Below are 71,317 nucleotides of genomic sequence, written 5' to 3' on the forward strand. Positions count from 1 at the left end.
GTGGCTCATACGCTAGTCTATGACGATGGGGCGGACTTGGCGCAGCAAACGCAATACTTCACCATCGCGCCGGGCGAAAGCAAGAGTGCGGTGACCTTACTCTTTGACGAACATGCCGAAGACGCTCAATATAGTCAATAATGACAATATATAAATTCACTATAGCAATGTTCACTAAAGCAGATCCACCGTAGTCACAGCTTCGCTGGTTTCCTTATTCACAGTAGTGGAATGGCTCTGAATTTTATAGATACATTCGCGTGGAGACCAACGAGACCGCCGACGAGACCGCCGCGGCAAGGAGCCGGAGGAAACTCGGCACGCGTGGCGTTTAGACGACACCATACCCCCAACCCCATACCCGCAACCCGAGAGGACTGGAAGGCAGCCCTGCTTGGTTGCTCAGACCTCCAGGCTCAAAGGCCTTGGTCCAGAGAGCCAGGCTGGCGGCTTCGACTAATGGGGTCCCGGACTAAGGATCCCACCCAGTATGCAGGGCCCCACAGGGGGGCCCACACCTCTCTTTACACTCAATAAATGCTTTTTACCACCACCACCACCGCGGAAGGAAAGAAAACTAGATACGCAAGCGCTTGGAACGCCGACAAAGAGAGGGCGGTGAGAACGTAGACATAGCCGACGCGGGTCGCACGGCAGCAAATCTTCGAGAAACATTATCTACCTGGGTGTCTACTGATATTGAAAATGGTGCGTATTCATAACTAATCTACTCAAAATGCATATCCGAGGGACGCCGATGAGCGAGCTGTGGAAGACGACGAACGCGTGAGCAGTGGCACGATCGAGCGCGTTCATGCCGACAAGCCAGCTGTCGGACTCGCGCGAGCAGTGGCACGAGCACGTTCGCGCGAGTCCGGCGTTCTTGCTTACGCACATGAAAAATCCACGGAATCCTAGCCATAAACAGCTTCGCTGTAAAACAATGCCTTTTTGTTTTTTGTTTTTTTTCATCCAGAAGTGCAACCTGAATTTGTAAGGCAAGTTTCAGTAGTCTCGTGGGGAAGTACACACAGCAGTTTTCAGAAGGCAGACGCATTAGCAATCGAAATGAGATTAATTATTTGCCAGGTAAGAAAACGAGCATGATGCACACAGAACTTCTCTGTGCCGTCAAAACAGACAATAAGTTAGAACATCAGGAAGCTTGCGCTTTTCTTTGAGCTGAATGCAAATGAACATTGAAAAGAATATTTATAGCTGATAGGAACACAAGAAGCGACTATTTGATGTCGCGAACACAACACGATGCCCAGTCATGTCGTACGTGATAAGCTTCTGGTGGCTTCATTCCGGCATTTGCTTGGTTTGAGATCGACGGAGCATTTTAAAACTACCAGGACTTTTGTTGCCACCACTCTTTGCACTCTTCCTACTGGATGACTTGGAGCTCTCAAGGCTTGCGCCCTTGGACTTCTTGCGTACTATCCGCTGTACGAGCGTTCGCTTCATGTGGTCCATAGACAGCCTGGTGGAGTCGGAAGCTCGCCTGGCCACGATTCGTGCTTCCTCCACCACCGTAGTGCGTGGCAAGGCCCGGATGACGATCAGGGAGGCGAAGATGAAAAGTCCCGTAACAGCGAACACCACGTCTTCGTGTCCGGCTGGCTTGAGGACGAGGGCCATTGTCGCGAACATGGCCGCGACACGTCCAAAGGCGAACGCCCAGCAGGCGACACCGGCTCGCACTGCCGATGGAAAAAGTTCAAGGACGTACGTGAAACAGTGTACAAGCATTACGTTAGAGACACCCTTGGACAGTACGAGTAAGGTCTTGGTGACCATGTCAAATCCAGCTCCAACAGCGATACTCAGCGCGCATTGTATGCAGCCCGTCAACAGGAAGCACGCGCTAAGTACTCTGACGAGGGCGACGCCGGTCATCAGGAAGTGCATCCCCGCGTACGTCACCAGGGTGACGACAACCGTGAGGCACGGGATCCAAAATTCGTTATACTGCGCCGTCGAGAAAGCATCGACATAAAAAACGAAAGATATGGAGAAGCAAACAGCAAACATGGCCAACGCTCGAGGGCGGAGGGAGCGATAGTCGACCAAGTCTTCCATGTCGGCACCCTTGCGATCCGCGTGGTTCGTGACCTGTTCTCTCAGCTTCTCCATAAGACAGGCCGTGACAGGAAGCGGGGTATTGTTGATTTTGGCTGCCTGCATCATGACCGCTTCGGCTGCGTCCAGCCTTCCTTTAGCGACGAGCCAACGGGGCGACTCTTGTGCGGTAGACAAAGCCGGGATCAGGAGACCCGTCGGGGCTAGGAAGATGACTTGCTTCAGACGCCAGTCGACGGCCATGGGTTTGACGATGACAATCCAAACCTCACAAAACGCCAGGCCCAGAACCGCCAGGAGTAGGACTTGGTGCGGTCTGTGGGCGTGCGTCATCACCTCGAACGGTATCAGGTTGGTAAAAATCGTGTACATGGCGACACTGCCCCCGGTAAGGAAGCGCACGACAGCGTAACGCACGTAATTCGTCGCCGCGAAGGTGCACACCGTGCAGGTGACTACCGCTGCTGCGGAGCCAAGCAGCAAGGCTCTCCTGCCGACGCAGTCTACGAAAGCTCCAGCCAGGATAAGGAAAACAACAGCACCGGTGTTCTGCAGGGCGACAAGGGCGGCCGGCAGCAAACGTTGGTGGCACACCATGTTCCAAGAGCTCACCGCACTGGTCTCGGCCGTCCTAGCGTCGTAGTCCCACTCTTCACAGGGCACGTCGCGTGTGTCATTGGTGTCCTGGAAGCATCGGTTGTACCACCCGCCAGTCCCGGTAGCAGCGCCGCTCTTTTGATGCTCAGCGGAATTGCCATGTTCCGCGGGTGGCTTGCAGCGCTCGTAAATGAGGCAGCGGCTGAAGCGTCCATCGGCCTCGATCGGTATGGCAATATTCTTCCAATCGGCCACAGAGATGTTGAAACCGGTGAGCGGCTTGCACCAATGGTCAACATCACCGGTGACGAGGGGAATCACGACGGTTTGGCAATTAGCCGAGAAGATTCCCAGAAGAATGAGAACGAGCATCCTTTTCTGGAAGGGGCCGTGGCCAAAGGCTTCCTCACAGTCAAAAGACTCACTCGTTCGGAGATCGACGCCGGCCAGTCGGTGAGGGAGGATGACGTCCATCGCCTGCTTCTTGGGTGTTGCTCTTCGGGTTTAGTAGTCCTGGACAGTATCAGAAAAGATGATTCCGGACAATAGCTAGCTGTGCGGAGCGGCCGAAAGGAAAACTTCTTCGTCAGCCCACGCGCTACATGTCGCGCGCCCTTTTACGGCGTTGGCATTTCTGCTTACTACTTCGTTTGGCTTTAACCTATAATAATGCGATTATCACGCTTATCCTACTAACCTTGCCTGATAGTCTGGTGAGCTGCTGTCTAAATGCTGTCGCATGACTTTGTTAAAAAAAAAAAAACTATCGACGGAACTTTTATCGTAATTGATGTCGACGTTAATGCGAATAGCACTGAAGCAATGTAGAGACACACGTATTGTCAAATACTTCCCTTCTGTAAGCCGATTTGCTCAATTTTCTGTTATATACCGACATCTTCACGTTTCTCTAGCTACACGCTCGTTGCTCAATCCACGCTCTTCTCCCATTTTGTTCATTCCACTTCTTTCTCCACACTCGGCTGTTCTTGATGCTTCGTGCACTTCTGTGTAGCTGACTTCCAAAATTATATGTCACCGATGTCACTTATTGCCTCTTTTGCTTGTCCATCCGGCCATCTACTCAGCGGCACATACCCATTCTTGGGGATTAATAAAGGATGTTCACATACTTAGTTTCACATGTGCAGTTGCACATACCCAATGGCCACAGTGGTATACATAACCGGTGGCCCTTGTCTAGTTGCACATATCCAGTAGCCCAAGGTGTTTATTCTTGCACATATCGAAAGGCCCATATCCATTTTGAGGATTAGGATCAATGATGTTCACATACTTAGTTCCACATGTGCAGTTGCACACACCCAATGGCCAAAGTGGTATATTCGGGCTATTAACCAGTGGCCCATGTCTAGTTGCACATATCCAGTAGCCCAAGGTGTTTATTCTTGCACATATCGAAAGGCACATATCCATTCTTGAGGATTAGGATCAATGATGTTCACATACTTAGTTCCACATGTGCAGTTGCACACACCCAATGGCAAAGTGGTATATTCGGGCTAATAACCAGTGGCCCATGTCTAGTTGCACATATCCAGTAGCCCAGGTGTTTATTCTTGCACATATCGAAAGGCCCATATCCTATTTTTGAGGATTAGGATCAATGATGTTCACATACTTAGTTCCACATGTGCAGTTGCACACACCCAATGGCCAAAGTGGTATATTCGGGCTATTAAGCCAGTGGCCCATGTCTAGTTGCACATATCCAGTAGCCCAAGGTGTTTATTCTTGCACATATCGAAAGGCACATATCCATTCTTGAGGATTAGGATCAATGATGTTCACATACTTAGTTCCACATGTGCAGTTGCACACACCCAATGGCCAAAGTGGTATATTCGGGCTAATAACCAGTGGCCCATGTCTAGTTGCACATATCCAGTAGCCCAATGTGTTTATTCTTGCACATATCGAAAGGCACATATCCATTCTTGAGGATTAGGATCAATGATGTTCACATACTTAGTTCCACATGTGCAGTTGCACACACCCAATGGCCAAAGTGGTATATTCGGGCTAATAACCAGTGGCCCATGTCTAGTTGCACATATCCAGTAGCCCAAGGTGTTTATTCTTGCACATATCGAAAGGCACATATCCATTCTTGAGGATTAGGATCAATGATGTTCACATACTTAGTTCCACATGTGCAGTTGCACACACCCAATGGCCAAAGTGGTATATTCGGGCTAATAACCAGTGGCCCATGTCTAGTTGCACATATCCAGTAGCCCAAGGTGTTTATTCTTGCACATATCGAAAGGCACATATCCATTCTTGAGGATTAGGATCAATGATGTTCACATACTTAGTTCCACATGTGCAGTTGCACACACCCAATGGCCAAAGTGGTATATTCGGGCTATTAACCAGTGGCCCATGTCTAGTTGCACATATCCAGTAGCCCAAGGTGTTTATTCTTGCACATATCGAAAGGCACATATCCATTCTTGAGGATTAGGATCAATGATGTTCACATACTTAGTTCCACATGTGCAGTTGCACACACCCAATGGCCAAAGTGGTATATTCGGGCTAATAATCCAGTGGCCCATGTCTAGTTGCACATATCCAGTAGCCCAAGGTGTTTATTCTTGCACATATCGAAAGGCACATATCCATTCTTGAGGATTAGGATCAATGATGTTCACATACTTAGTTCCACATGTGCAGTTGCACACACCCAATGGCCAAAGTGGTATATTCGGGCTAATAACCAGTGGCCCATGTCTAGTTGCACATATCCAGTAGCCCAAGGTGTTTATTCTTGCACATATCGAAAGGCACATATCCATTCTTGAGGATTAGGATCAATGATGTTCACATACTTAGTTCCACATGTGCAGTTGCACACACCCAATGGCCAAAGTGGTATATTCGGGCTATTAACCAGTGGCCCATGTCTAGTTGCACATATCCAGTAGCCCAAGGTGTTTATTCTTGTACATATCGACAGGCACATATCTATTCTTGAGGATTAGGATCAATGATGTTCACATACTTAGTTCCACATGTGCAGTTGCACACACCCAATGGCCAAAGTGGTATATTCGGGCTAATAATCAGTGGCCCATGTCTAGTTGCACATATCCAGTAGCCCAAGGTGTTATTCTTGCACATATCGAAAGGCACATATCCATTCTTGAGGATTAGGATCAATGATGTTCACATACTTAGTTCCACATGTGCAGTTGCACACACCCAATGGCCAAAGTGGTATATTCGGGCTATTAACCAGTGGCCCATGTCTAGTTGCACATATCCAGTAGCCCAAGGTGTTTATTCTTGCACATATCGAAAGGCACATATCCATTCTTGAGGATTAGGATCAATGATGTTCACATACTTAGTTCCACATGTGCAGTTGCACACACCCAATGGCCAAAGTGGTATATTCGGGCTAATAATCAGTGGCCCATGTCTAGTTGCACATATCCAGTAGCCCAAGGTGTTTATTCTTGCACATATCGACAGGCACATATCCATTCTTGAGGATTAGGATCAATGATGTTCACATACTTAGTTCCACATGTGCAGTTGCCACACCCAATGGCCAAAGTGGTATATTCGGGCTAATTAACCAGTGGCCCATGTCTAGTTGCACATATCCAGTATCCCAAGGTGTTTATTCTTGCACATATCGACAGGCACATATCTATTCTTGAGGATTAGGATCAATGATGTTCACATACTTAGTTCCACATGTGCAGTTGCACACACCCAATGGCCAAAGTGGTATATTCGGGCTATTAACCAGTGGCCCATGTCTAGTTGCACATATCCAGTAGCCCAAGGTGTTTATTCTTGCACATACCTAATGGCACATACATATTCTTGAGGAATAATCAAGGATCTTCACATATTTAGTTTCACATGTGCAGTTGCACATACCCAATGGCCAAAGTGGAATATTCAGGCAGATAACCAATGGCCCATGTCTAGATGCACATATCCAGTAGCCCAAGTTGTTTATTCTTGCAATACCCAGTGGTCCATGCCCAATGGCCCAAGTGGTCTATTCCCAAATTGCCTATTCGGACACACACAATGGCCCTCTTACCAGGTGGCCAATAGAGATGAGGGGACATTCTTAATGTGAGAATTCAGAGAAGCCGGCCGGGAAAGCTTTGTCTCTGGCCTGCTACTGTGCTTAAGGAAAAGTGAGAAGAGGAAAGAGCACGTTGACGTAAAAGATGCTGGATGCAGACCGACATACTGAAAAGTGAGTGGAGTTTTCAATAAATGATAATTGCATTGAAAATACACTTCAGAGTGACCCAAGGCGTCTATTCTTGCACATAGCCAGTGGTACATTCCCCATTCCACATACCCAATGTGAGGTTGTAGTGACGACGAAGAACCACTGTGGAACAACGAAAGTAAGGGAACTGTGTTTTGGGAGAATCTTCGCTCAGCTAAACTAGTAACCATGAGCACTATAATGGCGGCGAGCAGACTCGTCGATTTTCGAAATATGATCTACGGTTTAGACGCATCGGCTATTTATTAATGGCTCGTCGAAGGTTTCAGCGTAATCGCTGGTTCCTCGCGTACCTTCCAGAATGTGCAAACCAATCGCGTTGCGCATACAATCTGAATACGCAAGGTTAGGCGACAAGATAGGCAACAGATAGAATGAACGATAACATTCGAGAAGGTTGCTGTGCATGCACGCGCATCTTGCGCTGAGCGGTAACTTGAAATCTCTAGCGGGTTTCGAACGTGAGCCACGTCTCATGACAACAGTTTACCATTCAAAGTGGGAAAGCCCGCTCTTCAAGCTGACAATAAAATTGAAGTTTTATTGCGATTAGTATTCTTAACCTACTCCTCCATACTTTGGTTTGCTGCTGCTGTCTGATATCTAGCATCTGTAGCGCCGCTCTCACTCGCGAAACAAAAAAAAAAGTAAATTACATTGCCAAGCATACATAATGCAAAAGACAAGAACGACAGGCCGCTTCGAGTGAAACTTTGTCCTCTTGCGATGCACACGCTGAGGCTCCTCTCATCGGGAAAGCATGTCCTCCTAGAGGTGGGTCGATTTGGACTGAGCCGGATCTTTTGAGCCGCTCTTTCTAAAGAACGGGTGAACCACGGTTCAGTAAAAGTGGGCGGCGGTTATTTTAGAAAGGAAGCCGTGCCGAGCCGTTCTGCCTGAGCTGGCTCTTCTGGGTGCGACTTCGGCAGTTGTCGGTCTTTCTCCGCGTGTCAACCGTTCGACCACTTTCGTTCGAGTTCGCACGGACTCGGCTGCCATTCTACTTCTGTCCTCTGCCGCTTGTTGCGCACGTGATTTGAGTTTGAAATAATTCCGACGCGTCAATTGCGTGACCATCGAGAATGCTAGAACACGTACTCGAACACAAATGATGGCTGTGCAGTACACAACGCTGCACAGAGGAAGGCAGGACACGTCTTTCGTTACCCAGCTTTCAGGGCGCGAGCATGAAAACTGCACTTGACGAAGCTGCACGCACAGGCTCGCGAGCATAGTCAATATCCCGAGAAGTATCTGCTCGCCAATCGCTTTCTCGGTATGACTGCAGATATTATAAGCCGCGATGGCGCGAGAATAGCAAAGGTAAGTTGTCTTCAGGAGCGATATTCTCGAGCGATCATTTCTGGTGGTGCATCGATCATCTTCGAGACATTTCGCGCGTCTCTATATTGGTCACGTCGAAGTGGACGAACGAAAGCCCTTCTGACACGTACGGCGTCAGAAACTCCGTCAGCAGGAACCGCATGCTGCATTTGTCCCTACTGAGAACGCGACGCGGCGTATGTGCTGTAGATGCAACTGCAAACTATGGCGGAATGCGATGCCGCAAGAGCGAAACGGGCGAAACTTTGCCACGGCTCCGGCCGTGACTTTACGCGCACTTAGCACCGAGCCTCAGCTAGTTCTCGTCCTTTACTACAGATGGTAGTAGTTGCCTGTTCGGTCTAATGTAGCTCGGTCGACTCGGTCTAAGGTAGCTAAGGTTAAAGGCGCAGATATAGCCTGGCTTTTTCCAACGTGCCAGGCAGCGTCCGGCGAAGTGAGATACGCCATGCTGGCGGAGCTAAGATCGCCAAAATTTTGCCCTCGGTGTAGTTCAGCCCGCAGCAGCGTGGCGATCCGTTGCCGCAGCGGAAGCGCCGCATAAGTGCGCGGCGAGTGAGCACGTTGTTGGTTGTCGAAGGCAAATACTCAGCACGCTCACTTCAGTGAACCCCTAGAGCTTCATACAGAGAGTTCTAACAGGGTCCTTCTAAACAAGGCGCCAACACGAACGACCTGCACGGTGTCAGCTACCGGGTGGTGCAGAGCCCAATCAGACAAGCACAGAGCTAATATTGCAGTAACCAAGTGTATTACTGCGATAGCAGTTATGTGGACACTCCAGGCGTATTTCCGCCGTCGGCGTCGCCGTGATGTTCCGTATAAAGTCCAAGTGTGATAACATCGTCGTAGCGCGCCGTGCGCTGTATCGGTGAGTGAAAGCGGGCGAGGGGAGCCGACGATGATGGCTCAATCTCGGCGCGCAAGGGAGGACAGCGCGGAGGCAGCGCGCCGTCTTCCATCGTGCGCACGGTACCGGAGGAGAGAGAGAAGGGGGGGGGGGGCGTTCTACTCCAGGCGGCGCGCGGCTGCATACGGCGCGGCCGCGCGGGCCCTATCTGGAGAGCGATCTACGATCTGCAGAGTGCGCCGACTGTTGACAGCTTCGTGTGCGATTTGTTCTCGCCGCTTAGTTAGCGTTGAAGCGAGACGCAGCACGAAGGTCAATTCGCTCGCTGCTGCTGCTGCCACGCTTATTCACTCCAAAGTTTTGACAGAAAGTGTTCGCGGTCATCGAGGGATATGTGACACCACGCTTGTTAATTTAGTTGACCCGCCGTGGTGGACAGTGGCTTTGGTGGTGCGCTAGCTGCTAACTCCGTGGGCGCGGGGTCGAATCCCGGCTGGGGCGGCCGCATTACGATGGGGGCGAAACGCAATAACACCAGTGTACCGTGTATTAGGGGCACATTAAAGAACCCCCAGGTGATAAAAAAAAATGTGGTTGATCCCTCTTATATAGGAATCGGTATAGAACACGAAAGTGAAACGTGTCTTCACAGAAGTAGTGTAATGTTTATTGCACATTGATATATAATGTCTATTGGTGTTTTGTGGCTAAAGCGCCCTTAGGCGTTGATGCACCCACGCTGACGCCTGGTGGCACGTCTCCTCCATCACGACTACCAACGTCGATGACCATGAGCAACCGTCGTGCATATGGAAGCTGCACTACGCTGCACACGCTAGCACAACGCGAAAGACGAAGCACGTAACTGACACACTAATACAACGCGCAAGACAAAGCACGTAACTGAATCGTCACCGAGTCAAATCAGCGCGTACAGCGCGTCGTAATTGCAGCCTCCGCGATCAACTTCAGAAACATTTTCAGAGCTAATTGCGGAGGCCACGCTCCGCTGTGCTGAGTACGGTGAACGCCACCTAGGTGGCGTTGGTAGTGCTTCTTGATGCCAGCGTCCCTTCGAATGCTGGCATCGAGGCGTCGTACTGCTGAGACCACCGAAGCGTTCACTGTCGGTGCGCGTTAGTGTCATAATGCAGTACTTCTCTTTTCTGCTCGTAGGCGGCGGCACCGCCCCGAGCAAGAGCGCGGGTACACGGAGGAGTGTTAGATATATAAGGCGCGTCTGTGTAGCTCTCTGCAAATGCGTTTGTGGCGCAATGGGTTAAACGCTCGGCGATCTATCGTCGCGGACCTAGAGGTCGTGGGTTCGATTTCAAATTTTGCATGTTTGTGGAACTTTTTCTTCTGGTTTCTTTCTTTGTATTATGTTCTATGACGTATTTCCGTGACGGAAATACGTCAGTGAAGTCTTGGTGGACCCCGGCATAAAACACTTTCGTGTTAAAAAATCCGGAGTCCCCCACTACGGCGTTCCTCATAATCATATTGTGACTTTGGCACATAAAACCCAAGAATATAATCTAACCCTTGTAATTTAGTTAGTAAGCGAATGTTGATAAGTTTATAGGCCGATAAAAGTTCTATCCTTACTTCTTACAGCTGTCTACTATACTGCTCTCGCAATCAATTCTTCGCCTTTCGGGCGAAACGGCGACTTTTTTCTACTTCGCTGCTGGTGTAAATTTTCGACAGCGGCGTAATCGTGCAGCTGCCGAAAATATACGCCAACAGGAAAATAAAATACACTTAGTTACTGCAATACTAGCTATTAATCTGGGTGCGCTTTGCGCCACCAGGTGGCTGCACCGTGCAGGCCGTTCACGTTTGCGTCTCCGCCCATCCCGTAAAACGCCCAGTCCGCTTGCGCTTACCTGAATACCGGACACGCTAAAACTCTAACACAAAGTGAACCCGAACTGTAGGCCAGCATGCTTCTGGTCAGCCAAGCTAGCGTGCGATGCACTTTGCTCCAGCGGCGCCGGCGGGCAATAGGACATGTTCTATTCCCGCGCCAGCCACGCTAGACCTTATAGAGCATTCAATTTTTTGCGACGTGAATCGCGTCCGCGTTAAGCTAGTTTCACATGATGCGATTTACATCGCACCGGAAGTGCGATTTCGGTCGCATGCGATGGAAACCGCAGTCGCAGGTGCCGACCCCCCTCTAATAAAAAAATAAGTTTAATAAGAATGAACGCAATGCGGTATCTTGTGCAACTACAGTGAGTATTTGAGTCATTTAATTTCCTGGACCTCGCTATTGCGGAGCGACTTAGAGTTGCTTGGATTTTTTAAGTGGACCTGTGCTCGTATTTCACGGCAAACTCGTGGTAAAAGGACGATTCAGGGAGAGCCGACGTGGGTCAGTGTCAGTGAAATTTAACACTGAGCCGTCTCCTGCTCACCCAGAGATTAGATGGCCACATGGGTCTAAGGTATCGCCCTCGACGAGAAGGACGCTTTGAGGAGTCCACTTGCACGGACTTGCAGAAACACGCACTTGCAATGCGCACGCAGCAAATGACACGTTTTGCATGATAAGCCGTTGCGAAGTGACACTCGGTGACCGACTCGGCGGCTTGGTCGTAATATGGTCGGCACTCTGCTGTTGAGAATAAGGTATTGCGTTCGATTCAGGACAGGGGCGGCACCGCTTTGCGATGGGAGCGGCTGAATGCGAAAACGCATGTGTACTAAAATTTAAGTGCACGAATACCCAGCAAATCAATATTATATACGAGTCCACCGTGCAATACGCGTACCTCCTAGCCCGTTTGCTATTTTTTGGCCGTAAACAGAATCAATCAATCAATCAATCAATCAATCAATAATTAAACAATCAATCGAACCAGTATTCATTGGGGAAAGTACAAATAGGAACAAGACTTGGACCGCGCCTTTAAAAGACCACACGAGGGACAAGCCTTCTGTTGGCTGCATGGTCTTACGCGCAAGTGTAATTGGAAACTTCTCCATGCACGAGTAAGCTTTATCCGGCCACCATCTCTCACTAACGAGAGGTCAAGAATACGAAAGCTCACTGCGATTGGTCATGAAAGTGATTCGAATGCAGCACGTTGTTCCAGTGGAAGCCGATAGCCTCCGGGAATCTCCGCTCTCTCGGTTCGACATAGCGCGGAAGGTGTTACGGAATGAAGGCAGTTACGTTATACTGCGATTCCTTATAGGGGGTGTAGCTCAAATGCGAGAGGTACTGGGATCGATACCCAGCACCTCCACGGGATTTTTTTTCTGTTTCCAACTCCGACAAAAGTTACGTATTTCAGTTAAATGTAGAACACTTAAATAAGTATTGTCACAATATTATTCTTTCTTTTTATAACTTCAATGAAAAGCTGTCGAGCCTGTAATTACGCTTTCGAGCTTCAAGTCCTTTAGAGTACAACGAATAACTAATCATTTTTCCTCATTACTGCGACACGCTCAAAGTGCGTCGTCAATGCAGTGAGGAATAATATGACGAAATGTTCGTGTATTACGTGCCAAAGCACGATTTGATTGCGAAGCACGGCTTAAAGTAATTGACTCCAGAATAATTTTAACCCACTAAGGTTTATTAACGTGCACTTAACGTGCTTTTTTTCTCATCACCCCTATTCAAATGCTGTCGCCTCGACCGGGATAAAACCAGCGACACAGAGCTCACCAGCGCAACGGCAGAGCCCGTGAGCTGCACCGTTGAGGGAAGGGCCAGTTTGTGAGCGTGGGATATGCATAGCCTCCACAGTAGGAAAATATCTTCTAGTGCATAAGTGTACAATAGGAAGGACCAATGTGGCAGTCTTCAGTACTAACAGCACAGCACTTTCACACGTTTCTGACTGGTCGCATAAAAGAGGATGTAATTAATTTCATAAGTAGTCGTCGCAGTTTGTCCGCGTGAAGCGGGCTTTAGTGATTTCATGTAATTTCATTCCAGCGCTATATCCCACGTGGAAACTCAGGCGAATAAAAAAATTTATTTGTGGTGCTCAAGTAATTTAGGCTCGATACCGTAACTATAAAGTCGGCAACTACCCAAAAGAGAAAAAAAAAGCGTGATACGTAATTTTCCTGCCGGCAATCTGCCAAGAGAAGCCCTACTCGATATAGACTATTAGCGTATGATTCAAAAATCACTTGCATCTGTATGGCTTAATAAGGTTCATTAGGTGAGAAAACGAATAAATAGTCATTTTTAAAATTCCGCACTGCTAACGACATCGTACGTCATGATGTCAGGAATTTCAGTTCAGTTCCACGTGCTTGAGTAATATTTATGAAGGAAGAGTTGCCAAATCACCACCAGGTTCATATCTCTGTCTCATTGAAAAGACAGTGCAGTCATTCTTTATCGCCGCGCAGACAGTGCAGTCATTCTAGCCGGGCATGCGCCGAAGCAGTAGCGATGACGTCACCTTGCGTTGCCTAGCAACCGCCGGCGCAGGTGCGCGCTCGCTTCGCCCGACACAGACACGGCTCTGCCGAGCACCAGCCGGCTGCGCGCTACTGCGCATGAGCCGTGACATCATCCCGGCGTGTAGTGTGCTGCGCGCCGCCCGTACACTGTGCATAGCTTTCGCCCAGTGTGCATGCGCTTGGCCTTGAAGCTTGCCATAAAAGGGGCTGCGCCTAGTCGTCTCAACTTTCGCTAGATATCGAGCGGCTAGCCACCAACGCATTCGGCGTCGGTAAGCAACAGCGTTCTTGGCACTGTGCCAATCTTGGTTAGCCTGCCTGCGTTTGTGGCATGCCAGGAACGCTGTTAGGGAGCGCACATGCAAAACAACGTTGCATGTAGGCTCCCTAAACGCTGTCACTCGTAGGCGCCGACGCGTCCAGCGCTAGTCGCGCGAAATGTCGCGAAAGGGAAGGTACCTCCGAAAATGATCGCTCGAGAATACCTTCCCTACATGCATAGTTAAGTTAAACCAAGTGAAGACCTAGCAGCAACCAAGTTCATACCTAGCAGTAGCAGCCAGTAAGACTTGAGGATCGACAGTTTCGCTGTGCCTAAGCTTTGCACGACGGAGTGCAAACTTGCCCTTTTTTTACCTGGACACTTAAATTGTGGGGTGTTACTTGCCAAAGTGACAATATGGGTCAATCTGAGTCCCTTCATAGTGGGGGGGCACGGGATTAATTTTGACCACCTGGGGCACCCAATGCACAGTACACGGGCGTTTTCGCATTTCGCCCCCATGGAAAGGCGGCCGCCGTGGCCGGGATTCGATCCTCTGGACACTTGCATTCATGCTAAATGTATTGACGCTATATGACGTCACAGTAACGTGTATACCACGTTACGTTATGGAGATGCGGCGTTTCTTGTTCTTAAGGCGAAAGCCTTAGATGCATGACTCATGGGTCGAAAAATCCGACGACCGTCCGGCGTTATGGCATCAAAATCCAAGTAACCACTGAACATCCTCAAAACATTTCGGCGCCGCCGTTAGACTGCACTGGTAGTGCCGAATGCCACGGTCCCGTGTTTACGCTCAAGGCCAAGATAATACCAGCTAAGAAGCCGTTAAAAAAACGAGCAAGTTTGCACTTCGTCGTGCAAAGCTTAGACACAGCGAAACTGTCGATCCTCAAGTCTTACTGGCTGCTTCTGCTAGGTATTAACTTGGTTGCTGCTAGGTCTTAACTTGGTTTAACTTAACTACACATGTAGGGAAAGTATTCTAGAGCGATCATTTTCGGAGAAACCTTCCGTTTCGCGACATTTCGCGTGACTAGCGCTGGACGCGTCAGCGCCTACGAGCGACAGCGTTCCTGGCATGCCACAAACGCAGGTAGGCTAACCAAGGTTGGCATAGTACCAAGAACGCTGTTGCTTGCCGACGCCGAACACGTTGGCGACATTTCGCGTGACTAGCGCTGGACGCGTCGGCGCCTACGAGCGACAGCGTTCCTGGCGTGCCACAAACGCAAGCAGGCTAACCAAGGTTGGTACAGTGCCAAGAACGCTGTTGCTTGCCGACGCCGAACGCGTTGGAGGCTAGCCGCTCGATATCAATCGGCCAGCTTCGCTGTGTCTTGAGCTTTGCGCAGCCTAGTGCAAGATTTCGCCTTTTTTTTTTTTCTCCTGGTTTAACGCGCCGCGGAGAAAAGAGAGGCGGGGGTTGGGAAGCGGGGAGCTGGCGAGGAGGATGACCGCGTGCGCCGTGCTGCTGTCCTCCACCCTCCTGGTTGCCATGGCTACGGCGCGGCAGTTTTTTGATGCGAACCACAAATTACGGCTGGCTTAAACAGCTTCGGTGTAAAAAAAAAAAAAAAAAAAAAAAAAAAAAAAAAAAAAAAAAAAAAAAAAAAAAAAAAAACTTAGGCAACTTCTTTTTAGACACATTAAATGCCATCATAACTGATTAGAGGTGGTTCGTTCAAATGTGAATTAAGTGCTTTAAGTGTAAAAAGTGAATCTAAGGTAAATTACGTGAGAGAGAAGGCCATTTATTAGATAAAAATATTCGTGACTCAAAAGGTGATTCAAGTGAAGTAATGTAGCTAATGGAATGATAAGTGATTAGAGGTGGCACATGTAAAGGAGAATTAAGTGTTTTAAGCGTTAAATGTGAATCTAAGGTAAACGGCGTGAATCATAAGGTGAATTAAGTGAGAAAAAGTAAATTAAGGGGAATTAAATGTGAATTAACGCGAATCTAAAGTGAGAAAAGTGAGTCAAATGTTCAATGTGTCCACCATGCCTGCCGCGACCAAACATACGGTGTCTACGCCTACATCCGGGTAGGTGCGTCATGGAAAAAAACTCGAAAAAAAAAAAGCTCCTCGTTGCTATAGGCTTATAACGTCAGATCTGTTCAACTCAGCTCTTCGTAATACCCTCCCTCTCCTCCACTATGTCAACTCTACGCGAACACCAAAGCCAAACTCGGAGAAAGAGGCGATGAAGGTAGGTTAGCATGCTTCACCTGAACAATTGTAATGCAATAGCATTATGTCTATCGACCCGCCCAAGCCTTTGAATGTACTTCCTGTAGTATTTTCTCGCGCTGCAGATTACATTAGAAATGCTTACGCTATGTCCACCGAAAGACAAAGGCCTCTCCCAGCGATATCCAGTTACAATTCGACTGCATTCCACGTCCTTGCTATTTCGTGAACTTCATCGCAAAGCCATCCTCTGCCGTCCACGGTTGCGTTTTCTTTTCTTGGCACCAATTCCGTTGCACATATAAAACAGATCCCCCAAGTGCATTTCTGCTCAAAGCGCCGGTGATGACATAAATAGATTTTGGGTATTGATTGTTACACAACGTAAACAAAAGCATGCCAAGTTATTAAGAGAGAAGAAAAAGCAAAAAAAAAAAAAATAGTCCGTCGAGCCGGATTCGAACCAGCGACCTATGGATGTCCGCTTTGGTTGGAACTTCTACAGTCCACCGCTCTACCAACTGAGCTATCGACGGAACGACAGGGGTTGCCTCTGCCGGCTTGTCTGGACTGCATACTTGCACGCAACGTGGCCTCTTAGCGGGATAATGGAGGCGTACGGGGAACGCAGCTCGAAGGTGTTGCTTGAGTCACAGCGTTGTCCTTGCGTAGAAAAGAGCGATTGGGCGCTTTCTGTGCGTCTTTGTTCCTTTGTAATCGAGGCTGTTGTCGCGAACTACGAAGTCCGCACGATTAATGGTGATGATGATGCCGAAGATAATGTACCTCTGTAATGGCTCGTACCGTCATAATAGAAGAAGAAGAAGAAGAAGAAGAAGAAGAAGAAGAAGAAGAAGAAGAAGAAGAAGAAGAAGAAGAAGAAGAAGAAGAAGAAGAAGAAGAAGAAGATGTCCTCAGCACATGGCTCGTACCCACTTCGGGGGATTGGCCAAGAATTGAGCACCTGAACTTCTAGATATGGATTCTGAAACTACAGTTAATGTGCAATTTAGTAATCAGAACAGACATATTATTTTCCTGAACTGCATAATTTATAATAATAATGCCATGAATTAAAGCTGAAATATCTCTGAGAGAATTGTAAAAGCAGGGATTTAAAATTTTATTCGTTTTGTTGATTGAATGAAACCACAAACGGCATCAAATACGTCCCTGTGGCTAAAGCCAAATACCGAGGCACCGAAAGTGGGTACTGTTTCTGATGTTAAATTTACCCCTAATTTAGCAAGCGGTATTTCAAGAAGCCTTTTTCTTTGTAATTTATACCGACGACATATTAAGAAATAGTGTTCTACGGTTTCTATTCCTAGGCAGAATTGACACAGTGGCGATATCGCCAGACCAGCCCTGTGTATATATAGGTTTAATGATAGAAACGCGAGAGTTGGTCGGTTTTCTTCAACGAGTGGTTCATGCCCACTATGGGGTATTGGCCAAGAATAGGATAACCTATGCAAATAATTAGTCAATTCTAAAAAGAAACACTAATGTTTCCCATCATTAATTAAGTACGTCACTCTTTGCGTTGGCCATGCCACAGATCACTCATTTATATTGCCCCGATCGGAGATAGCTAGGCGCGCAGTTAATCCATGCAACAGACGCATACGTGCGGATTTTTTTGGGCGGCGGATACTAGTTCTTGCCGTCTGGCGTTACTTAATGTCAGGGTTCCAAGCTAGGCGTGCCATGAGCTGGACGTACCAGGCGACCAAGCAGAGATGATGACGTTGCGTTATAAAAGCTTGAACGATTTATTTAGGATGCATGGTGATATTCTTGAGATGAGAGGAGAGGTTAAGATGCATGGCGGGGTTGCTTAAATAACCCCGATGGGCAATTAAAAGCAGTCATCGGACGTCGGGCGGGTGAGGGCATTTAGGAAACGAAGCGCCGTCTTGGTTCTGACAGGTCTCCGAGGCGACACGTGACAAGAAAACTTCTTGTTCCTGAGAGAAGGTCCTTCCCTTTCTCCAGGTGAGCACGGCGTTATTCAGAGTAGCACTTCCGTTCGCCGCACAAAGAGAAATTGACGTCTGCAGCGTCTGCAGAGCTTCACGTGACCGCTCCATCTCAATGTGTTTGAAGGAGGAGCGCCTTGTTCCGTCTTGCACAGAGCTCAAACTTCTTGCGCATTCTTTGTGGCCTGAAAGGGGCTGTATACTCTATTTCCATCTATATCGGGTACAACTTTAGAAGGCCGCGGTATTTTCCCCCTCAAAGGCGGATGCACACGAGCCTCCACCAACGGGCGCGCACTCGAGACTGACGTCATGAGCCGGACGGCCCGTGACGCCGCCGACGAACAAGGCCGCGCGTGCTTTGAACTGGGTCGAGTCGCGTCAGCTGTGTGCGTCTGCGCCTCGTCAAACTGAATTCCCAAACTATTTGGGGTGGTATATCATGCCGGAACTATTATTGCGAGCTTACTATGGACCATTCGGGCCACGTGCGTTTTTTTAGAGCCCTGATCCGGCAAAGAAAGATTGCAGCGAGCATCGATGATGCTGCCGTCCGCTTCGTCTGAAAAGAGGATTCTGCGGCGACTCACCGCTGCAAACAAACGTCTAGCGTGTTTTTTCCATGGTGGCCGTCACTTCACGCTGAAGGATTACGCAACAAGAGCCCATGCGTCTTAAAGGGCAACGGATGGGTGCGTTTCTCTGCACACTTCCCTAATTTCTTCAACACAGCCGGCGGGAGAGTGTCAGTGTTTTCTTTTTTTTTCACAAATGAGAATTTCATTAATTTCCTTGGACCACCTGTCTTGCCTCCTCCTCAGTCACTGGCCACATTCTGTTATGACCTCAATGGTGGCATACGCAGATGGGAATAAATGGCAGACGACAGCGTGGAGGTGTTGACGATCCTGAGTGTTTGGCGCAGAAATTGCGGCGAAACAGTGCACTGTATAAATCGACATAGAAATGCGGAAAGAAGCGTTCCAAGACGTATTTTAGTCAGTACTGTAAAACGTTTCCCTGAGAAGGGGTAAAACACCTAAAGTAGCGAGCAGCGCGTATCAAATCAGTGGTTAGGGCTTACCCTTGGTCTTTGTGTTGCAGTGCGATGCGATGCTCTTGGCGATGGCTCTCTGGCGGCATGTCGAAGGCGAACGACGATTCGTGGCTATTGAATTCACCGGAATCGGAGCTGCCACTGTTTGGCAGCTGCGAATAGCTGGTGCAGCTGACATTGTCACCCGAAGACTTTGTGCCAACGTTCCGGCACGGTCACCAATCAGCTGAGCGTCTGCTCTTCGCCGCTTTCGTACCCCGCGCTGGCGATGACCGGCATGCCTCGCACGGCAGCCGCGCCACAATTGACGTCACACGAAGGGGTTCGCTCGACTCCTCAGCCAGGTGTTGCTTTCGTAAACATAACGTTGCCGTTACCCTGATGTAGTAAAAAGAAATCACCGGAGTTGCCATTAAAGGTGCGTTTGATGTCGAACGTGCAATGCAACTCGGTGGAGAGCATGTGCCTACCTCGAAAACGGGTTAGAAAGCCAAAGAAAACGCACCGCGCTTCGATCGATCAATCAATCAATCAATCAATCAATCAATCAACGAATCAGTCGATCGCAGGAAAATTTTATAAAATGTCTCGTGCAATCGCTGTATTCAAAGTGTTGGCGATAGTAATCAGCGTTACAGGTTACAAAGGCAAATTGCACAACAAGACGTGCATTTTCTATGTTACGTGATGCAACACTTCGCACAGGTAGGAACAATGCGACGAGTTTGCTTATCATTGTTTCATGGTTGTTGAAAGCGACCAGGGGCCAAAACGGTTAATACGCTTACGCTTCTTACACAACAGGTGAGTGTTAGTGGGCCTTGCGCAGAACTCAAGTGCAATTATTTTTGAAAGCACCTAGGGACATTCTGAAAAACCCAGGCAATAAATTACGTTCCTCCAATTACACTGTCTTTATTTCTAAATTGCCGTTGCTGTGTACAGGCAGAGCCCGGTTGACCTCTGTCCAGCTTAATCGCGGTTCCAATTTGTACATTTGTCGCTGTACGTTTTTGGTCTTATAAAGTTAGGAAAAAAAATAAACCGTTACCACGAAATAAACACTTGATTTAGAAATGATCTTGGCTCATTACTTGAGCAAACGAATAACCGGAGATGCCTGCCTTAGACGGGCGTTTACCACAATCATTTGCGGTAGATGACATTCTCTTTCTTCAGCACTCCGCGCACACCCGGGAACGAGAAATCACAAAATCGTTTCCTCTCACTCTGCACTAAGTCACGTGACCTCACGCGCATGCGCACCATTAGGGAATATTCAAAATGTCCAGCGCCATCTATCGACTTGCAGCAAAGCGTCATTCACCACTTTGGCGACTGCACGGCAAAACAAAACTGCCCGCTCGACATCATGACTACACGTATAACTGCTGTTTTTATCCTTGTTTTGTGGTGTACTCCTGGTGCTGTTCGCAGCTATCGGTGAACGAAGGAATCTGTGGCAACGATAGGAACAACTTTGATATGTTTCTTACCACGCTTTGCATTATTTTGGAACGTTGCCCCGTTCGCGGTATTTTTTCTGTCTGTTTGTTTGTCCGTACCTAACTTCTGTCGTGCTAACTTGGGTCTCTGGTCCGTGGTCTATTATAGGTAGAGTGTCGGGCTGCTTGTACGAAGAAATCCGGGTTCTGAATAAAGCGTCGAAACAACTTGGGTCACTGGGTATTGGGTCACAATGTGCCGCGATTCAAGAACCTCCTTGACGATGACTTGGGTAACTGTGTATGCGACACTCTTCAATAAGCCTCTTGACCCACCGTGGTTGCTTAGTGGCTATGGTGTTGTGCTGCTAAGCACGAGGTCGCGGGATCCAATTCCGGCCACCGCGGCCGCATTTCGATGGGGGGCGAAATGCAGAAAACACCAGTGTACTTAGATTTAGATACTTGTTAAAGAACCGCCGGTGGTCCAAACGTTTCCGGAGTTCCCCAGTACCGCGTGCCTCAAAATCAGGTCTTGGTTCTGGCACGTAAAACCTCCTAATTTAATTAATTTTACAGCGAAGCTGTCTATGATTAGGGTTCTAAGCATTTTTCGTGTCCGTCAACCAATCTGGGCGTGTAAAAACTCAGCTCCCGAATTGGATGGAAAATCGCTTTATTCTGTGCAAAGCTTATACGGCTCATCACTAGGATATGCATTTTCAGGAGATTAGTTATCAATAGGCACCATTTTCAAATTCAGTAGATTCTCATGTAGACAATAAGGGCTTCTCAAAGATATGCCGCCATGCGACCCGCGTCGGCCACCCTCTCTTTGTCGTCGTTCCAGGCGCTTGCGTGCCTAGTTTCCTTCCGTTCTCCCGGCGTGGCGGTCGCCTCGCGCGCGTCTACTTTCCCCCGGTGTGGCGGTCCCGCCGTGCGTGTCTAGTTTCCTCCGGCTCCCCGAGGTGGCGGTAGTCTTCCACGCAAATGTGTGCCGTCGATCAAAACCACCGAAAATAAAAGTACGTGTGCGTGTGTCTTTCTTCGGGATGACCGCCGTCGCCGCTCAAGAGAAATAAAATTTGCTCACACCTTCGATCTAAATTCCGGGTCACCTCTACGAGTATGTCGTGTGCTAAACTGCTTCGCTGGTAATCCACCTTCACAGAAGTGGAATGGCGCGCGTTTTTTTTTTGTTAAATAAGCATCTTCGGGAACGTGCCACTGGTCACGTGCCGCTCTTCACTGAACCGCTTTGAGGTAAAATTGGGACAAGCGCGGACTTGTCCATTGGTAAACTGGGACAAACTGGTCCACTGGTAAACTGTCCGGTGGTAAACTTGGGGACGAGCGCGGCTTCGTCTAGTGCAGCTAGACGAAACACCATGTTCCGAGGGAAGCGCGAGAGAGGAACCCGAGTGCAGCACACGTGGCCTCCTACATGACGCGTTGCGGCAGTGGCAGTAAGGCGTGTCGCTATATACATTGCTTCAAATGCCAATCGCAGTACCGACGACAGTCATCCTGAGATGGTTTCTGCCGGAATTGTTTTCAGCAATAGGCGCAGCAAAAATGAGGGAACGCTATCAAAGATTCGCGGCAAGCAAGAAATTAAATTACGGGGTTTTACGCGTGCCAAAACCACGATCTGATTATGAGGCACGCCGTATAGAGAGATAAGAAGTGGCCGACATCTACCACGTTGCGGACCGCGGCTGCTGAGGTTAGCACGTGACAGTATAGCATAGAACTTACACCTCGTTCCTTCGTCTCTTTACTGAGACTAGTGTAGTAGAACCCTGCCGCCCACCCCAGCATGAATAAAAAAATTCTGCGATATCTTTCTCTGCGCCCGCTTCGTTTAATTTTCCGCTGAAGGGAACGCTTGCTTCCTCCTGAAAAGTTGTTTTATATATGTCCGTTTAGCCTATGACCATGATTATTCGTTTCTTTTCTGTGAAGGTGCATCCTCTTTCATAAAAACGTACTTTGAAAATTTTAAACGCTATTTATTAAAAATTGAGTATAGAAACACTTGCCGGGCTGCTGCGGCATATTTGACTCTAATTTCTTTCTGGACCGAGTAAAAATGAAAGATACTTCTGAGAAGACAGCGCTATCTTCACGAAAATTGTATTTGTATTCGTAGATAGAGAAAAAAAGAAACACGGTTTGTTCAAGCAGCTCTGTTTAACCGGGAGAATGGAGCATTTACTATTGCTATGCACTGAACAGTTATGGCAAATTCGCAAAGTTACTTGAAGGGGGTTTTGGCAAACATGGAAGAAAAATTAGAAGAGCGGTTGTAACGTCGGTGCAGACAGCTACTGCACATCTTAATTCGTAGCAGCGTACCAACTGTCGAAACTGCGAAGGCCCGGGCGCAAGCTCTATCTACAAGATATCGCTGCTTCACCGTGAAGTGCGCTGCGTTCGTTTTCCGTACTTTCCTTTGGCATTCATTCGCCTTCTATAGTTGTTCGTTCCCAGCTCTCGTAACGCCGCGCTATTGCGCCTACACTGTAAAGTAATTTACGCCATTAAAAGTGAACACCTAGACCACTTGGAGCACCAGAATTCGACTAGATATACCAGCCCGATCCGACAGTGCCCACATGCATCTCTGGTTGGGCGAGTCAGTCGACCTCTTGGAAGCGGGTTGACCGAGTTCGCCTCGACGCTCGCTCGTCTCAACCTTCTAGTGCTTACTCGAACCCTACGACCGGTTTTCAGCCCCACAAACAGATTCGACCCACCTTTGTCGGGTTCGTGCGTACGCAGGTCCCTTGGGTCAGCAGCGCGATAACATTGACCGGCTTGGTACATACGTTTGCAAAGGAGCAGAGTTCAAGAACGGGGTAAAGGACGCGAGATACACGATTGCTGTTTTAGGAGGGATGTTGATAAGCAACTGATCTATCGACGAGGCGTCGACGTCGTCACTGTCGGCTTGTCTGTGCAGTACATCCACGCAATGTGTGATCCACTTGCGAGGATCGAATCATGTTATTTCAACAGCCGTGGTGGCGTAGTGGCTTTGACGTTGCGCTGCTAAGCCCAAGGGCGCGAGATTCAAATCCCGGCCGCGGCGGCCGAATTTCATCGGGGCCACAATGCAAAAAAAAGCAAAAAAAAATTAAAAATAAATAAAGCCCGTGTATCGCGCATTAAGAGCACGACTAAGAGCCCCCAGGTGGTTAAAATTAATCCTAAGTCCACCACTACGGCGTGCCCCATAATCATATCGCGGTTCTTGCGCGTAATACCCTAGAATTAAATTTTCTGTTAACAAATGTGCATTTCACAAAAGTTTAAAATGCCATATGATTAATTACCTCCCATGGCACGCGTCATGGTGATACGAGAAAAGCGATTACGTTGGCCACGTCACCCATCAGTGCGAGATTGCTACGCTTTGTCTTCTTCTTGTTTTCAGCTCCTTACACTTTGCAAGACTGTAGGAATTGAACGCAAGAAAAAAAGAAAAAGAAAACATTCGGCCAGACGGAGCTGAAAACTATCCGTGTACTCTGAAACCTGGTAAGTAACCACTGATACTGAACGTGCATACGATATACGTAACCAACGCAAACGTTAAAAAAAAAAGAACCCTCCGTCGAGCCGGATTCGAACCAGCGACCTATGGATGTCCGCAATGGTTTCAACCTCTACAGTCCACCGCTCTACCAACTGAGCTATCGACGGAACGGGAAGTGGCGCGCCCACCGCTTGTCTTGAAAGCGACTCCGCACAGTGTGACCCAGTTAAGATAGCCGAGGCCTGCCTCGCACACCTTACACGGAGCCGTTCCTGCTTCGCACCTTTTTCATTGGTCAGAATGACTGATCTTTGCTTTGTCCGTGCCGTTGTGTCTTTGTTGTCGCTGCTAGTGTCGCGTCATTGTTAGGAACGCACACGCAACTCGCTTCGCGCGAGGCGCGTTCTTACCTCACGTGAAAACATAAGAAAGACGTGAAGAAAGAAATCTAGCCTTACATAATGCACCACGACGGATGACAGCATTCTCTTTAGTAAGAGAAAAATAACAACCTAGCCTTATTGAAATAACATCTGTCAAGTTTTGTACATAATCGTACATAGTCATACTTTAGCCCCACAGCCCTAGCAAACGACTAGTCTGTATTCTTCCACGTATTAACTTATTGTGCGCAAACACCTTGTGTCTCCTTTTCTTCGTCCCTGTTTGTTTGCGCACAAAAATTTAAGAAAATGAATCTGTATTCTTCCCCGTAAATTAAGCCTTTACTGCTATCCACTCCAATGAACCATTGCACGTGCTCAATGTTCTAAGGTAGATTTCCTTCGAGGCGGAAATCAAGGGTTTATACCACTGTTCGCATTTTACCAAGTGTTTATTTATTTTCAATTCTTTTTCGTTTTGTTGAATTTGTAATGTGCGCAGCATTCTTCTTCGTCTATCACTGCAGTTCGATCTTACAGGCGCCATTTTGAACTTTCAAACTCCTGCATAACGCGTGTCTTTCGCCCTCTGTCTCTATTTTTCTTTATTTCCAACATGTAACCCTCACCATAAGTCATTTAGTCAGTCTATTGAAAACTTCATAAAGCCTCCCAGTGAGCTCTATAGGTCGTCTATAGACAGCCTTTGGAATTATGACTCTAAACCTTTTTGCCGACTAGTACGCGCCTCCTTGCAACAGACTCCCTGCAAACAGCCTATTTGTAAGTGTATGGAAGGCAATGCAACCGCTTACCATACCTATAGTGAAGCAATATAAATATCTTGTTGTACTTACGCCAAGGTATTTACACGGGCATTTACACCAACCTAGCCCTGCGTAAACCAGTAATCTACAAATTGTAAGAAGTTTGCGGAGAAACTAACACTCTCTGATATTTATAAACTAACACTCAACTATTTAGTGAAGATTCACGTAGTGAATCTTCACTAAATAAGACAAAGCTGATCGGCAAGTTGAAAGTGTGGACTTGGATCAGTGCTCTGTTTTTTTCCAACTTATTGCCAATCAGCTTTGTCTTATTTATCAGCTAAGACGATCAACATTAAATTGATGATAATCCAACACTGGAGAGAGAACGCGCCGCGGAGAAAGGGGAATTCAATGCATATGCGCCACCCACATCATATGACCGGAAGGGGGAATATTCGCGTTTCCCCGAGCTTCAACGTGAAGAGATATCAGAGAGTGTTAGTTTGTCCGCAAACTTCTTACCGTTTGTAGATTACTGGTTTACGCAGGGCTAGGTTGGTGTAAACGCCCGTGTAAATACCTTGGCGTAAGTACACCAAGATATTTATATTGCTTCACTATAGGTATGGTAAGCTGTTGAATTGCTATCCATAGACTTACAAATAGGCTGTTTGCAAGGAGTCTGTTGCAAGGAGGCACGTACTAGTCGGCAAAAAGGTGTAGATCCGTAATTCCAAAGGTTGTCTATAGACGACCTATAGAGCTCACTGGGAGGCTTTATGAAGTTTTCAATAGACTGACTAAATGACTTATGGTGAGGGTTACATGTGGGAAATAAAGAAAAATATAGACAGAGGGCGAAAGACACGCGTTATGCAGGAGTTTGAAAGTTCAAAATGGCGCCTGTAAGATCGAACTGCAGTGATAGACGAAGAAGGATGCTGCGCAAATTACAAATTGAACAAAATGAAAAAGAATTAAAAATAAATAAACACTTGTTAAAATGCGAACACTGGTATAAACCCTTGATTTCCGCCTCGAAGGAAATCTACCTTAGAACATTGAGCACGTGCAATGGTTCATTGCCTACACTATACCGCAGAGTGGATAGCAGTAAAGGCTTAATTTACATGGAAGAATACAGACTAGTCGTTTTCTAGGGCTGTGGGGCTAAAGTATGATTATGTGGGGATAAAGTACGATTATGTAAAAAACTTGACAGATGTTATGGTTAACAGATGTACGGATGACAGATGTTATTTCAATAAGGCTATGTTGTTATTTTTTCTCTATCTAAAGAGAATGCTGTCATCCGTCGTGGTGCATTACGTAAGGCTAGATTTCTTTCTTCACACCTTTCTTCTGTTTTCACGTGAGGTAAGAACGCGCCTCGCGCGAAGCGAGTTGCGTGTGCGTTCCTAACAATGACGCGACACTAGCAGCGATAACAAAGACACAACGGCACGGACAAAGCAAGGATCAGTCATTTTCACCTATGAAAAAGGTGCGAAGCAGGAACGGCTCCGTGTAAAGTGTGCGGCTATCTTAACTGGGTCACGCTGTGCGGAGTCGCTTTCAAGACAAAAGCGGTTTGCGCGCCGTTTCCCGTTCCGTCGATAGCTCAGTTGGTAGAGCGGTGGACTGTAGAGGTTGAACCCATTGCGGACATCCATAGGTCGCTGGTTCGAATCCGGCTCGACGGAGGGTTCTTTTTTTTTTTTTGTTCAGATTTTTATTTTTCAAGTTTGTGCTGGCTTCGTGTATCGGTATTGCACGTTCAGAATGAGTGGCTGCGTGCCAGGTTTCAGAGTCAATGCGCAGTTTTCAGCTATTTCTGGCCGATCTTTTTCTTTAATTTATAGTAATGCGAAGTGTAAGCAAAGGAGCTGAAAACAAGAAGAAGACAAAACAACAGCGCGTATAAATCTCGCACTGACGGGTGACCTGCCTAACGTAAACAGTTTTGTCGTATCACCATGACGTGTGTCATGGGAGGTAACTAACCAAATCGCATTTTCAAAATCTGTAAAATGCACGACTGTTAAAAAAGAATTAAATTCTGGGGTGGTACGCGGCAAAACCACGATTTGATTATGAGGCACGCCGTAGTGGCTAACTTCGGATTCATTTTGACCACCTGGGGTTCTTAAACGATACATGCGTGAACTGTCGGATCGGGCTGGGTCTAGTCGAATTCTGAAAGCCGACCCGGTCGCGTCGAGTTCACGTAAGCAAAGGTAATATAACTGAAGCGGTTTTGCCCAAATTACTCAACCTGGAATAACTTTTTTTGTCTCATTGTATTGTTTTCTGTAGCCGTTATTATTCCGGTAAACACAGTGATGAAGATGTAACATTCCGTGGTAGGTTGACATCATGAACCTGGGTCCTGGATTTTCGTGTCGATCTATAGCAACTCGCGGTATTCGAAAGACACTTCAAGGGTGCTTTTCGTTGTCTGTGCTGACGCAACGGTCCAGACACAGTTAGTGGGAATATTAACAAGACATGCACCTAAACCACTTCCATACAGTTTCGAATGCATTTGACTTCATCTACGAGATGAATACGTTACGCAATCACTTGTGAGCTAGTATTCGAAATGGTACCCAAGGTACCCGATTGGGTACTTTGGGACGTAGGATGGTATGATTTCCTTGTGGAACGTTTTGGAAATACGCGAGTCGTGTGTAAGACGGGTAGGCTACGTGGTGCGAATGGCACATCAGTGTCAAATTATCCGTGCCTATAGCGTTTATTAAGCAGCGCCAGCTCGGAGCTTTAGCTCAGAAGATCCAAAATGCAAAAACACCCAATGTGCATTTTTTTTTGTGTTGACTGCTTTTTACACTTTACATGGCGTACCAATTGTATATTTTGTTTTTGTTTCCTTGTATTTACTTTTTGCTTACATGGCTTGCCGATAGTAACCACTGCCTCTTCGTTTTGAGCTTGCTGCAACCCCCTGTGTGACAAAGCGCGACGCCTGTACTGTTTGTATGCCCCCTCCTGTATGAGTCTTTCAAGGCTTACAGCATTGACAAACAAAATAAGTAAAGATAAATATCTTTTTGCGCACTTCTGTATACGAATTGTCTTTGAATTCGACAGCGGTGTACTTGCGACTGCATTTTATGGGTTGTCGCCATATGAGTGTGAAATTATATTGACCCAGATGGACAAGAGGCAGTGTCGACACAATTACCAGACGAATGCAGCATTTGGAAGTGCGAAAGGGCAACAGCGCAGATGTAATCGAAACGAGAACTTCGCTCTCCAGCCTCCGCGATGTACACGTACTGACGGTGGCTCATTAGAATGCGAGGTGAGTGTTGCCGGACCAGCCGGTAGCCGCAGGCATCTTAGGTCGCCGTCATACGACCCACTTGCGCGTCGAATGCCTACAGATAAAACGGCGTTTTGCTACACTGTTTCTCTGTCGGGGGTGTAGCTCAGATGGTAGAGCGCTCGCTTAGCATGCGAGAGGTACTGGGATCGATACCCAGCACCTCCAATGAAAATTTTTTGAGGGTTTATTTCTTTTTCGATTGACACGCCTGTACAGGAACGATAGTTTATAGCAAGACTGGGAGTAGCGGGACGCCCAAGACGATTGTAACGAGGACAACGAAGCAGGCCATGCTCGAATGAATTGTCTTTTCTTTTAGCGAAAGGAAAACACTTGTGCACATGAAATAAAAATGAGCAGCAGCCAAATAAGATATATAACAGCAGTCTTTCATATAGACCGGACTACATGCTAGACATATGAGCCAAGCACAGCAAGTATGTTGCAGTAGTTTGACAGTGCGCGTGAGCGTCAGCTTGCTTTGAAGCGAGGTACTCCTTATCAATGCATTGGTGATTACCTATACGTGTTATTTTTTTTTTTGTTGTAGCCTGCCTTTTTTTTCCCTCCGTTTTGTGAAATTTTCAGTTTATCGACAGCATCGGTGGAAGTGAGCTGTTTAGGACACCGCGCTTCGTAAGCTGTACAACACCATGGCGGTCGCACAGACATCAGTGCATGCACTCTATCATCATCATCAGCCTATATTTATGTCCATTGCAGGACGAAGGCCTCTCCCTGCGATCTCCAATTACCCCTGTCTTGCGCTAGCTGATTCCAACTTGCGTCTGGAAATTTCCTAACGTTATCACCCCACCTAGTTTTCTGCCGTCCTCGACTGCGCTTCCCTTCTCTTGGTATTCATGCTGTAACTCTAATGGTCCACCGGTTATCCATCCTACGCATTACATGACCTGCCCAGCTCCATTTTTTCCTCTTAATGTTAACCTCCCACATTATTCTTACCGTTATATGCGCTACATAGCACGGTTTTAAGACACATACGCAACACATAACGTGAACTGCGGACCCTTGTCTTATACAGGCTGTGTCACTTAACTTGAGCCAAACTTTTAAAATATGCAAATGCTGCGTAGCTGCACAGAACCAAGATAATGCTGTTTGCCGTCGCTTGCACATACTTACGTAGATTATCTTTTGCATTCCGCCCAATTAGACAATTAGTCTTAATTAAACAATCAACTTCTCAATTTTTATACTTTGATGAAAAGTGTCAGTGAGAAAATTGTATAGTCCTACGGAGTGCGCTAGTAATTTGCTTACATAGCTGAATTCCAACGCAACATTCATACCAGTACCAATGTAGCCAAATGTGTACAGGCGCAGTTACCATCCGCTATCTTTATAAGAGCCTCCATGTTTGCTCTGGGTAGAGTGCAAATTTTATTTTGGTATCTAATTAGCATAATGGTAACTTTATAACGTAAACCTTAACTGATACTGCTCTTAACTGATACTGCACTACTTCATTTTCGTCAGTAGAACATCTTCAAAAGCGAGGTGAATATTTATTTATTTATTTATTTATTTATTTATTTATTTATTTATTTATTTATTTATTTATTTATTTATTTATTTATTTATTTATTTACAAGTACCTTACAGGCCTCGCAGATATGCCTGAAATTTATACGCTGTTCAACTGTATCGCTTGTAAAACGATGCGAAAAGGAGGTGGTATGAATTAAAAATGACAGCGGTCGAAAATAACAAAAAGCAAAACAAAACAAGCACTACAAAATTTCAAAAAGCTTTTTTTTCCTTCGGTTTTTATAAGGCTAAAATTGCCAAAACCGTCCAAAGTTCCGCGGATAGATTTCTTATGCGCCGCCTCGTCATTCAAGTTCGCATTTCGATTTCTCTTCGTGATATCGCGCCAGCTCGGAAGACCGCCGAGGGACTGCCGCCGCATACTTTCAAGTGGAGCGTGACACGCTTTTCCCGTTTAAGTGTCTCTGAAAGCTTTTGGCGGGAAAGTTGTTGAACAGTGCCTCACCGCAGCATGAGCATCGAAACTTTCGCTATATGGTTCGTCCAAGGTCGCACGTGTGGAAACACTTAACCTGCGCGACGCGCCAACTGCACGCCACAAGCTGCAAGCGCGCGGTCTGCAACAACTGAGGTGCTTCGTCAACGCCACACCGCTTGCAAGACATCTTTTGTCATGCATAAAGCGTCCACAAGAAGTGAAGCACAGGTATGGCGATGCATCTGACAACTAGCGATGTGGGAGATCGTCGGCGGACTCGTCAAGTAAGGGCCAAAACACCGACGTGTCATTGGAAGCATTCTATAGTAAAGAAAATGGCGATTTATCGTAAATTCGAGAGAAATGCGTGAGCAATACGTTGCACCTCTTTGATCGCCCGGATCCGTGGTTTAAACCGGGTCTACCAAATTGCAAAGCGTTCTTCAGGAGTCGACTCGACGCACGACCTACCTCTTCAAGGAGCCAAGTGCAACCGGCGGTGGTCCGGAGGAGACTACCGTGAGTTGCACTGGTATACGCTCCTTTAAAGGGACTGACAACCGATTTTTGAGGGCCCAATTTTTTATGGCGCAACGCAAAGCTCACCCTAGGTAATCTTTATACCTGTAGCGGTTACTTTAAAAAGCGCGTGGGTATTTTGTTAGCAGAATTTTTTCGATCCGAGCAGCCTCTAAAAATTAAAGTAAGAGTCCCTCCTCCAGCAACGCCGAGAAGTGAGAGCGATGCCGATAGGCCACCTCGCGAATCGTGAAAGCCGCCCATCGCTCTTCTTTCACAGGAGTGAGTGTATATAGTGTAGCTAACCACGTACATTTTGACCTAATCGACCAATTTTCAGAGATACAATAAGCTTGCGTTGTTGTGCAGAAGCTTTCTTATATTTCTACCGCGTTTTCCCCCAAGTACACGCCCACGTCACGGCTGGCCGACCTCCGTCGCCGTTAATCTGTCGATAGACGAGCCAAGATCGAAAACGAAGGCGAAGGCAGCGCCACTTTTCTACTCACTACAAACGAAGACCTATCTGCGCATTGCAAGTCAGAAAAATCTTATAACAGAACAAACTGTACTGCATTTCAATACTAATAAAAAGACTCGAAACCGCGCACACTTACAGAATATCACGGGGTGGACCTCATCTTCATGTTGTTGCCGTGCGGAGCGCCAAAGGTGATTTTTGCCGACTTCTAATGAAGAATTAGAAATTTAAATCCACGTTAATGAGAAAAACATGGCTCGCATTAAACAATACGATGTGCAATCTTTCCATCAGCATGGTTATTTCAATGCATGTTGTGAGCGAATGTCTGCCCCTTTAAGAGGAAGCTTTAGCTGGGGCCCAACTCCGACGCGGCCTTTTCAAACACATGTAAAACGCAAAAACGCTTTTCTGAGATAACCCTGGACAAATTTTATTGAAATTTGTTGCATTTGAGAGACAAAGTTAAATTCTAGTGACTATTGGAAGCGGAATTTCGATTTAGGGCAATATTGGTAAAATAATTTTCAAAACATCGGAAGTTCTAAAAAAAATAGAAGCACGAAGTTTACAAATTAATAGCTCTGCAACAAGAACAGATATCAACGTTCTGTAAACGGCATCCATTAAATCATTCAAAGCGGAGAAATTCGATATGTCAGTTTATATCTTACGTGAATTTATTACGTTGTGTACAATTGTTCTGCAAAAGCTGTATTACAATATTTTTTTGGAATTCATGTGTAGCATCAATTTTGTCCGCTTTAGATGTACTATTAGATGTAATTGACAGAATTTCGATATCTATTTTCATTTCTGAATTACACATTTGTAAACTTGATAGTTTCGTTTTCTGAAATTTTTGCCACTTTCGCCAATATTTAATAAACAATTGACAACCTAAATCGAAAATTCGAAACCAACAGTCACTATATTATAAGTGTTTCTTTTATGAGCATCAAACCTCGTCAAATTTGGTGCAGTGGTTGCCGAGAGAAACTAATTCTCCTTTTACATGTATTTAGATAGGAGCACTAGAGCTAAAGCTTCCTCTTAAGCTCTCTCATCTCTCTCTACCTCTGTCACGTGATAGGCTTCCCACACTTTAAACACATGCGCTTTTTTCAATTTTGACACTCCTAATGCTATCACAATAAAAGTCCTCAAATGTCGCGGTTTTTTTGTCGATAGCACCACGCCTGAAGCGCAACCGAACATTGATAAAGCCTTGATCGCCCGCATTGATCGCCCGCACCGTCTCTTATCTCCACACGGCTCTGACCTTTATGCGCTGTGAATTCGCCGCTCAGTTTCCGTTTAAGCGATAGACCGCACGTACCTTCGCCCGCTGCGGCGTATGCGCTTGCTGCCAGCGTTTTGACAGTCGTTGTCTGCAGTCATTCAGTGTGATCTATTCATGTTTGTTTGTGCGCGCTCACACCACAGTTAGTAATAGTCGGGCCACATTTTCCAACGCACGCTACACATGCGATGCTGCCCGGATCGGCAGTGCAGCGCTACAGGTGTGTCCTTTCGCACGCGCTGCCCACGGGCAGCGCTTCTCATCAACACCACCGTTTCACACGCGCCTTCTCGTGGTCATCGAGTCTCTCTTCATGTCGGTCTACTTACGCCGCAGCACACCTGCTTACTTAATCAGCTCATGTTTATTACAATTCACATTGCTACCAAAGCCGCTCACCTTACTTCGTATGACATTGCTGTGTTGCTATCGCATTCATTGCTTCGCCCTTAGGGCGAAACTGTGACATTTTTTTAGAAGTCGGCTGAAACAGGCACGCATCTGCACACTGTGACCGACATCAACAGCGAGACCTTGAAAGTCATTGAATCCATGAAACCGCCCGAATGAGTTGCCTTATGAAAGGGAAGAAACTCAAGTAAAATACAAGCAGCATGCCAGATAGGTCGCGAAAAATTTTCGCACATAGCAATTGCATAGAATGCGCATGCAGTGTATCGGCTTAAACTTCTTTCCTTTGATCTTATGCGACAAAAAAATTGGAATAGCTTTGCGAGATGTCAAAACAATTGATCAAATACGTGAAGCACACTCCCATTTTTCTTGCTGCATTGCATACGGCATAGAAAATTTCTCAACTCTCAGACTGCCCAGCCAAGACAAGATGCAGTAGTCTCCTCAGCAACAAGGAAGTACTCCAAGAGGCAGAAATCGCCGTAGAAACTGGGGTCAGCAGGTCCAAACAATTGCGCATGTTTTTTTTTTTCAAAGCGATACTCAGTCAGAGACACCTTGCAGTGCAGATTTGGTGACCCCTATATCTTCCATGATCACTGCCTCCATGGTCGCGTTACTCCCGACAAGGCCTTGCTACAGCACACGTGGGAAGTCTTTCAGTAAACCAAATGAGAAATCACGCAAGGCTAGCAGACAACCTTGCGCAAAAGCAAGCTCACAAAACGCCCATGAGGAGCGGGCGTGAAGAGTACTTTGTGCGACCAATTAACCTCGCTGCTGATCTTATAGACCAAAGGTACCACGGCAAGAATTTTGGCGACGAGCAGATTGCGGTCGCGTTTGACTGGTCCCGTTTTTCCAAGCAAGCGGAGCAACTCTCCCTTGAAAACTGTTATGTCAAACATGCCATGAAACATTGAGTTGATAGGCCAGTAGTTTGTCGTGCACCTTCTTCCCAAATCTGTCTGCTTTCTTTCCTACAACCTTTCCCGGGTGGAATAAGTTTGTCTTCGGCACTGACACCTGTTGTTAGTTGCACCTGGGTATCTCCAAATGATAAGCCCACAACGTGTCCCAAGTGCCCGGCACGCGTATCTATACGGCGAACAGTCATCCTGTTTTGTGGCTGTGTCCTGATACTAAGGCGTTAGGCACAAGATGCCTAGGGAGGCCGCACTGAAGCCGAATGTCCCAGATGGGTTCACTCATTGGGTAACAGGCACCCGCTGTGGTTGCTTATAGTGGCTATGGTGTTGGGCTGCTATGCACGAGGTCGCGGGAATAAATCCTGGCCACGGTGGCCACGTTTCGATGGGGGCGAAATGCAGAAGACACCCATGTACTTAGATTTAGGTGAACGTTAAGGAACCCTAAGTGGTCTAAATTATTCCGGCGTCGCCCACAACGGCGTGCCTCGTAATCAGATCGTGGTTTCGGCACGTAAAAGCCCCATATTTTAATTTAATTTAATGGACAACAAGGGCACTAATTCATTGCTGCACTACCTGCATCTAATAGAACGGCATGCTTTTTGCATTTTTTTTTCGTACGCCTCGTGTAAAAAAAATTAAAAATACGGGGGTTAAGGTGAAGAAGAAGATGATGTGATGCGCCACGCCTCCAGCCTCTTGGTTCTCCTGGCGTTATCGGCTTTTCGCTGCTGTGGAAGCACCAAACTGGTCGCCAAGAGACTTCAGGTTCACCGTGTCAGACTGCACGATTCGCTGGTGATGCCTTGTGCAGCCAAGGAAGGCGTCACGGTTACGCAGGCTCGCTGGACTGATCAGGCCGGTGGCACTTCGTGGCTCAGCCAGGCGCTGCTGTCAGTCAGGTGAGGCATGTAGTTGATGGTAGATTTGTTCATAAACAGTCAGATGGATAGCTAAACAGATGGACGAATAAATTGTAGATAGATTTACGTGGATAGATAGACAGATTTGTTTACTTTTATTTATTGAATACTGCGGATGCATGGTCCACGCAGGAAGGATAATGCATGCATATACAGTGGAAGCAAACTAACAACATTGAACGGTGAAACGATAAAAACATAAACGTGAAATCTTTTTCGAAGATACGACATGGATTTAAGTAAAAAAAATTGATTTTTGTATAGAAAAGGGAAAAAGATGCTTCCATCTTCGTTGGTTGTAAATTCTAAGTTAGAGCCTCCCGCTGCTGGGAGGAGTGGGTCTAGTCGAATACGGCTCTAAATATGTAGATGGACATAGATAGATAGATGGATAGATAGATGGGCAGATTGAAAGACAATAGATGGATACAATGATATATAAATATATAGATTGGATATAATTACATACGTAGGGCCTGCCCCTTGTATGGAGGCTGTGACAGCTGTTTTCTGTACTTAGATTTAGGTGCACGTTAAAGAACCCCAGGTGGTCCAAATTTCCGGAGTCCCCCACTACGGCGTGCCTCATAATCAGATCGTGGTTTTGGCACGTAAAACCCCATAATTTAATTTAATTTTAATTTAGCTATTTTCTGTTCTTTGAGTGCGTGCGTTCCACCCAATTTTCACTTTTTAATCGCCCGCGGACTCGACCCCCCCCCCCCCCCCCCCCTCCTTATATGATCGCATTAGCCCTGTAAGGTTATTCGGCTTTGAACGGGCGATGGTGAACGCACTCCCCCTTTGTAGTTTTGCGATGCGTAGATAAACTCTCGAGGTGTGCACTGAAGCAACTCGGAGTACAGGAGGCGGTTGGCAAATACGAAGTCGAGAATTAATATCCTCGGTGCAATCCCCTAAATCATAGCGTGTCCGGCCCTCTCGTCCGCAGTACGGGTCACCTCAGGTTTCCCAAGGTCGCGGCTGTGCTGAGTGGCTACTACGAATGCTCGGGTTACGTCCGGTTGCCACGACGCGAGGTGTTCATCAAAGTTCGTCACGAGATCCAAGGTGGGTGGGGTCAGTAATCAGTGCACTGCATTTCGTGGAATACCATCTAATTGTTACACTTTTTTTTGCACGAGACTATTCGAGCGTCACAAGGTTGTGTCGCACACGCACGCATGCGCACGCAAGCACATACATCACCAAACCCGTGCACACGCAAATAGACCACAGACGTACACGCTTACGCACAAATACAAACACCCACACAGACACGCACATGCATGCACGTTAACACAAATACACATGTGTAAGCACGATGTACGCTTATAAACTCAATGACCGATATTATTGTTATCAAGAATTTTGAACATGTTGTCTTTAACACTGCAGTATGAATGTACATGAGAGTTGCGGTTCGTTTAGGAATGCGGGAATTCGCTCTTGATAAATGGATGTAGATATCAGACGCAATGTCCTTTAATACCAACAGCACGCATTAAAGTGCGCTTAAGGTTTTTGTCTAGAGCATGCATAACACTTATGAAGTTTAGTTTGAGACTGTTGTACACTCACTTGTACCTCACACTTTGCGTTTTACGTATGCAGCATTAATTTAGAATGAGCGTTCAGAAACCTTTTTCGATCTGTCTTACAGTGTTCGACAGTGACAAGAACGAAACCGGATGTCGCGTGGGCTACGTCATCAGCGAGCAGCGCTGCTGTGAGTAAGCTTTCATGTTGTCACAGCCTCGGAGCGAAAGTCTCAGAAACTGGAGAAGGGGCGGCAGTACTCCGAGAGGCTGGAACAGCTGATGAGCCGTCAACGTTTGTGTAACGTGGTTTAATTGCTGCTGTATCGTCGAGACTTGTACAGGGGAACACATACGCTATCCCTAGAAAATTGCGGGAAGATGATAGATTCGTTATTAAGTCTCAGAGCGTCACTTGCAGCTATGACGGGGCGGATAGCATAGGCTACAGATTAATTGAACCCCTATCAGGTTCTCCGAAAGGCAACATAACTCACTCGTGCTGACATGTTAGCTTTCCGCCAGCCAAGCGAAGACATACGTGGAAAGTGTGAAGGTCTGTGACAGACGATCGTGGTATCTTTATCTTGAGCATCGCGGAAACAGGGAGGACAGAAGAAACCACAAGTAACGGCTGTGTGTCGTCTGTTGCCCACTTGCGTCCCCCCTATGCAATATTACTGTCAGAGACTGTCGAAAGCGAGAATGTGCGCCAAATTACCATATTTCTTTTCCTGTTTTGAAAGAGAAGCATTGACGCCCGCAAGCTTTCAAAACAGGTAACCGTGGAGTCCATCCCGTGCAAATAGCAAGAGGAACTGGTCGCTCTGGCATGACTATGTCTTGCAGACGTCTGTCGTCCCGGGTCCTTCAGCCCTGGCGGCGAGTTCCGGAACTGCATCCCCTGCGACTTCGGTTCCTACACCGAGCAGCACGGCTCCCCATTCTGCCTTTGGTGTCCACCGGGCAAGTCCACCTATCGGCAGGGAAGCACCTCGTCCGATGATTGCGAAGGTGAGGAAATCCGTCAGGCGTCCAGATCAGCGTGAGTTTAGAGCTGTGTATAGTTTCAGGTACAATCATTGCATTCTACCAGTGCTAACATATAGGGAAGAAACTTGGAGGTTAACAAAGAAGCTCGAGAACAAGGACCGCACAAAGTGCGATGGAACGAAAAATGTTAGACCTAACATTAAGAGACAGGAAGAGAGCGGTGTGGATCAGAGAGCAAACGGGCATAGCGAATACTCTAATTGATATTAAGAGAAAGAAACGAAGCTGGGCAGGCCATGTAATGCGTAGGGTAGATAATCGGTGGATCATTAGAGTTATAGAATGGGTGCCAAGAGAAGGGAAGCACAGTCGAGGATGGCAGAAAACTAGGTGGGGTGATGAAGTTAAGAAATTTGCAGGCCCAAGTTGGAATCAGCTAGCGCACGACAGGGTTGATTACAGATCACAGGGAGAGGCCTTCGTCCTGCGGTGGAAATAAATATAGGCTGATGATGATAGTTGCAGAGTGAGCGCACACTAGTAGGGCGTCATATATGGTGTGCTACGAGATTGAGCATCCAGCGAAGAAGATGCATAACGTCCATAAGTAGCGGGCATGTATTAGAAGCATGCCTGAGAAATGTACATAAGAATGCCGAAAGAGCACGATTTAAGAAACGGGTTTAAGAAACGTGCATAAGAAACGTGCACCACAAGCGAAAAGTGCGATTTCATGCCTGTGGTTATGAAGGTAAAGTCAATTTAGTTAGGACGCACTGCATAGTTATGACCAGTCCCGTAAGAAAGAGCGCCTTTCCATTGACATAGACATTCATTTAGTGGTGTGCTTGATGTCTTCTACCTTTACAGGCACCGCAAAGTGCAACAAACGCGCCGATATATAGGCTGAAGAAACAAACCTAATAGCCTCTCAAAACTAACCTCTCAAAACTTTTGATTTTAACTTACCCTTTTATAACCTACAAAACATTAAAAAATATTTCAGCATACGTTTGGTACACAGAAAGGGGCCTATATATTAATAGGACTGTTCCGTCGTATACTTTTCAGTTTCCTGGGTGATCTATGCTTTCCTGTTTGGGATAGCGACCCTGACATCGCTGGTCCTATTTGTATGGTAAGCGCCGCTTTGCTGACTAGATATTCGACACATGGTCTTCGAGGATTTTACCCTAACAAATATATGTTAGCCGGTTTTTCAAAGATCTGAGAAGAAGTTTTGCGATCTGAGAAGAAGCCTTGAAAATCAGAAATAGATTGTACTCTTCTACTGAGTAGCATCCTAAAGCTTCGAGTTACCATTAAAAGATTGCCTAATTGTCCGCCGAAGAATATACGTATTTAAATTACAAATTTTCGTTGGTCATTCTTTAAATCGGTTACCTGGATATTGCAATTTGTTTTGCAAGCAATTTAGGCGTCTTCAGGCAATCCACCCGAACAGGCAGGCTGACTTGCGCTATATCCTGCATGCTAATTTATAAAATCAGTTCGAATAAAAAAAATTAACACGGTACATATTGTTTTGCATTTTAACCGATTAAATATTCAAGGCCTTTTGTCGGTGTTTAGCTGATGCCGTGTGAATTGAGCACGCAGTCGTGCTTTCAAGCAAACTTTAACCATCGCGTGCTTTGCATTGAAGTTCATGTTTATTAAGCACTGTTGACAGCTACGCGTGGAGTTCCTATGCCATCTTGAACGTATTAAACACGACGCGACACGACCGCGCATGTCTAAAATCAGGATGATTTGAATTAGCCTAATGTTAAGTGGTCGCTATGTTTCGGTTACGAACTTGCGGACCTCGCACAATAAAGGAAGCGCTGGCTGAACATGATTAAAATTAAAACGCGAGAAAAAAGGCAATGTAAAAAAAGAGAAAAGAAAAGAAGAAAGCGGCTTTCTTGAGAGACTTTTGAACCATCACAAAATGATGTCGCTCTAGCCGATGACTGCAAGTCTTGCGTACACGCCAAAAAATGTGCCGCTTCTCTGGATGAACACCTTATCGCTCTCTGAACCAGGGTGTCACGAGCTTGGTCATCCGAACAGAGGGTTAGGACTATCATCATGGAGGACAAGCTTTCACGCTTCTTCCAGGTAAGCAGGGAGATACCGCATGCATTCAAGTCAGGAGCACTTGTTATTAGCCTATAGTTCGCATTGGCTGAGACTCGAGTTCACTGCAGCTAAAAAGAAGACGAATATCCAGGCGTGCAAACCATCTTCGATATTCATGTTTCTACGCCTTTTGTATTCGTTACCTTGTATTACATAGCCATATATTTGTGGGTACACTTATGCTTCAGCATCGTGAGTGAGTTTAGTTTCCTTGGAATGCTATTGCTGTTCAAGCCATTTGATAGGAGCAACGTTTGGAATGATACAGAAATGCCCCCTTTCTCGCTACTGCAGCCCAAGATTCTTCCGCCATCTCGTAGCAGAGCTTCGGACCGACGTAAGTTGACGGAAAGCCCAATGGTTTTGTTTGAGCGACTGGACTTTGGCTCGAATCCTAACTTCAAATTTCACTTCGTTTCATTTTAGAAGCCTCAACGCCCTCGTGTAGGTGCTCCCACTTACAAAACAGAATTTAGAAAGACAATTTATCTTTCATAGGAGTCCTGCAAGCCGTCTTGATTTCTTGATAGACTTGTACTTTTGGCAACATGAAGTCAGCATAAACTTCCTACGTACGACACTTGTTAACTAGTCTATTTTTTTATAGGGTATATCGTACCGAAATTGTACGCGGCGGTTTACGTGTGAAGCCGTAGTGGGCAGATCTGGGATAATTTTGACAACCTGGGGTTCTTAACGTGCACCCAAGTGTAATTACACAAAGCTTTTGAATTTCACCTTCAAAAGAATGCGGCTGCCTTGGTAAGCGAATCGAACCGCCTACCTAGTGCTACAAGTCCATTTCTTTTGATCCACTGCTCCCCGCAGACGTTCAAACGGGCTGTTTTGGCTGAAAAAAGTCTATAAGGACGTACGAGTTGACAAAAATGTTTAGAGCTATAATGCCTAAGGCTGCACAGAGAACTTATATAGCTAACATGGCGGATTTATTAGGTTTCTGTAGGCTGGCAGAATGGCGTTTTGTTGCGGGTGACATGAAGAGCATGGGTAAAAAAAAAAAAGAAAGCGAGAAAGAACAACAACAACAACAACAACAACAACAACAACAACAACAACAACAACAACAACGACGACGACGACGACGACGACGACGACGACGACGACGACGACGACAACAACAAACATGCGTTATGTAGTAATCTGGAAGTTAAAAACGTTGCTTGTGAGAGCAAATAGCAGTGAATGTATTCTATTTCACATTGTCATTTTCCTTTGTTTGCACACGAGGCAAGAACGCGGCTCACGCAAAGATAGCTCGGCATGCGCAGTTAGTGACGCGACAATAGTAGCGACAAGAAATGAACGATACGGACAAAGCGCGATCGTTCTTTGCCACGAACGTAACAGGTGCGAAGCAGAAGCGGCTCCGCGCGTAAGATGTGCCAGACACGCCTCGACTTGTCTTAACTGGGTCACGCAGTGCATGGCCACTTTCAAGAAAAACCGGCGGGCGCGGGGTTTCACGTTCCGTCGATAGCTCAGTTGGTAGAGCGGTGGACTGTAGAGGCTGCACCCAATGCGGACATCCATAGGTCGCTGGTTCGAATCCGGCTCGACGGACTGTTTTTTTTATTTCTTTATTTTCTTTCTGTTTCGTCAGCAAGAAGGCCAATTTCGAGATTATATTTGTTTTTCATGTTGCTTTTGGCGTGTCATAAGGATTTCTGTAATTCTTTCTTTAGTTCGGGTTGGCTTTGTATTGTCAAAACAAAGGTAACACAACTGCAATACTGATCTGCAGGGTGATTAAAAGTTAATTGTCGGTTTTCACTTGCAGAAACTGCACAGTGAGCTAGCTATAAGGAACGTCCGTTGTTAGGGGGATCCAGATTAATTTCGTCCTCGGGCTTAGTTTACCAATGTCATAAATATTTTGTTTTTCATTCCGCTCCTATCCGAAAGTGACCGCCACGACGGGGATCGAACCAGCAACCTCGTGCTCGGCAGCGCAGTCGACGGGTGACGTGCCAGACGTGTGGGTTTCATGGAGCCACCAAGGTGTATGTGGGATAAGGCGTGTTGCTGTTGTAATCGACAATAAGGCCTTGGAAACTTATTTGAATTGACACCAATGTTGAAATACAAGCTTACGAATTCGTAATTAGCCTCACCCATTGCATGATTTTACTGCTTAAACTCTAAGTTTTTAGCGACAACGTGTCCCGTCGATAGCTCAGTTGGTAGAGCGGTGGACTGTAGAGGAAAATGCTAATGCTGATATCCATAGGTCGCTGGTTCGAATCCGGCTCGACGGACAGTTTTTTTTAATTTTTACAAATAAATGGAAATTCATTTTTTTTCTCGAAATTTCTGTTGATTATAGTATCGCTTGTTTGGGATCTAAGTCCGTTGCGTATTTCACGCCCTGTCCCACCACGTTATTTTTTTTTTTTGCTTCCTCTGATACTGTAGCGTCTAATTCACCTTAAGTAACTAGTCAAGACGTAGAATAATCAGCGAATTTATATTTTTACTGTGACTGAATTACTTGCTTTTGAAAGCCTTTGTGCAAGATTTAACTATATATCGTAATGCACAATAGAAATGGAGCTCGACGAGTTTGGTGCATAGAGTAATATATATATTTTTCCGATTTCCCCTAAACACCCTACCCCACGCCCAACACCCCGCCTAACACCCCGCCTAACACCCAACCTAACACCCAACCTAACACCCAACCTAACACCCCGCCTAACACCCCGCCTAACACCCCGCCTAACACCCCGCCTAACACCCCGCCTAACACCCCGCCTAACACCCCGCCTAACACCCCGCCTAACACCCCGCCTAACACCCCGCCTAACACCCCGCCTAACACCCCGCCCAACATCCCGCCTAACACCCCGCCTAACACCCCGCCTAACACCCCGCCTAACATCCCGCCTAACACCCCGCCTAACACCCCGCCTAACACCCCGCCTAACACCCCGCCTAACATCCCGCCTAACACCCCGCCTAACACCCCGCCTAACACCCCGCCTAACACCCCGCCTAACACCCATCAAATCGTCAGGTACGCGGACGCGGACAACCTCGCACACTACCGACAAATCCGTCTCATATGCCCGAAGTAACATTTTCCCGTATCAGCAGGAAATATGCGTTAGAGTGTGTTTTAAAAGGTGGGCAGCGAAATGGCCCTTGAAACGGCTAAAACGCACGGCTGTTGAAATACATGATTCGGCACCCTTAACTGTTACTACCCAGTGGTCGGCAGTGACGATGTGGGCACCCCGTCGGTAGCTCAATTGGTAGAGTGGCGCGGACTGCAGAGGTTTCTCCAAATGCGCACATTAACATATAGGTCGCTGGTTCTGATCCGGCTCGACGCCGGTTTCTTACTCTCTTTAATTTCAACATGTGCCAATTTGCTCTATCGGGTAGACCTGAAACATTAGAAGGTAGAGAACTGCTTGACTCATTCGACATTTACTGCTTTCTTACATGGAGTACAATGACACCGATTTCTTTAACAATTCTGAGCAATATACGTATAGATTGTAGAAAAAAAACGACCAATGTCGCCTGATATTGGGCAAAGGAAAGGCACAATAGCGTAAATTGAAAAGGAAAATAAAAATAACAAAAACTTGCAAGTGATTCCTCAATGAAACGGCCGAATAGAATCATGCAAGTTTACCAGAAATAATGCCCAATGCAGCTTCCTGACGGCGTCTGCTTTCCGGAACTCTGCAACGGCGCTGGTGACACCGCGAAATGTGGCTGGAAAACTTGTATGCAGCCGTCAACATAACGCGGTGTCGTCACCAGTGCATTATTGACTCCAAGGCCAACTATGTCGTACCTTGTTTTGCAGCGGCGATGATGGGTGATTACCCGAAAGCCGGCGTCGCTTCAAGAAGAGCAGCAGCCGCTCCTGGCGGCCAACGACAGTTACTTCGCGGCAAGCCATAGGCACTCAGACCGACGTGAGTGTCAAAAATCGTGGCCTCTGAGATCGCGCCTTTGCAATATGCGCCGCTGTGGTCTCGGAGGACACGCCATAATTCACCCTGAATGCTATTCTGTAGCCTGGGGTGCCGGCCTGCATGCACCTTTTAGTATTCCGGCATACTGTCGAATTCGCCATCTTGCCAGCTTCGATTAGCCCAGAGGGCTGCTACAGCCTCACTGATTGACTCAAAATGCCGCCATCGCGGAATTTGGCAATATGGTACAATTCGAAAGCGTCCAGAAATCGCCTGTCTGGAGATGTATGTACGGCCATATTTTCGCAGTCGCCATTTCGTCATCTCTGATTAGCTCACGGGGAGGCTATGACTTGTCTGGTTGGATGAAAACGGCCACCTTACGGAATTTGACATCAGGGCATGGCGAATTTGAGCGCTTCTTACGAACGAGAGTATACTCATGGCCACATGAATGCTAGTTAAGTATTTGCGGAATATACATTTGTCTAAGAGTGACTTCCTTGCTAAATTTGTAGTAATTATGCTATATACCTTTTCATTTGTTTTTTCGCCTGATGTTTCCTTTGCATTCTAGACACAACTAAGCAACACGCTATAATTTTATCTGATTCTTGGTTGAGTCCTCATAGTGGGTATGCGCCATATTTTAGAGGGAAACCAAACCTAACTTTCGATGGGGGTATCTTTAGTTGCTAGTGTCGCCGGAAACTCAACTGTGGTTTAGAATGTAAATGCAATGACGCCGGCAGCGTAAGTTAAAACGACAGGCGAAGCAATGTTTCGGCTCCTGACTTGAGCCTGACGCACAACTAAAAATATTTGCGTTCACGTGGCTTCGGTTTGGCGGCTGAAACGTCGTTTCATTTGTCGTTTTATTTATCCTTGCCGGCATCGTTGCGTTTATATCTTACCACGCTTCATCCCGACCACAGGGGTCTTCCGTCAAAACTTGCACTCAAAGCTCAACAGCTTTGTATTTTGATGGGATTTGAGTAGCATCCCATAGCAACACAGTGGATGTGATAGACGCCGAAGCGGAATATTTTCAACTAAGTTTCATACCACCGTTCTTCACGAGTCCACGTGAACCCAATGATTAGTAAGCGAGCGTACATGCATCGTTGTATACTTATACCATCGTAATGCATCCACCGAGGATGGGAATCTAACCTCCGGTCCTGTGCTAAGCAGCAAGATCCCAAGCCACTAAGCCAGTAATCCACCGCACCTTTAACCTTGCTGAGAGACTCTGATCGCGATAAGATACCTTAATTTGTATGTTGCATGTTTTGGCTCAGTCTGTGTAGGATGCGTGTATCTGACTGGCACTGTATAATTTCGTTTATCGTAATTGCCATCTGGAGTATATCATACTAGGGATTCCCCGCGACGAACCACTCCAGGATTCTTTAAAGAACCCTCCAGCCTAGTTTTCTTAATGAAGTTTATGGGTGGAAGGGGTCTCAGCATGAAGACCGCCATTACTATGACATTAATTGGAGGTTACCGGCCGCTATGTTGAAGAGCTTTCTTTTCTAACCACTGTATACATTCAACAGTGGTCTTTGGTGCGGACGCAAGGCCTCTAGGCTGCATACTGTGAGTCACTTGATATTTATCGTGTCGTAATGGTGTTAACTCCGTGATAGAAGCATCCTGATATTGCAAGAGGTAAAACCGACACGATGTAATGACTAATTCGCCGAGAAAGCGTCGCCAATGACATTTTGTAATTATTTATACGCCTCCTTGACCTTGGGGCTCCATGGGCGTGAAGCGTGTTTAGCGATTGGTCCTGAGGACGAGGATGAGTGACGTAACGTGAAGAATGAAGTGCTCTGCGACTAGCATGGCCTCCGCGCGCTATTCGAGAATGCCCCCGAATTTCTGCCGCCTTGTTCGCAGGACCGCTTCCACGTGGAATCTGTGCACCGCGAGGTCCAGACAGAGCCCTACGAGCCAATGCCTCCAGGTACTTTCATGCAAATGTCCATTTAATGAGCGTGCATGTCACGTAAAACTTGAACGCATGCATTTACTCAGCTCTTACTATTACCATATGCGTAATTACTAATACCTTATTACATTACTACGCATATACGTTATGATCTGCCTTTCTTTTACGTGGCTAATTGTTGCTGTCATGGTATCATTGATTATGTCTTTCTTTGCAGCTCTTTTTGTGGTATTGTCCTCACAATCATGACCTTCCTTTCTGCTGCTTTTGTTTTCTTTTTTAGAATTATGTCACGCACTGCAGGTGATGTAAGCTCTGTAAATGTCTGATGCAAGCACTTTACGTGTACACACAAATTAAAATGAAGATTGCAGTCTGCCTCAAGCGTTATTCAGAGGGCAGACGTTCCTTATTGTGCAACGCACAATCACCACGACAACCGACCGGTTGTTTCTTCGCATTGCACCATTCGCCCTAGTTTTACGCCAGAAGCGGTGAGCACTTGAAGGTGCCTGGTTACGCGTTGCACCTGTCGGGGGTGTAGCTCAGATGGTAGAGCGCTCGCTTAGCATGCGAGAGGTACTGGGATCGATACCCAGCACCTCCACGTATTCTTTTTTCTTTTTTTTTACGAAATCCTTTTTTTTATATGCTCTAATAACGCAGGCTTGGGGCATTCTTTAGACTATGGAACGTTTTTAAGTGTGCGTTTTGTTTCTCTGGAAATGACGATTGGCGGTGTAGTACGATCCCCTGATCAATTCTGATGCATATAAGTTTCTGTGCCCACACGAGGGTATAAGTGAGGGTTCTCGCATTCAACCCCAATCAGAATGGGGCCGACGCGGCCTGGAGTCCGAACCTTAAGGTATTCAGGCAAGCGCCGAGACAGTGCGCAAAAATAAAAGAAAAATAAAGCTGGATTTTTGTACTTCTAGGTCATTGGGGGACCGCTGTCAGTGATAGACTGAAAACACCGGTAGGCGTTCAGGAAAACTCCCTTTGTGGAGCAGTGCGTAAACTACTCTCTGAAGACTTTTCCCATCCTCTCCCTCCCCCTCCAACAACAAACCCAACGGGCCGCTCTCTTTCTACTTTGTTTTTATTTTTCCTGCCGTTTCCCTCCTCCCCCGGTCTCTTCACCTCGTCCTCCAACCCCGTCCTCGCCACAACGAGGCCTAGCAACACCACCATGACAGCGCTTATTTCTTTTTCAGTCTCTTCCTTTCTAGCCAGCCGCTGCCGACAACGCCCACACGTGACGTCACCCTACTAACCCGTTAAAACTAACCTGCCGAGGATGAGAAAGTCGCCTTTGACAAATATAGGCCCACCTATCGAAATGTAGGCCAGCCTTGTTGAGGCACTTTATCCCTGTTTATGTAACTTTTATACCATGGCGCAGTGCACTAAAACTATGGTGTTTCATATTAAAAGGAGCGCTAGATTCCTTGCGTGCGCCGCACCTGTTCAGACACCATGGCGATGATGACAAGTATAGGGGGTTGCCTAAAGGTTGTCGCTCTGGCCTTGAATGACCTTGTAGATTGTTATCTTACTTTTCAGTGAGTATTAATTGCAGGGCAAGCAATTGCACTTGTTGAGCGCATGGTTTGTGCCACTTATGACTTTCAAAACTCTAGAAATTACAGTTATTGTATTGAATATAAAAATATTTACACATTGTCCGTGTTGCAGAACATTCCCAATATCAAGCGACATGCATAGTCGAAGCTTTTTCAATAATTTATTCACCGGAGCTAGCATAATGAAAAGAGTTATCTTGCCAACGGAAACCGCATAAGTGATATAAAGCATAGCGGGATCGTAGCGCAATTGAACAGCAAAGAACTAAAATCAATCGGAACGGTCTTTTTCAAGAAATCCTCCCTAAAAGTGAGTCCTTTGATAAGTACTGCAGAGAAGTCAACTTGATGTCGATTCTTCTATATTCCGTTGCTGGAAATTGGGGAAAGGGAAGAGGGAAAGAGGGGTATGATGGGTCACACTAGGGACAGAGGGAAGAGGCGGAGCACTCGACCGGTGTACGTATTCATAGCCTGTATAAAGAATTCAAACACATGCTGTCTAAAAAGTGAGACAAGACCAGGATGGTCGGCCAGCTACATAAACGCAGAAAAATAGACGTACATCATGGAACACTCTTAAAGGGGAACGCAGAGATAGCACTAAACCATAAATGTAGAATTATAGGAATAGGCGGCTTACTCCTATGCCTCCTACTCAAGTACATGTAAAACGCATAAACGCTCGTATGAGGCAACCTCTTGACAGTTTTGAATGAAATGTCTTTCATTTAAGAGAGAAAGTTCTATTCTAGTGACCGTAGGAAGTAGAATTTTCTTTCTTGTGTATTTAGATAGCAGGCCCCGAGCTAAAGCTTCCTCATAAGGCGTGCTTCGCTTCCTCTGTTTGCGTCTCGTTTTTGCGCTATTACTATAAACAGAATTACGTTTCGGGATCCGTACGGATCCCTTGTCAATACATCTTTTTGTCCACAACTGTATACAAATTCTCTTTGAGTTCGAGAGTGGTTTATTTGCAACTCCAATTTATAGGTTGTCGCCGGGTATATTACAGAGAAGCTGTATATGGCTAGCCGATTCGTCTGTCTGTCGCCTGTACGCAGAAACTATCATCATCAGCAATGGCTCGAGCGTCGTCGTCGTCTTCCACAGCTGGCTCCGTTGGCGCTCATCATTCCAGCGTAGAATTTCACTTCTCTTCTGTCGTCGTAATGGGGAGGCCGCGTTTACGGGGGTTTGAGCCATTGCTTAAGGGGGTATGAGCCATTCGTTGTCTTACGTGACGGACAGATTTAATTTTCACGCAATTTAATTTCGAAAAACCGCAAACGGCAATGCGACAACGGCGGACTGCTGGCAAACCGTCAGTGACGTCGTTTTCTCCGTCGCAGCCGGACGTGTGTGTAACCTCATTAAGAAACACAAAGACGTAACCAATAATTGAGAAAGACTTAATTGTACCGTCTGGATTAACCCAGTGATAAACACGGGGGCCGCACGTTTCAGCTTCACTGGTTAACCAACGGTGCGGAGTGCTAGGGCGGTGATTTTTTATTAATTGTGGGGAACTACATGTGTACGACACAGACGGTCCAGAGGCAATGTAGATAGAATTACCAGACGAATGCCGCAGTTGGAAATGCGAATTTAGGTCACCGCGTCGATTTAATCGAAACGAGAGCCGCACTCTGCTGCATCAACGCTGTACACACGCAGGCGAAGGCTCGTTAGAATGCGAGGCGAGGGTGTCGGAGAAGCCGGTTGCCGCCGGCGTTCTTCGGTCGCCGTCGCACGGCCCAGATTCGCGTGGAATGCCCACGGATAAAACGGTCTTGCGTTACGCCTGATCTTCGTCGGGGGTGTAGCTCAGATGGTAGAGCGCTCGCTTAGCATGCGAGAGGTACTGGGATCGATACCCAGCACCTCCACTCAACATTTTTTTTTTTTCAGTTGGCACATTTATTTCCTCGAAATCACTGCATGGGAAGAATTGTTTATAGAAAGATGGGAGGTAACGCGACACTGCAGACCATACCTGCCAAGTCTCCGGATGTTCTCGTGTAGTTTACGAATTAGTGCTGTTTCGACGATTTTACTAATCTTGCATCAAGGTTTATGAATTATGTTCTCGGAAAAGTTTTAAAGTTGTTTAAAGATGGAGCAGGGTAAGGTTGAAAAAATATGCACAGAAAAGAAATTTTGAAGGAACTCTTGCCGCCGTCTTGTTGCAGTGCGAGATGTCCTATGCTATATGAGCATTTGTTCTTGAATAAGTTTATCAATACAAATTCTTAAAGCAACTGAAATAAAAAAAAGCCACTGGGAAACCTCCACTATGAGGTAGAAGCTTTGTAAATGTCGCTTGTCATTCTTTGCTGTTTGACTTGACTGGTTGTGCGCACCATATAAAGTCAAATAATTGTTGATAAAGTGCGTATGTATCCCACAAGAGGCGTGAGCCTGAACCAAACGTTTTTTTTTTAATTGCGTGCTACAGATGCGCAAGACGATGTGCTCCATACATTAGGTACCCAATAAAGTCCTGCTGAGCTACATGGAAGACTTAAAATGAAATAATATAGTTCAGAAAACCTACACAATGTAGGCACAATAACCTCGCAGTTAGCGCTTCTCGGCGTCTCTTTTATCATGCAGAAAGGTGACTAGTCCAGCCCCATTTCATAACGTATATAACGAACGTCTCAAACACCAACGTTTCAAATCTCACTCAAAACAAGTCAATACCTCTGCAACGAAACAATGGCGCCATCTGTAACGGCCACGGTGAACACAGTGTTCTGGCCCATGATCTCCAAGATTCGCGCGCGCCGGCGGGCGCGTCCAAATCTCGGGGGCTATGTTTTGCCGTAGATGTGACAATGCTTCGATAGATAGGACCACCGTTCCGTTGCAGCGGCATCGAAAATTTTTAAGTGGCGCCGCCTCAGACGACACCAACTTCTGACTTATTGCGCACAAAACTAGTAAGTAACGTCCGAAAGCTTTGCATTATATTGGACATCATGCACAACGTTGCGAAATCTGAGCGGAGATCACCCAGCGGTTTAGGAAGAGGAATGTATTCGCGACTCCAGCCATTCATGCGACACCTAGCGGCGAGCTAGGTGTCGCATGATGTTGTGTTGGATCTATGTGTTTTGTGTTGGACCAAATGTGTGTTTATTGTAGTAAGCAGATCTTTCGGTTTCTCATTTATCGTATTGTTCTCTACGAGAGAAACAATGCGCCAACTACTGGAATAACTACACCTAAGCGAAGCAACAGTCACGTTGCGCAAATCTTGAATGTAACGAGAAAGGTTCGCCACAGATTCGTAGTGCATGCTCGCGATAAAGTGCAAAGCTTGATTTTAGGTTCGCTTGCTCTCTGGACTGAAAAGAGCGTGCAGAGTTTGCGCCTTCGCCGAACGAAAATGTGTTAAGGCAACAACAATGGGAAAGTGCGCGCCGGCTGCGCATTTATCCGCATGTACAGCGGCAACAGCTGATCGAGCACTTCGGTGCGCTGCTGCGGGCCATGTTAAACGTACCAAACTGAGCAGGTTGTAATATTTCGGCAATCCTGGCGAGGCCAGCGTGACGTATCCAACTTCGCCGGCCGCTGTCTCGCACGCTCGAAACACCGTACTATCTATCCGCGCCTTAACAGTGACTCAAACAGCAGAAACGTGCTTGTACTTTTCCGACCATCCAACAGTGCACGAGTACTTCGGTTCCACGACCAATGGGTTCAAGAATACATCGGTGATTTTCATCAGAATCTCGTGCGGGTCCGCTGTCACGCCAGATGTTTGCACACACCGTACCAGAAGCGCACCCAGGATCTTTGACAGGGGGGGGGGGGTTGACAGTTTGCCAGGGGGGGGGGTTGACAGTTTGCCAATACCATCTAAACAGCACTAATTTCGATTTCTTCACAGCAAATTGTCAAAAAAATGCGCTTTTTGCGAGTGTGCAGACGATTGCGCGTCTTACATCTTCGTTGCAGTACTCAAATGCCTAAGGAAAGAAAAGGGGTTAAACAAAAGGGGGGGTTACGTCGGCCTCAGGGGGGGGGGGGGTTACAACCCCCGAATCCCCCCCCCCCCCCCCCCCCGTCGGTGCGCCACTGCACCGTACGACCACTTCAGCCTCATTACCCACTGTGCCTCTCTCAGATCGGCTAAAATGATTTGGTCGGCGTAAGCTACTCGCTTTCCTTCCACAAAACAGCGCAAACCGGCATCACACTGCACGAAAATCATCCAACTACTGTGTACTGTACATCAAACACCGCGGTTTCGGCGACGCGGCGACCTCCGTATAACCGCCATGTTGCACAGTGTAGCCAGACGCGGCCAATTTTCGCAGCGCCCCCTGCAGTTAATTTGAGTTGCGAATACCTGGAGCTGCTATTTGTGCGACGCTCTGTATAGTAGAAATAAATGTAGAATTGAACGGTGAAGAAATGCAGAAAGATTGGGCTACAGAAACGCACACGATTTCTTATTGGCTTTAGGCATGCAGCGCAATAAAGTATTAGCTGTACGTGGCGATAAAGAGTTGCAAGCGACTCCATTAAATCTTCGGCGCTATGGAAGTGAATGAGTGATTATCAACTTGGGTCGAAAGTAGGGGATGGCTGTGGTAGATCTGAGAGGAATTGGTGTCTGGGACGCTCGTTTTGATATTTTATGAAAGAGGGCTAGGCGAGAAACTTTGCTACATGAAGGAATAAAGGAGTTATCAAAAGATAGCTTCCCCGTGGAGACCCAGGATGTGCGAACAAAGACCGAAATACCCGGCGCTCCGATTCTTGCAACACTCGGGATATTGGTTTTTTACGTAACCACTTCGTTCGGTAAAGCATTCGGATCCTAGAAATAAATAAACAAAATAATCAAATAAATACGCTGCAGCGTCATCGACATTCCTCGAGAAGCGCGTCGCGGCTTCCTCGAAGGCCAAGGTTGCAGCTCCGCCGGATCAAGAGACAATGTTCAAGGAGCTCCTAGCCAAGACTGCACCGAACGCCAGGCGGCTCGACAGACGCAAGAACACCCCGCAGCCTAGACACTTAGGTGAGTTCTTCCTGCAAATGGGTGTTTACGAGGGATAACACGTAGCAAGTGGACGTTGCTTGAAATTTCACGTGTGGTCGGAAATGGCTGAGTGTCCTCTGCACGTCGTTTACTGTGTCGTTGTCCTATAGGCATGCTCCAAAAATAACGAAAGATCAGCACCAACTCGCATGGTGGCTTTGAATGAAAGTATTGTCATTCAAACGTATGATGGTATCGCTGGTAATTTCGGTGTTCCGTCAATCACGCCAGAAGATAGGTTTAACGTGTTCTTTACTTGAACACTGAATAGCGTGCCTACGCACCACAACGTAATTGCTGATGGCGTTCGGGATTTGCATTAGTTTTTTGGATGGAAAACATTCATAGGGTACCGTTCTGTATGAAAAGGTATGAAAAGACCCGTAGCACATGACAGAATATGCGTTTATGTCCTCTGCAGAAATTTGCTGAGCATTATTAACCAGGTGTTGAATCCACAAATGGTACCAGTGGGCTTAGACTAAAGCATTGGTGCCTTGGTTACACAAGAACGGTGAACAAGATAAGCAAGGTTTAAAAAGACCGTGGCACTTCTATAATTTCTTCTACCGCCTTGGTTTTAAAACCCTTTATATTTGGTAATGACAAGCTTTGTTGAAGCTAATAGTGTGCAGTCTGAAGATCAGTTTGAATTCATCAAAGGCAAGGGACACATAATGCTTTAGAAGTTAGTTATCATGTAAACAACTGCAACTGACCGCAACCAATACGCCTGGTTACCTTCAAAGCTTTAGACTCAGTAGACCACACTTTTCTCAGTGAAAAGTTATACCACTACGGGTTCTGTGGACTTTTGCTCTCCCTGGTTAGTCAATCGCGTATTTTAAAAATTTTGCACATGTGGGACACCCTTACAGATGTGCCAATGGTCTGCTTTGAAACAACATTGAAAGGCATTGAAACAACAAACGGTATCTAAATTAGAGCACTGCACGGGCCGATTTTTGCGGCCCGGGCCCAGCCCGGGCCCGTTTTTACATTGGGCAGCCCGCCCGAGCCCGATCAAAACATTTATGGTGAGACCCGGTCCCGGCCCGGGCCCGAAAATAATCTACGTTACCCGCCCGGCCCGACCCGCCACCCCTTTACCTTAAGCCCGAGCCCGGCCCGAGCCCGACTCGAAACCGGCCCGAGACCGAAAAATACATGGTTTCCAGAGTTGAGAAGCCCGAGAATAACTCGCAAAAAGCCCGAGCCTGGCCCGGGCCCGCGTCAAAAACCCGAGCCTGGCCCGGGCCCGGGTCAAAAAGCACACGCCGTGCCCGAGCCCGGCCCGAGCCCGTGAAAAAACTCCTCTACCCGGCCCGGCCCGGCCCGTGGGCCGGGCCGGGCCCGGGCTTTCGGGTAAGCCCAAGCCCATGCAGTGCTCTAATCTAAATATCCTCACAGCACCAAATACTCGCCATCAAGCGCATAATTTCTATAATAAAGTGATGATTTTTATGCCTTCAGTCCCATGGTTTGGTGCATTTGCTTGGTCTGCATCTCACCGAGGAAAACAGGCCGATCCTGAATATAGTGAAATTGTAAGCTATAGGCTGATCTTGGAGATGATGTAATCAAAGAAGGCCGATCCCGAGACAACGCAGTCCGCAGTCACGTCTATAGGCCGCGTTGTGGCGACCACCGCGTTATGGCGATTTTCTGGGAAGGCAAGCTTAAAACGTGTTGCAGAGGTTGAACAGTTATGTAGCATTTAAATACCTGCTTCACGAGTGGTTAGTTTCATATCAGTTCCAGCGTGTGCGTTGGACCTGCTCAGCCTTTTTTTTTTGTGTGTGATAAAACGTCGCAGGTCGCTCGACGCTGAAAGCTGTGGGCGGCAGCCATCGGACGCTGCAGAAGTCGCCACTCGCTGCTCGTCAACCACCGAACGAATTCTCATCTTGGCGCCCCCCTAATCGATCGGCGCAGCGCACTCCGCGAAAAACAGGAGCCGTTGCCCCTGTCATGTCACCGCCAGCTGAGACACTGGCGAACCTATACGGAAGGCCAAGCCGTCGAAGCGCCCAACGCGAATTCGAGAATACTTCCCGTTACAAACTGCCAGTGTGGCCTTCGTCACCGGAAGACCACCGCAGAACCTCGCACGGCGCGCGGACCCGAGACGACGTCCCACGAGATGTCCACGGGTTCTATGAAGCCGCCGAATGTGACGTTTCCGACGGGTCGCATCGCTCGTTCCCGCCTTACGGCAGGTCTGGTCACGGGAGTCCCCGGCGCTCTCCCTACCACTTGCCGCTCGGCCGGGAAGACAGGCAAGACCACCTCAGTTCCGTCGTTTCGCCTCTACCTCGCGGCTACAAGATGGCGCACAGGTACAGACACGGAGCGCCCTCTGTGGGACACTTCGTGAACAAAGTGTCGCACGACGAGGAACTTTTTATTCCCGCCGCGCGGCGCCCGTTCGTCACCGGGCGTTCGAAATAGGCCCGGAGCCATTCAGATGTTCAGGCGTTTCGACTCAACCACTGCCTGGGTCACGGATGAATACTCCAAGCACAAGCAGCAGGGCCCCGGTTATTACGGCTCGCCGAACGCTTGATATATATTACGAACGCGTATCACTCGCATACTTTACTTTCAGCCATATAGATGTTCTTTTCTTTTTTAGTGTTCTCTCTCAATATAGCTGCGTACTTGCAAAATTAAAGTTGATAAGGTAACGAAATTATCTCTTTAGCGCCACAAAAAGCCCCCAAACTGTCTCAGACTGCAGACGCGTTGCTGCACACGTACGTGTTGTCTCTTTAATTGTGGTGCTATGCCGAATATTTTCCTCAAGAACAAGGCTCTGCGAGAATGACAGTTCAAAATTCACCTTCGAATATTCTTCTGTGGACCGTTTTTAATACAAAAGGCAGCAGGTGCCAAGGCAACCTTCGAGTCAATACAAATGTTTTTGTCACACGAGGCGCTTCCGAACGACGGAAGTGTTGATGGAAAACGGAAACCATGCGTTCAGTGAGAGTGACCAGTTACAAAGGTTCCAGTAACGGCGGAATTCATGATCGACGCTTATATCATGACTCCCCATTAAAATGTTCATGCATGCCGACTGAATGCGCTATATGCAGATCAGTAGTTATACACTTGGATAAAACACATCATAAGAAGCAAATGCTTATAGTTACCACCGTCTGAGTTCTTGAGCCTTGAAAAAGCCATGTGTGACAAGAGTTTGCTTTCTGGTACTGACGAACAATGCTAGCGCCCTCAACGGGTAATTATCGCATGCTTGATTGGCAGCGATTAGACATTGATATTGAACCGCAAACTTCAGTACTATAGCACAAACTATGCATAAACTAACTCAGAACTGTGAGGATACGGTGTCTCAGCCGAGATACTTTCTAGGTTGTGCAAAGTCGACCATTCTATAGTATATGTCCGAAAATTCGTGTTCCGAGAATTAGCGTTTATCTCTTAAAAGAGGCTGATGACGGGCCCTAGCTCAACTGTGCTTGGAAGTATCAGTTACTCAGTAAAATTGCAATACAGTGCAGCCCAGCCAGCTGGGGCGCTATAACGTAAAGCTATTCCGAACTGTTTTTATTCCAATCTCCTGACGTCATATTTACGTAACCACCGTCGCATGCATCGGGCGGTGACCCGCAGCGTTGTCTGAACAACCCAATCAAACACTCTCCTCGTACATAGGAGGTTACCTTTGTTCGCTTTCAAAAACAATAACATTGTCTACACAGTGGTTTTTCTTATCTAATTGGCTGACAAGAGGCGATGAGCATGCTCTAGTGGAGAGGGTTTCGATGGGGTCGAGCCAGCACAGTGAAAATAGATAACCACATGAAGAGGGTGGTGCCGGCTTCTCTGATTGGCCCGCTTCGCCTTACTTAGCTTGCGGTGGCTGTCGCAAATCGCGGCGGCGTGCAACGGAAGGATAAGAATGCCGCTAAAACAGATCCTCACCAAGGAAGAGTTGGCAGAGCAATGTCGTATGCATGCCGAAAGGGCTCGATAACGTTTTACTTCCACGCAAAAAGGTTTATCATGCGCAAATAAATACATGCTCACCGGCAGGTGCGAGTAGCGAGGACCTGAGCGATCGGCGGGAAGCCATCTTCTATTCCTTTCGGAACGGGGCAGTTTCTGGCTATTCAGAAAAAAAATTCAGTTTTGTGCATATTAATGCATTTTTTTTTCGCGTACACGTCACTTCGACGTGGTGAGCTCTCGCGGTTTTGTGAGGTCGCGTGACAGACAGGCGAAGTGGGCGCAGCTCGAAAACATTGGACCAATAGCAGAGGGCTCATGGTGAAAAGGGGTCGAATCCGGAATAATTATTTTTCTTTTGTGCGGTTTGATCATGCATAATCATTGTGTACACGTTATATAAGATGGGGAGCTATCGCGGTTTTCGTGACGTCGCGTCCCAGACAGGCGAAGTTGGGAGTGGCCCGACAATGTTTTGACCAATCGTGGTGGGCTGATTGCAGAATGGGAATAGAAAAGTTTGGAATAGCTTTATGTTATAGCGCCCCTGGCAGGATTCTCGCGAAAACCGGTTACCTCGTTGTTTTGCTTCGTCCGCACTCGTTTCACACCAGAAGCGCTGTGCACATTTGCAGGAGTCTTGGCATGAGTTGCACTCGTCAGGGTCAGGGGCATGAGTAGCTCGAGGGCTCGCTTAGGAGTCGAGATGTTGTGGGATCGATACCCGGCCAGCACCTACACTTCTTGCTTCGTGTATTTTTTGGCACGTACGCTTTTGTGAGCTTCGGACGTAATATGCGACGCTGTATATCGACAGTGCATTGATGTTCATTTGTTCATGTCGCTATGAAGCGCATGTGTGCAGGCCTCTTCATGTTTACAGCGACAGCTGTATGTGCGAAGTTGAGCAGTGATTGCGTGCATGGTTCACGGCGGCGAGCCTTACGTCGCCGTAACCATTCTGGCCCCACTTCTCAAGCATTTTTTTTGTTCGAGATCACTACCCAAATGTTAAAGTGGTATGCAGAAATGCTATGATCAAGCAAACGTTGAATGCACTCGCGTTTTTGTCGGCTCCATTGAAGAAAATACATTGAATTCTAATGACTCGTGGGATCGGACGTCTGACCACCGCTCTGAAAATTGGCTAAATGTTTAATAATTGTAGTACAGAAAAGACTGAAGGACCACATTTGCAACTCAACTGCACAGTGAAAGAGTGGGACCGAGTTCTATGTAGCTCAGACCTCGAAGCACAGCTCTGGGCTGTCCACAGGGCCCGCGACGCGGCGGAGGGGCAAGGCCTCTCTGTCCCGACGTGGGAGCGGTCCGCTGCGCGCTAATCGCGCGCACCGAAGGACCTCAATAAAATTATTCATCCATCCATCATCAACCTAAATTGTGCTGGGCTCTGTTTAATAACATCTAAGGTATAGAAAACAGCTCTGTATTGTGTTTTAAGTGCTGGTTCCAGGCTATGCTTAAACCTATTTTAGCACAAGTTCAAATGGCATATATATTTGATGAAAGTTATATAGGGGATTCTCCAAGTGTCGTGTGATGGCAGCGCCAAATGACTAGACCGTTTTTCCGGTGCTGGGGCCTCAGTAGTGATGACACTACTTACATGCTTAGGACCAGCGTTAGTGTGCGTAATGTTTCAAATGAAATCTAATCTTCATCCTGGTCTCTGAAATTCTTAAAATTTCTTTTATATTGCATGTCGGACTTTATATTAACCGCCCCTAAAGAGGCTTGCGTTCCCACTTTCCTGCACTAAATAAATAAAAAAAGAAGTTGTTTAGATCCCATACACCGTGAGCATCAACGTTATGTGAATTTTCCAATAATACTTGCCATCTGGCATCGTTTGAGGTCTTTAAAACTGTTGCCAGGTGGTGCAGCATGTCCCTGTAGGGTGAGAAGCTATCTGCAAGACGCGAGCGTGTCTGTGATTGCAGCTGCAAGTCGGCAGCACTACCACAGCGAAGTCGGCCATAATGACCCGACAACTGATTTATTAAAGTTTGACGATGAAATGTTTCAGCCGATGCAACCTATTCCGTTACGATCTTGGTCGATCGCGAAAATAGTACACTGGGTAAAATGCCTTGATCCCAAAGAGCAGTATCGCACCGCGTTCAAAGTGCAAGCTGCCCTGAGGGAAAGATGGCGAGAAACTGGAGCGCTCGTGCTCGATGGTAGCCAATCATTGCTTTTCGACGCGATGCACTCGCCAAGTGTCTCAAAGCGCTAGCTTTCACGTGGGAAGTACTGCGGTAAGTTCGTTTTCTATCCTGCCACGCGTGCGTCTGTGACGTGTAGAACATCAAAAAGAAATGCTGCATCGCAGTAGTCAATAAAGCAGCGATCGATTGTTTCTGGCTTTTTACGCAGTCTGGAATATGTGTCGCACAGAAAAAATTCCCTTAGTCTTCTGCCACGTCTTCTCAGGAAGCGTCGAGGTATGAAGTAGAAAGTGTTTTTGCTTCCGGAGGCACACACATTTTCCTAACGCAATTCACAGCATAACGCAATAGAGTATTTCCAAATGGGGTATAGTATACTGGCACGACAGGTAATGGTTACTGGCAGGTGGCTACTGTCACAGGCCGGCAAAGCAAAGTGCTTTAGTAAGTTCGTTTTCTATCCTGCCATGCATGCGGCTGTGGCTTGTGGAACATGAAAAAGAAATGCTGCATCGCAATAGTCAATAAAGCAGCGATCGATTGTTTCTGGCTTTTTACGCAATCTAGAATATGTGTCGCACGGAAAAAATTCCCTTAGTCTTCTGCCACGTCTTCTCAGGAAGCGTCGAGGTATGAAGTAGAAAGTGTTTTTGCTTCCGGAGGCACACACATTTTCCTAACGCAATTCACAGCATAACGCAATAGAATATTTCCAAATGGGGTATAGTATACTGGCACGACAGGTAATGGTTACTGGCAGGTGGCTACTGTCACAGGCCGGCAAAGCAAAGTGCTTTAGTAAGTTCGTTTTCTATCCTGCCATGCATGTGGCTGTGGCTTGTGGAACATGAAAAAGAAATGCGGCATCGCAATAGTCAATAAAGCAGCGATCGATTGTTTCTGGCTTTTTACGCAATCTAGAATATGTGTCGCACGGAAAAAATTCCCTTAGTCTTCTGCCACGTCTTCTCAGGAAGCGTCGAGGTATGAAGTAGAAAGTGTTTTTGCTTCCGGAGGCACACACATTTTCCTAACGCAATTCACAGCATAACGCAATAGAATATTTCCAAATGGGGTATAGTATACTGGCACGACAGGTAATGGTTACTGGCAGGTGGCTACTGTCACAGGCCGGCAAAGCAAAGTGCTTTAGTAAGTTCGTTTTCTATCCTGCCATGCATGCGGCTGTGGCTTGTGGAACATGAAAAAGAAATGCTGCATCGCAATAGTCAATAAAGCAGCGATCGATTGTTTCTGGCTTTTTACGCAATCTAGAATATGTGTCGCACGGAAAAAATTCCCTTAGTCTTCTGCCACGTCTTCTCAGGAAGCGTCGAGGTATGAAGTAGAAAGTGTTTTTGCTTCCGGAGGCACACACATTTTCCTAACGCAATTCACAGCATAACGCAATAGAATATTTCCAAATGGGGTATAGTATACTGGCACGACAGGTAATGGTTACTGGCAGGTGGCTACTGTCACAGGCCGGCAAAGCAAAGTGCTTTAGTAAGTTCGTTTTCTATCCTGCCATGCATGTGGCTGTGGCTTGTGGAACATGAAAAAGAAATGCGGCATCGCAATAGTCAATAAAGCAGCGATCGATTGTTTCTGGCTTTTTACGCAATCTAGAATATGTGTCGCACGGAAAAAATTCCCTTAGTCTTCTGCCACGTCTTCTCAGGAAGCGTCGAGGTATGAAGTAGAAAGTGTTTTTGCTTCCGGAGGCACACACATTTTCCTAACGCAATTCACAGCATAACGCAATAGAATATTTCCAAATGGGGTATAGTATACTGGCACGAGAGGTAATGGTTACTGGCAGGTGGCTACTGTCACAGGCTGGCAAAGAAAAGTGCTTTAGTAAGTTCGTTTTCTATCCTGCCACGCATGCGTCTGTCTTGTGTGGAACATGAAAAAGAAATGCTGCATCGCAGTAGTCAATAAAGCAGCGATCGATTGTTTCTGGCTTTTTACGCAATCTGGAACATGTGACGCACGGAAAAAACTCCCTTAGTCTTCTGCCACGTCTTCTCAGGAAGCGTCGAGGTATAAAGTAGAAAGTGTTTTTGCTTCCGGAGGCACACACATTTTCCTAACGCAATTCACAGCATAACGCAATAGAATATTTCCAAATGGGGTATAGTATACTGGCACGAGAGGTAATGGTTACTGGCAGGTGGCTACTGTCACAGGCCGGCAAAGCAAAGTGCTTTAGTAAGTTCGTTTTCTATCCTGCCATGCATGCGGCTGTGGCTTGTGGAACATGAAAAAGAAATGCTGCATCGCAATAGTCAATAAAGCAGCGATCGATTGTTTCTGGCTTTTTACGCAATCTAGAATATGTGTCGCACGGAAAAAATTCCCTTAGTCTTCTGCCACGTCTTCTCAGGAAGCGTCGAGGTATGAAGTAGAAAGTGTTTTTGCTTCCGGAGGCACACACATTTTCCTAACGCAATTCACAGCATAACGCAATAGAATATTTCCAAATGGGGTATAGTATACTGGCACGACAGGTAATGGTTACTGGCAGGTGGCTACTGTCACAGGCCGGCAAAGCAAAGTGCTTTAGTAAGTTCGTTTTCTATCCTGCCATGCATGTGGCTGTGGCTTGTGGAACATGAAAAAGAAATGCGGCATCGCAATAGTCAATAAAGAAGCGATCGATTGTTTCTGGCTTTTTACGCAATCTAGAATATGTGTCGCACGGAAAAAATTCCCTTAGTCTTCTGCCACGTCTTCTCAGGAAGCGTCGAGGTATGAAGTAGAAAGTGTTTTTGCTTCGGGAGGCACACACATTTTCCTAACGCAATTCACAGCATAACGCAATAGAATATTTCCAAATGGGGTATAGTATACTGGCACGAGAGGTAATGGTTACTGGCAGGTGGCTACTGTCACAGGCCGGCAAAGAAAAGGGCTTTAGTAAGTTCGTTTTCTATCCTGCCATGCATTCGGCTGTGGCTTGTGGAACATGAAAAAGAAATGCTGCATCGCAATAGTCAATAAAGCAGGGATCGATTGTTTCTGGCTTTTTACGCAATCTAGAATATGTTTCGCACGGAAAAAATTCCCCTAGTCTTCTGCCACGTCTTCTCAGGAAGCGTCGAGGTATGAAGTAGAAAGTGTTTTTGCTTCCGGAGGCACACACATTTTCCTAACGCAATTCACAGCATAACGCAATAGAATATTTCCGAATGGGGTATAGTATACTGGCACGAGAGGTAATGGTTACTGGCAGGTGGCTACTGTCACAGGCTGGCAAAGAAAAGTGCTTTAGTAAGTTCGTTTTCTATCCTGCCATGCATGCGTCTGTGGCTTGTGGAACATGAAAAAGAAATGCTGCATCGCAATAGTCAATAAAGCAGGGATCGATTGTTTCTGGCTTTTTACGCAATCTAGAATATGTTTCGCACGGAAAAAATTCCCCTAGTCTTCTGCCACGTCTTCTCAGGAAGCGTCGAGGTATGAAGTAGAAAGTGTTTTTGCTTCCGGAGGCACACACATTTTCCTAACGCAATTCACAGCATAACGCAATAGAATATTTCCAAATGGGGTATAGTATACTGGCACGAGAGGTAATGGTTACTGGCAGGTGGCTACTGTCACAGGCCGGCAAAGAAAAGTGCTTTAGTAAGTTCGTTTTCTATCCTGCCATGCATTCGGCTGTGGCTTGTGGAACATGAAAAAGAAATGCTGCATCGCAATAGTCAATAAAGCAGGGATCGATTGTTTCTGGCTTTTTACGCAATCTAGAATATGTTTCGCACGGAAAAAATTCCCCTAGTCTTCTGCCACGTCTTCTCAGGAAGCGTCGAGGTATGAAGTAGAAAGTGTTTTTGCTTCCGGAGGCACACACATTTTCCTAACGCAATTCACAGCATAACGCAATAGAATATTTCCGAATGGGGTATAGTATACTGGCACGTGGCTACTGTCACAGGCCGGCAAAGAAAAGTGCTTTAGTAACGGAAATTACGGTGTCGCAATGCTGGCGTTGCAGTTTGAATAAGAAAATCTTTACTCGACGTAGCCAGTGACCGAAAAAAATCACGCTGGAGCTGCAATGGAGAAATCTATTTAGTTGATTGGGAAATGCTGACAACCACAAGCAATTTATCATACCGTCAAGCGGTTGATCTGCTACGAATGTGATCTTTACTCGTTTTGAATTTGCTGCGTGGATGTCGTCGAGCAGCTTCTGCCATCTTTTGGCACGTGGTAGAAGTAGTTCAGCACCACGGCAGAGCCTCTTTAATTGCCTTGGTGCCACCAGAGGCCGCGCGGGTGCTGCTAGAGCTGCATGTGGAAGAAAACGGAGGGCTGTTCGAATATTTCAAATATCGAATATGAATAAAATGGTCCTTGTCATTTAGTTCGTAATGAATTTGAGATTGTGGAACAAATTTTTATTTTTGGATTTAAGGATACACTTATTGGAAACTCAGGGAAGGCCGATGCATGCTAGGACTGTGGTGAACATTTTCTTATACAAGGTACAACGCCCCATTGTGGCATCGTATTTCCCCTTACAAAAGCACTTTTTATATAAATGCAACGTTTTAATATAAATACGCATTTGGTGCAGCAGCTAAACATCGCCTCCCCTCCCTCCTTTCCCCCGACGGCCTTTCGCGCGACGGACGAAGTCGCGTTTGCTCTCTATATATGATGATTGTGAAGAAGGAAAGAGACGCTTAAAGGCCCAACCACAAGGAACAGATTTCCGACGGATTTTCGGCGTCGGCGCCGGCCGGCGGCACGCGACGTGGACGCTCAACGAGGTTTATTGACGGCTCTCAACCACAAGAGACTCTCGGCGTCGACGTATTTCAAGCGTGGCGCAATGTGGCCAGATCCTTGGCCCCGAATTTAGCCGGTCAGTTTTGCAAAAATGTTGCGCTAACAGAACAATTGTTTTTACTAAGCAAGGACTTCTTGTACTTCTAAAACTTCATAAAAATTGTCCGTAGCTCTACTGCAAACATATACGCTGGTTGTCTGTGCTGAAAAACGTAGCACCAGTCGCATAGCATGGATAGCATCACCAGCAGCTTCTGGTCCTAGCAAAATACTTTCCGCTAGATAACGTGACGCATAAATTCTACATTGTATGAAACACTATATCCTCTGTCGAACGTTAAACACGAACGAGAACTCCGATACTTGTCGAGCTCAGCTGCAGTGCACGGCTACCGGCGGCAGACGACCGGCTCGGTTGTGCCTGCATCGCAGCCAACGGCGCCGCTAATATCAGGGCATTTTCTTCTTTGTGTATAATTATAGCGAAGAGCGACAACAAAGGTGAGAAAATATCGCGGCTGGTGAGCGTAGGTGATTCATTCCGAAGCGCCGTCAGCTTAAGCTTTCGAGTGAGCCGGAGAAGGCCTAGCGACGATATCGGCGCCGCCGAACGATCAGCGGCGGTGAGGCTGCCGTCGGTGCCAGGGTGACCACCCCTCGGTCACTGATTGGCCACTTCGCTGTACAGCTGCAGCACAAATGGGTCCCGGTCCCATCCTGTCTACGGCAAGAAAATCTCCCCGCTCGCGAGCGAAACCACCATCAAACGGCGACCCGCGAACGGCGTACGGCGAGTTGGCGTGCCGTTAACGTGGACGGGTCTTAAGTGTGCACTTCGGCGTTCCTTGCATGTCCCTGTCTGGAAAGAGTATACATCTTTATCTATGATACCGTACAAAGCTGCACCACCTGCAATGGCCGGAGCACGCGCGAGCGATCGGCTGTTTGGGACGCAGACGAGGCACAGGCATTCGCGGACGGCAACGCCGGAAGCTCGCTTTGTAAATGGCCTCCGAGCTCACTCACATGGCACGGCGCACCATCTCTGAGGCTATATTTTGTTTGTCTCTTGCGTCTACCGCCACTTCCGCAGTCAGCGCTGCAGTCTGGCCTGCTCGGTCTTGCGGCGCCGACCGGCGGCGCATTGTTCTCCACGCCACCGGCCGCCGTCGCGTGCCGCCGGCCGGCGCCGACGCCGAAAATCCGTCGGAAATCCGTTCCTTGTGGTTGGGCCTTTATTCTGGAGCCCTTCAGGGAGCACGGCGCATAACGCGCGTTTGTTATCCGCCGTGCGTTCACTCTCCGTGAAAGCGCGCGTGCCTCGCGCCCTTTCACTCGTACATACAGCGTCCGGCGCGCGGCGACGATTTCATCGCAGTTGACGTCATACGGAACCTCACGGCAACGGCTACGCCGACGGCAAAAATCCTCTTTGAGTGCCGATATAATTGCTATCGCAAAAAAAAAAAAAAAAACACCTGATGTGACACCTGCGGAAACCCAAGCAGGGGAGGGATTAAACAGTGAATAAAAGCGTTTTCTACACTACCTTGATGTTCATGTCTGGCTAATAAAATGCAGCCAGTTCCACGAAGTGAAATCTGTCGAAATAGCGGAGGTGCGGTCGTTCCTTCGGTCTAGAACAAAGACTACCACAGCAAAAAACACATACGCGACAACCGCAGAAACAGAACGAACACAGCTCCGCTATTTCGACACATTTCACTTCGTGGTACTGGCTGCATTTTTTTTTATTTCGTAAGCGACTGTTTACAAGTTTATACGGCCGATAAAACTACTGTCCTTACTTCGTATGGCTGTCTACGAATTTGCTATCGCAATCGTTGCTTCGCCTTTGGGGCGAAACTGCGACTTTTTTATCACCTCCGTATTTTTGTGCTTATTCCATTGACATGGGAATAAATCGTTACTCGCAAGTAGCACTCTGTGTGTATGTGTGTTCCTCTTCCTTTATGCTACATGATACGAAGCGCTTCCCAATAGCAAGTTTCCCGCTAGTAATTTTAGTAGTAAACTGGACGTTCTAACCCTCCGCGAGCTGGCATCACATGCGCCCTCAATACTCAAAGAAAGCGCGGCGCCGGCAGCGCGAATGCGCTTGAGTGACCGTAGATTTGATAACGCAGTAAAAACACAACAGGCATAAAAGAGTAAGCAATGCAACAAGTCAGCTTGGAGTAAACTTTTATTACACTTGATGTTGATGAACCGTGGCAGAAATTACGATTATTAAAAGGCAAACCATTTTCACCTTAGGAGATATTGGTATTGATCGTACAAGGACCGGCGGGAATGGTTTGCCAGCTATAACGCACACGCCCCTCGATATATACCCAGGTTTGGGAGCGCACCTGCACCCTTCCGGGCAGCCTCCTTGAGTTCCAGGGTCTCTACACTGTAATGGAATAAAAATTGCGCGAAAGCCATTCACGATAATTGTAATTGTAAGCCAGTAACCGAATGCTTCTAGACAGCTGTTCGCTTTACTATAAAAGAATGATGGGCTTGATGGCGTATATTTGTTACACTGAGGATATATAGAAAGCACTCGTTGTGTCATTCCGTAATTTGGCAGAGAACAGAGCCGTTGACCAGAGGGAGACAATAACAAAGAGGGAAAGGTAGGGAGGTTAACCGATGATGTGCCCCCCAACCGGGCACAGAACGCTGGAAATTGACTTTAGTTATGAAAGATTTCATTGGCCTCAAAGCAAAGGCGCAACAAGATGCTCACCCAATAGGTATTTAAAACACTGGCAGAACCCACCTCACGATGACTGTTGGCGGTAATTCGATTAGCATTCAATAATTGTAGCGACACAATGTATTGCCACCGATAAACCTTTCCTGTCTCACTGTGCTCTGAGTCGTTCTATGCCAGGTATGAGGTGCTGCGTTCTCTATTTCAGCACCACATTGCAATTGTAACGTAGCGCCCTCACTCTAAAATATGTACTTTCAACGAATATAAAATCTTTATACACAAAACCACGCGAGGCGACGGAGCCTATTCAAATTATACGTGCCAAAACAACGATTTTATATAATGAGGCACGCCGTATAGTGGAGGACTCCGGATTAATTTGACCACCTCTGGTTTTTTAGTGTGCACCTAAATCAAAGTACACGAGAGTTTTTACCTTCCGCCGCAATCAGCATGAGGCCGCCGTTGCTGGGATCAAACATGCGCCCAGGCGCTCGGCAGCGCAACGCCAAAGCTGCTGGGCTACCGCGAAGAGCTACAGCATATTGAATAGGAGCTTGTTTATGAAAACGACACTCACGCTTTGGAGGCCACACTGGTTAATCTGTTCTTGTATGTCCTGTGGATACTGTCCAAGCGGCTGCCTGAAAGCAGACGTAGCACAATAGCGTTAGCAATTCCTGGCGCGTAACACCCTCTGTTGTTGTTGTTGTTATAAATATTTTTGCAGGGAGTGTTACTATATATAGATGCCGCTTGGCTAATGATAACTCCATAAAAGCAGCGAACGCTAAGCAAAGGCAGGACACAGGTAGCTGCGAAACGATGGGCTACGGACGTCAGGTAAACAAGTGAATCTGATCGACTGGTGCATCTATGGAAATTTTTGTTTTAGCTGGACAGTGTGCATATAACCTCGTTATTTCTATAGGCTGTCACCGATTATAGTTGAAATGAGAGCCAGCGCGAAGGGGAATTCGCTCACCGCTGCTGTAGCTCTTCACGCCTACGCTCTGAGAGCGAGTGTTCGCGGTCGTCAAGTGAGACGCGCTCGTGTTTTTTCTGTGCGCGCGTGACACCGTGCTAGTGAATTAAGTTAATAAGCGGACGTTTGCATCAGTTTGCACAGCTGATGAAATAACTTACGTTAGTGCGTATAGCTGTCTAATATTTTGCTATCGCAATCAATGTTTCGCCACTGAGACTTTTTCAAGCGAAGCTTGTACATAAACTAGCCTGCGCCGGCGATGTAACGCTAAAAAAAAAAAAAAAAAATCTGCTCTCAGAGCTTGTGCCACTGCTCCCGCGTTCGTCGTTGTCGTCTGCTTCCACAACTACATGCCTACGTTGCCGCTAATCATTCCAGCGTAGAATTTTATTTCTCTTCTGTCGTCGTAATGGAGATGCCGCGTTTAGGGGGGTATAAGCCATTGCTTAAGAATAATTATTAGAGCAAGTACAACGCAACAGCACATGCGTGACATTACGAAGATGCCACATAAGCTGACACAATGCTTCGATATACGTCGGTTGCAACAAGATTCACGATAGAGGCCTTCGCTCTGCTCTGCTTGTTCTAACTTGCAGCTCGTCAAGAGAACGCTATGCGCACTGTCGATTCACCGGAACCTTACGGCTCTCAAGAACTGGCTAAATTTCAGTAAAATAATTCTGCCCACGAACCTACACACAAGTGGAAGAAACTATATTTTGCCACTATGGAGTAGACTGACGCGCTCAACTAGGACGGAGCTCAAACTGACAAGAACACGTACTGTGTTCTCTAATCGTGTACCTCCTTATAGCCTTTATGTCCAATTCCAAGAAGTTTTCTACTACGTATTGACTAGCCCAAACTCTATTTTTTTCTTGGTTCCATAAGAATATCCACATATTTCCCTTTTAATGAAATTCCAAACAGTAACTTAGAGTCTTTAAAAGAACGCAGTCAAAAAAGTCAATACGCACCTTGTTTTTCTGTTTGTCTGCAGTGATAAAACCGTAGAAAACCAGAATAAACACCACGCCATTCTCATCATTGTGTTTGTAGACCTGTCGAAGACGTACAAGATTTAACGGGACGACACCCATCTATCACTTTCATATCTTTTGCGCAATGCTGAGTGCACTATAATATGCAGTACTAACTAGCTAAACTTCAAAATTGTATAGCGATAGCAATTATATGGGCTCTCCTGCCAAATTTCTTCCGTCGTTGGCGTCAGTGTCGACGTCGACGTAAGGTTCCGTAGAAAGTCCAAGTGCGATAAGGTCGAGTTCGAGCGCCGTATGCTGTAGGTGAGTGGGAAAGTATGCCAAGGAGAGCCGAGAAGAATGGTAGCTTTATCTCGCGCGCGCGAGGGAGGAAGGTGGGGAGGATGCTTGCAGTCTACTCGTATGCGCAAGAGGGAGAACAGGGGGATGTGCACACGCTAGGAGGGGGGGGGGAGGTAGGGGTGCGCGTGATTCCCCGAAGAATCGTGCGAAGGAACGAGATTCTCCTTTTAGTGAGATGGCAATTATGTGGACTTTCCAGGCGAACTTCCATTGTCGCCGTCGGCGTTGCCGTCGCCGTGATGTTCTGTATAAAGGACAACTGCGATAACATCGCGACCAGGCTCCGTATGCTGTGGATGCAAGTACAAGTGTGCGAGGTTAAGCCAAGAAGGATGGTGGCTGGATCTCGCGCGCGCAATGGAGGAAGGCGTGGCGGAAGTGGGCCCTCGTCGAGAGCGCGCAAAACCACAGAAGAGGGGGGGGGGGGAGGGGGCGTTTTACTCAGATGGCGGCTGCGTCTGGCGCGGTTGAACGCGGCAGCGCGGGCCATATATCTTGAAAGCGATCTGCGGTGGTTACAGAGTCTAGGCGCGCCATGTGCTGAAGACTTCGTGTCCGCTGTGTTCTCTCTGCCTAGTTTGTGCTGAAGTAGTGTTAGCCATCGCTGCTAGAGGGCACCGCCGTCCTACAGCCGAGTTCGAGCTATTCGGCGAGAACGCACGAGCAGCAGCAGCCGCAGGCCGCCACGGTCAGCAAGAGAGATGCAGGGGATTCGCGAAGAAAGGTTCGTTTTAAAAAGCGCTCGTTCACCGCGCGGCTATGCGCATACGCATAGCTGATCGCCGCGCTGCTGCGGGCCCCGTTCAAAGCCCCAAACAGGCGGGAAATTTTCGTCGATCCTGGCGGGGTTACCGGCGTAACGTATCCGACATCTCCGGCCGCTGTTAGGCACGACGTAAACGCCGGACTTTACGCCAAGCTGAATAGGAGGCATAGAATGGAGGTAGCACAAGCCTACGTTCCAACCTCCAGTCACCATGATGAAGGAATAGAACAGCTTTATGAGGATGTTGAATTACCGATGAGAAAGGTGCAAACTGAGCATACTCTAGTAGTCGTGGGCGACTTCAATGCAAAAGCGCGGAAAAAGCAGACTGGTGAACAAGCAATTGGCAACTACGGCATCGATTCTAGGAACACCAGAGGAGAGGTGTTGGTAGAATTCGCGGGAAGGAATAGACTCCGAATAATGAATACCTTCTTCAGGAAGCCCCACAACAGCAAGTGGGCCTAGAAAAAGTCTTACAAACAAGGAATGAAATATATTTCGGACTTTCTGCCCATGCCAGCATAGTGCAGGATGTAGAAGTGTTAGGTAAGGTAAAGTGCAGTGACCATTGGTTAGTGAGGTCGAGGATTTCTCTTAATTTGAAGACAGAAAGAATAAAATTAGTCACGAAGAAACCGGCCAACCGAGACGCAATAAGGAGAAAAGCAGACCAATTCAGACTGGTGCTCCTAGCCAAGCTACTTTCATTCGAAGTAGTGATGAACAGGATACAGGGGCTCCTTCTACAACTAGCGAAGAAGTTAGAAGGGCCTTGCAAGACATGACCAGAAAAGCTACTGGAGAAGATGGGATAACAGTCGATTGAATTAAAGAAGGAGAGTTGTCATTCTTGAAAAGCTTGCGGCCCTTTATACGCAGTGTCTCACGACTTCAAGTGTATCAGAGAGCTGGAAGAATGACAACATTATACTAATCCATAAGGGAGACGTTAAAGAATCGAAGAATTATAGACCCATTAGCTTGCATTCAGTATTGTAAAAATATTCACCAAGATAATTTCCAATAGAATCAGGCCAACACTCGACTTCAGTCAACCAAGAGAACAGGCTGGCTTCAGGAAGGGATATTCTACGACGGATCACATCCATGTCATCAATCAGGTAATTGAGAAATCTGTGGAGTACAATCAACCTCTATATACGGGTTTCATAGATTATGAAAAGTCATTCGATTCAGTAGAGATACCAGCAGTCATTGAGGCACTGTGTAATCGAAGAGTACATGAGGCATACGTGAATATCTTGGCAAATATCTACAACGGTTCCACAGCTAAATTGGTTCTCCACAAGAAAAGTAGAAAGCTACCTATCAAAAAAGGGGTCAGGTAAAGAGACACAATCTCTCCAATGCTACTCACTGCATGCTTAGAAGTATTCAAGCTGTTAAACTGGGAACGCTTAGGCGTGAGGATTAACGACGAATATTTCAGTAACCTTCGGTTTGCAAATGACATTGTCCTATTCAGAAACAATGAAGACGAATTACAACAAATTGATTGCGGACCTTGACTGAGAAAATGCAAGAGTAGGGCTCAAGATTAACATGCAGAAGACAAAAATAATGTTCTATAGGCTGACAAATTGAACAAGAATTCATAATCGCCAGTCAACCTATAGAGTCTGCAAAGCTGTACGTTTATCTAGGTCAATTAATCACAGCGGACCCTGATCATGAGAAGAAAATTTACCGAATAATAAATTTAGGTTGGAGTGCTTACGGCAGGCATTGTCAAATCCTGACTGGGAGCTTATTACTGTCGTTGAAAAGAAAAGTGTACAATCATTTCATTCTACCGGTGCTAACATATGGCGTAGAGACTTGGGAGTTAACAAAGAAGCTCGAGAACAAGTTAAGGACCGCACAAAGAGCGATGGAACGAAAAATGTTAGGCGTAACGTCAAGAGACAGAAAGAGAGCCGTGTGAATCAGAGAGCAAACGGGGCTAACCGATATTCTAACTGACGACAAGAGAAAGTAATGGAACTGGGCAGGCAATGTAATGCGTAGGGTAGAGAATCGATGGACTATTAGAGTTGCACCATGGGTGCCAAGAGAAGGGAAGCACAGTCGAGGACGGCAGAAAACAAGATGAGTGA

The 71,317-nt window shown here is 46.9% G+C and overlaps 1 protein-coding gene, 2 long non-coding RNA genes and 8 other non-coding genes across 11 annotated transcripts in view; 7 read left to right on the top strand and 4 right to left on the bottom strand.

The window, feature by feature from the left end:
* Positions 1-1,305: 1,305 nt before the first annotated feature.
* Positions 1,306-3,156, bottom strand: LOC119463831 (solute carrier family 22 member 7). Its single transcript, XM_037724649.1, has one exon. It carries the CDS (start codon positions 3,154-3,156, stop codon positions 1,306-1,308), a length of 1,851 nt encoding a protein of 616 aa, XP_037580577.1.
* A 13,366-nt stretch (positions 3,157-16,522) lies between these two features.
* Trnay-gua (transfer RNA tyrosine (anticodon GUA)) lies at positions 16,523-16,615 on the bottom strand. Its single transcript has 2 exons — positions 16,579-16,615; positions 16,523-16,558 (listed from the first exon to the last, which is right to left on the bottom strand). It is a non-coding gene; the product is annotated as a tRNA-Tyr (tRNA).
* A 7,563-nt stretch (positions 16,616-24,178) lies between these two features.
* Positions 24,179-24,271, bottom strand: Trnay-gua (transfer RNA tyrosine (anticodon GUA)). Its single transcript has 2 exons — positions 24,235-24,271; positions 24,179-24,214 (listed from the first exon to the last, which is right to left on the bottom strand). It is a non-coding gene; the product is annotated as a tRNA-Tyr (tRNA).
* Positions 24,272-26,870: 2,599 nt separating this feature from the next.
* On the top strand, positions 26,871-26,963 carry Trnay-gua (transfer RNA tyrosine (anticodon GUA)). The gene is made up of 2 exons: positions 26,871-26,907; positions 26,928-26,963. It is a non-coding gene; the product is annotated as a tRNA-Tyr (tRNA).
* A 1,738-nt stretch (positions 26,964-28,701) lies between these two features.
* On the top strand, positions 28,702-28,774 carry Trnaa-agc (transfer RNA alanine (anticodon AGC)). The gene has a single exon. It is a non-coding gene; the product is annotated as a tRNA-Ala (tRNA).
* Positions 28,775-36,830: 8,056 nt separating this feature from the next.
* LOC119463832 (uncharacterized) lies at positions 36,831-38,841 on the top strand. Its single transcript, XR_007463649.1, has 3 exons — positions 36,831-36,900; positions 37,559-37,723; positions 38,774-38,841. It is a non-coding gene; the product is annotated as an uncharacterized LOC119463832 (long non-coding RNA).
* A 2,494-nt stretch (positions 38,842-41,335) lies between these two features.
* Positions 41,336-41,428, top strand: Trnay-gua (transfer RNA tyrosine (anticodon GUA)). Its single transcript has 2 exons — positions 41,336-41,372; positions 41,393-41,428. It is a non-coding gene; the product is annotated as a tRNA-Tyr (tRNA).
* A 602-nt stretch (positions 41,429-42,030) lies between these two features.
* On the top strand, positions 42,031-42,123 carry Trnay-gua (transfer RNA tyrosine (anticodon GUA)). Its single transcript has 2 exons — positions 42,031-42,067; positions 42,088-42,123. It is a non-coding gene; the product is annotated as a tRNA-Tyr (tRNA).
* A 4,168-nt stretch (positions 42,124-46,291) lies between these two features.
* Positions 46,292-46,364, top strand: Trnaa-agc (transfer RNA alanine (anticodon AGC)). The gene has a single exon. It is a non-coding gene; the product is annotated as a tRNA-Ala (tRNA).
* Positions 46,365-49,159: 2,795 nt separating this feature from the next.
* On the top strand, positions 49,160-49,232 carry Trnaa-agc (transfer RNA alanine (anticodon AGC)). The gene has a single exon. It is a non-coding gene; the product is annotated as a tRNA-Ala (tRNA).
* A 17,435-nt stretch (positions 49,233-66,667) lies between these two features.
* LOC125940260 (uncharacterized) overlaps positions 66,668-71,317 on the bottom strand; it is a 5,497-nt gene continuing 847 nt past the window's right edge. Inside the window, exons 2-3 of the long non-coding RNA XR_007463485.1 lie at positions 68,063-68,146; positions 66,668-66,738 (exon numbers count right to left, since the gene is read on the bottom strand). This is a non-coding gene — a long non-coding RNA (uncharacterized LOC125940260). The remainder of the gene's footprint in view (positions 66,739-68,062; positions 68,147-71,317) is intronic.

The sequence above is a fragment of the Dermacentor silvarum genome, chromosome 9 (assembly GCF_013339745.2).
Source record: "Dermacentor silvarum isolate Dsil-2018 chromosome 9, BIME_Dsil_1.4, whole genome shotgun sequence".
Lineage (NCBI taxonomy): Eukaryota > Metazoa > Arthropoda > Arachnida > Ixodida > Ixodidae > Dermacentor > Dermacentor silvarum.

Coding starts and splice junctions, on each gene's coding strand:
- LOC119463831 (XM_037724649.1), bottom strand. CDS start 3,156: ATGGACGTCATCCTCCCTCACCGACTGGCCGGCGTCGATCTCCGAACG.